This window comes from Schistocerca nitens, chromosome 5 (genome assembly GCF_023898315.1).
Source record: "Schistocerca nitens isolate TAMUIC-IGC-003100 chromosome 5, iqSchNite1.1, whole genome shotgun sequence".
In the NCBI taxonomy this organism is placed as follows: Eukaryota; Metazoa; Arthropoda; class Insecta; order Orthoptera; family Acrididae; genus Schistocerca; species Schistocerca nitens.
The window spans coordinates 586344974-586417062 of NC_064618.1; positions in this window are offsets into that span (position 1 = coordinate 586344974).

Here is a 72089-nt window from a genome sequence, read left to right on the forward strand (position 1 = left end):
ACCTCACGGTATTACAAGTAAGTTACTTATGAAGAAGCATTATTTAACATCTCTCGTAGTTCGTTAACAGGGCCAATAGATGCTGGGTAGGAATTCGCGTCCGTTAAAAATGTTTACCTTATGTAATTTAAAGTTGATATTCGCTAACTGATACCTTCTAAAATCGAGGTATATCACTTTCTGTATGCCTAGTCACGAATGGCTGTTAGTTTCCGTCAGTCACGAAATCTTTGCTTAGTCTGCATGACCTGGGTTTGAATCCAAATGCAGAACGAGACTGTTCGTTGTGTCATTTGAAGTTCATAGATATTCTCAACTAGCTGCTCGTGAATAACTTAAATTTTTAAGTCATTTTGTGTTAAATAATAAGTAAGGTATGTTACTTTAAAGAGGAAATCATGAATACAACGAACTTACTACGTGCATTACCTATCTGACGTAATAATGAGAGTGGTAACATTTCAGGTATGTCATTTATTGTAATAAATGTGAGCTTACAAAGCCTTAAGGGCGGTCTTATCTGTGATAAGGTGTTCGCTGATATTTGTAGTATCGTGGTATTACTTTACATCTTGAGTTATTGCGATACAGATTTGTGTTTTCTAGTGGTGACTTGTTGGAACTATTTTCAATAGTCAAACGACTGTACCGAGGAGCGATCAGAGGACTTGCTAGACAGCTGCTTTATACGGGTTGCATGCGAACCAGGCGAAATGCAATTCAGGTCGTTCGGATACTTTTGAGCACGACTGTACTACCCTAGTAGCAAAACGAAAGTTGTAACGTGGCTCAGAGGCCAAATGGTGCTCTTTTTGTTCAGAGATGGCCCATGGAATATAATGGACTTTTGACCTTTTTACAGGAACGACATTTAAAGATCGTGAACATTCCGAAATACCGACAGTATTTCTCCAACTTCCTATGGAGTGCGTTTCAAGAGGCCCCCGCATAGCTGGAACGTCCAGGGAAGGAAAAGTTAAATTATCGATGCGAAGAAAGAATGAACGCAAGATAAGAATCAGGAGAAAAATTATACTTACGAGAAGACATATTCAGATGACTGAACAGCGTGAGGGGGTCAGGAGGGGAGGAAGGGGATTGGAAATACCATTCTCCATTTTTTATGTAATGCAAGAATAACGTTAAGTTTACTAGCTTTCAAGCAATACAGAAATATTATTTGTGGTATGACAATGCAGTGGTTGTTAGTGAAATTTAACTTCACTTAAATGTTATATGTGAACCAGGATTCGCTTTAATTTGTGAAAGATGTTCATTGAAATTTGAAGCATAATTGGAGAAGTATTTCTTTTTAATTTTAATTTTATTGTGTTTTTATTTATGACGTATGATTACCTTTCCAAAACTTACTACTAATCATAATGTTAATTTTAAGTCAGTCCGGTTTATACACTCCTGGAAATTGAAATAAGAACACCGTGAATTCATTGTCCCAGGAAGGGGAAACTTTATTGACACATTCCTGGGGTCAGATACATCACATGATCACACTGACAGAACCACAGGCACATAGACACAGGCAACAGAGCATGTACAATGTCGGCACTAGTACAGTGTATATCCACCTTTCGCAGCAATGCAGGCTGCTATTCTCCCATGGAGACGATCGTAGAGATGCTGGATGTAGTCCTGTGGAACGGCTTGCCATGCCATTTCCACCTGGCGCCTCAGTTGGACCAGCGTTCGTGCTGGACGTGTAGACCGCGTGAGACGACGCTTCATCCAGTCCCAAACATGCTCAATGGGGGACAGATCCGGAGATCTTGCTGGCCAGGGTAGTTGACTTACACCTTCTAGAGCACGTTGGGTGGCACGGGATACATGCGGACGTGCATTGTCCTGTTGGAACAGCAAGTTCCCTTGCCGGTCTAGGAATGGTAGAACGATGGGTTCGATGACGGTTTGGATGTACCGTGCACTATTCAGTGTCCCCTCGACGATCACCAGTGGTGTACGGCCAGTGTAGGAGATCGCTCCCCACACCATGATGCCGGGTGTTGGCCCTGTGTGCCTCGGTCGTATGCAGTCCTGATTGTGGCGCTCACCTGCACGGCGCCAAACACGCATACGACCATCATTGGCACCAAGCCAGAAGCGACTCTCATCGCTGAAGACGACTCGTCTCCATTCGTCCCTCCATTCACGCCTGTCGCGACACCACTGGAGGCGGGCTGCACGATGTTGGGGCGTGAGCGGAAGACGGCCTAACGGTGTGCGGGACCGTAGCCCAGCTTCATGGAGACGGTTGCGAATGGTCCTCGCCGATACCCCAGGAGCAACAGTGTCCCTAATTTGCTGGGAAATGGCGGTGCGGTGCCCTAAGGCACTGCGTAGGATCCTACGGTCTTGGCGTGCATCCGTGCGTCGCTGCGGTCCGGTCCCAGGTCGACGGGCACGTGCACCTTCCGCCGACCACTGGCGACAACATCGATGTACTGTGGAGACCTCACGCCCCACGTGTTGAGCAATTCGGCGGTACGTCCACCCGGCCTCCCGCATGCCCACTATACGCCCTCGCTCAAAGTCCGTCAACTGCACATACGGTTCACGTCCACGCTGTCGCGGCATGCTACCAGTGTTAAAGACTGCGATGGAGCTCCGTATGCCACGGCAAACTGGCTGACACTGACGGCGGCGGTGCACAAATGCTGCGCAGCTAGCGCCATTCGACGGCCAACACCGCGGTTCCTGGTGTGTCCGCTGTGCTGTGCGTGTGATCATTGCTTGTACAGCCCTCTCGCAGTGTCCGGAGCAAGTATGGTGGGTCTGACACACCGGTGTCAATGTGTTCTTTTTTCCATTTCCAGGAGTGTAGTTATCCTATCAGCTTATATATATAAAGAAATTGTTAATCTCATTTTGTAATACCAACAAAAAGGTAGTGTTTTGTTTTGTATTGTTCTTGTTTATAGGTAATAAAGGTGGTAGAGCAGTTGCCTGCAAACAAACAAAAACAAATTAAACGAAAACAAAAAATCCTGTAAAAAAAAAAGAAAAAAGTCGGTAGAGCACTCGCGTGCGAAATATGAAACTCCCGAGTTCGAGTCTCAGAACGGCTCACACTTTTAACCTGTCAGGAACTTTCGACACAATTCCTGCTCGCTCGTGGGGATGAAATGGTCTGTTCCAATCCCGTTGAACTGTTATCACCAGTTGTTGGTTGGAAGATTGTATGGACCAACATCAGTTTCCTGATTCTCACGATGGAAGCGGCTTTGTCTTGGTACAGAATCATTAACAACTTATTACCTACTAATGATATGGAAATAGGAGAAGTTAAGAGTGTAAAATTCTTGGGATAATAAATTCAGTTGGGAGTGACATACTAACGAACTGCTAAAGCGCCTAAACAAGTCTGTGTCTGCAATCCGAATGATGTCAGACATAGAAGATATAAATATAAAAAAAACTAGCATATTTTGGTTATTTTCACTCCATTATGTCATATGATATCATATTTTTGGGTAACTCGACAAATCAGAGAAAAGATTTTTAGAGTACAGAAGCGTTTAATAAGAGTAAGGTGTAGTGTAAATCCAAGAACTTCATGTCGAAACCTATTCAAAGAACTGGGAATGCTAACCACAGCTTCTTAGTATATTTATTCCTTAATGAAGTTTGTTGTAAATAATACATCTCTTTTCCCAACGAACTGCTTAGTACACAGTATCAATGCTAGGAATAAGAACAATATACATAAAGATTTAAAATCACTTACTCTTGCCCAGAAAGGAGTCCAGTATTCAGCAACGCATATTAAATAAGTTACCAGCAGCCATTAGGAGTTTAGTTCCAGGCAAGGCACAATTTAAACATAATTTAAAAGAATTTTTGGTGGCCAACTCCTTCTAGTCCATCCACAAATTTCTCAAAAAGTGCAGTAGACCATTTTAGTGAAAATTTATTACACATTAATTTTTGACAATACTTGGTTGTAACCTACTGTGTGAATGATGGATTTATGGAAAGCAGATGTAAGTCTTAAATCTGTAAATAGTGGAAGTTTAATTTTAAATCTTGTACGTACATCTACATTTATACTCCGCAAGCCACCCAACGGTGTGTGGCGGAGGGCACTTTACGTGCCACTGTCATTACCTCCCTTTCCTGTTCCAGTCGCGTATGGTTCGCGGGAAGAACGACTGTCTGAAAGCCTCCGTGCGCGCTCTAATCTCTCTAATTTTACATTCGTGATCTCCTCGGGAGGTATAAGTAGGGGGAAGCAATATATTCGATACCTCATCCAGAAACGCACCCTCTCGAAACCTGGCGAGCAAGCTACACCGCGATGCAGAGCGCCTCTCTTGCAGAGTCTGCCACTTGAGTTTATTAAACATCTCCGTAACGCTATCACGGTTACCAAATAACCCTGTGACGAAACGCGCCGCTCTTCTTTGGATCTTCTCTATCTCCTCCGTCAACCCGATCTGGTACGGATCCCACACTGATGAGCAATACTCAAGTATAGGTCGAACGAGTGTTTTGTAAGCCACCTCCTTTGTTGATGGACTACATTTTCTAAGCACTCTCCCAATGAATCTCAACCTGGTACCCGCCTTACCAACAATTAATTTTATATGATCATTCCACTTCAAATCGTTCCGCATGCATACTCCCAGATATTTTACAGAAGTAACTGCTACCAGTGTTTGTTCCGCTATCATATAATCATACAATAAAGGATCCTTCTTTCTATGTATTCGCAATACATTACATTTGTCTATGTTAAGGGACAGTTGCCACTCCCTGCACCAAGTGCCTATCCGCTGCAGATCTTCCTGCATTTCGCTACAATTTTCTAATGCTGCAACTTCTCTGTATACTACAGCATCATCCGCGAAAAGCCGCATGGAACTTCCGACACTATCTACTAGGTCATTTATATATATTGTGAAAAGCAATGGTCCCATAACACTCCCCTGTGGCACTCCAGAGGTTACTTTAACGTCTGTAGACGTCTCTCCATTGATAACAACATGCTGTGTTCTGTTTGCTAAAAACTCTTCAATCCAGCCACACAGCTGGTCTGATATTCCGTAGGCTCTTACTTTGTTTATCAGGCGACAGTGCGGAACAGTATCGAACGCCTTCCGGAAGTCAAGAAAAATAGCATCTACCTGGGAGCCTGTATCTAATATTTTCTGGGTCTCATGAACAAATAAAGCGAGTTGGGTCTCACACGATCGCTGTTTCCGGAATCCATGTTGATTCTTACATAGTAGATTCTGGGTTTCCAAAAACGACATGATACTCGAGCAAAAAACATGTTCTAAAATTCTACAACAGATCGACGTCAGAGATATAGGTCTATAGTTTTGCGCATCTGCTCGACGAGCCTTCTTGAAGACTGGGACTACCTGTGCTCTTTTCCAATCATTTGGAACCCTCCGTTCCTCTAGAGACTTGCGGTACACGGCTGTTAGAAGGGGGGCAAGTTCTTTCACGTACTCTGTTAGAATCGAATTGGTATCCCGTCAGGTCCAGTGGACTTTCCTCTGTTGAGTGATTCCAGTTTCTTTTCTGTTCCTTGGACACTTATTTCGATGTCAGCCATTTTTTCGTTTATGCGAGGATTTAGAGAAGGAACTGCAGTGCGGTCTTCCTCTGTGAAACAGCTTTGGAAAAAGGTGTTTAGTATTTCAGCTTTACGCGTGTCATCCTCTGTTTCAATGCCATCATCATCCCGGAGTGTCTGGATATGCTGTTTCGAGCCACTTACTGATTTAACGTAAGACCAGAACTTCCTAGGATTTTCTGTCAAGTCGGTACATAGAATTTTACTTTCCAATTCACTGAACGCTTCACGCATAGCCCTCCTTACGCTAACTTTGACATCGTTTAGCTTCTGTTTGTCTGAGAGGTTTTGGCTGCGTTTAAACTTGGAGTGAAGCTCTCATTGCTTTCGCAGTAGTTTCCTAACTTTGTTGTTGTACCACGGTGGGTATTCCCCGTCCCTCACAGTTTTTACTCGGCACGTACCTGTCTAAAACGCATTTTACGATTGCCTTGAACTTTTTCCATAAACACTCAGCATTGTCAGTGTCGGAACAGAAATTTTCGTTTTGATCTGTTAGGTAGTCTGAAATCTGCCTTCTATAACTCTTGCTATACAGATAACCCTTCCTCCCTTTTTTTATATTCCTATTAACTTCCATATTCAGGGATGCTGCAACGGCCTTATGATCACTGATTCCCTGTTCTGCACATACAGAGTCGAAAAGTTCGGGTCTGTTTGTTATCAGTAGGTCCAAGATGTTATCTCCACGAGTCGGTTCTCTGTTTAATTGCTCGAGGTAATTTTCGGATAGTGCACTCAGTATAATGTCACTCGATGCTCTGTCCCTACCACCCGTCCTAAACATCTGAGTGTCCCAGTCTATATTTGGTAAACTGTAATCTCCACCTAAGACTATAACATGCTGAGAAAATTTATGTGAAATGTATTCCAAATTTTCTCTCAGTTGTTCTGCCACTAATGCTGCTGAGTCGGGAGGTCGGTAAAAGGAGCCAATTATTAACCTAGCTCGGTTGTTGAGTGTAACCTCCACCTATAATAATTCACAGGAACTATCCACTTCTACTTCACTACAGGATAAACTACTACTAACAGCGACGAACACTCCACCACCGGTTGCATGCAATCTATCCTTTCTAAACACCGTCCGTACCTTTGTAAAAATTTCGGCAGAATTTATCTCTGGTTTCAGCCAGCTTTCTGTACCTATAACGATTTCAGCTTCGGTGCTTTCTATCAGCGCTTGAAGTTCCGGTACTTTACCAACGCAGCTTCGACAGTTGACAATTACAATACCGATTGCTGCTTGGTCCCCGCATGTCCTGACTTTGCCCGCACCCGTTGAGGCTGTTGCCCTTTCTGTACTTGCCCAAGGCCATCTAACCTAAAAAACCGCCCAGCCCACGCCACACAACCCCTGCTACCCGTGTAGCCGCTTGTTGCGTTTAGTGGACTCCTGACCTATCCAGCGGAACCCGAAACCCCACCACCCTATGGCGCAAGTCGAGGAATCTGCAGCCCACATGGTCGCAGAACCGTCTGAGCCTCTGATTCAGACCCTCCACTCGGCTCTGTACCAAAGGTCCGCAGTCAGTCCTGTCGACGATGCTGCAGATGGTGAGCTCTGCTTTCATCCCACTAGCGAGACTGGCAGTCTTCACCAAATCAGATAGCCGCCGGAAGCCAGAGAGGATTTCCTCCGATCCATAGCGACACACATCATTGGTGCCGACATGAGCGACCACCTGCAGATGGGTGCACCCTGTACCCTTCATGGCATCCGGAAGGACCCTTTCCACATCTGGAATGACTCCCCCCGGTATGCACACGGAGTGCACATTGGTTTTCTTCCCCTCTCTTGCTGCCATTTCCCTAAGGGGCCCCATTACGCGCCTGACGTTGGAGCTCCCAACTACCAGTAAGCCCACCCTCTGCGACCGCCGGATCTTGCAGACTGAGGCGCAACCTCTGGAACAGGACAAGCAGCCATGTCAGGCCGAAGATCAGTATCAGCCTGAGACAGAGCCTGAAACCAGTTCGTCAGGCAAACTGGAGAGACCTTCCGTTCAGCCCTCCGGAATGTCTTTCGCCCCCAGCCACACCTTGAGACGACCTCCCACTCTACCACAGGTGAGGGATCAGCCTCAATGCGGGCAGTATCCCGGGCAACCACAGTCGTAGTCCGATCGGGGGATGCGTGGGACGAGCTGGCCGTCCCCGACAAAACCCCATCCGGACCCCCACAGTGATGCCCATTGGTAACAGCCTCAAGCTGTGTGACAGAAGCCAACACTGCCTGAAGCTGGGAGCGAAGGGATGCGAACTCAGCCTGCATCCGAACACAGCAGTTGCAGTCCCTATCCATGCTAAAAACTGTTGTGCAAAGAACGTCTGAACTAACCTACAGAGAGCGCAAACAAATCGACAAAATTTAAACGGTTATTAAAATACAAGATTGCCTAGTAAATGCAGTAATGCTGCTACTTGCGCACTGCTGACACACTGCTCGGCGGCGGAAGGAGACTACGCGATTTTACACTATTCAGGTACTAAAACGCGATGCTACAACTCTCAAATACTATAATACGCCCGAAATTTATGAATTAAACAATTAAAGTACCAAAAACACGCAAAGAAATTAAGAATTAAACTATATAACAAATGAGTGAGCTAGGAGTATACGACTTGCTGCTGCAGCTGCTTATCCAACGGCGGCAGGGAGCACACTGACTGTGACCAACCGACACTGGCCGTTCAAAACAAAAACAGAAGACAAACGACTACGCGAATTTACACTATTCAGGTACTAAAACGCGATGCTACAACTCTCAAATACTATAATACGCCCGAAATTTATGAATTAAACAATGCAAGTACCAAAAACACGCAAAGAAATTAAGAATTAAACTATGTAACAAATGAGTGAGCTAGGAGTATACGACTTGCTGCTGCAGCTGCTTACCCAACGACTGTTCTTAACTGAAGATCATTGAAATGAATAATTTACTTTAATTTTTCACAATACTTGGTTGTAATAGCCAAGTAACTAACTAGTGTGTGAATTATGGATTTAATGCAGGTATTAAACCTGTAAATATTAGAAATTTAATTTTAATTCATATACGTAATTTTACTGTTTATTGACTGAGGATCATCAAAATTAATGAAACTCAAGTTTTTATAATTTCGTTTTTGTAATGTGTTTGACATGTTCCACATCCAGGAGGATCCCCTCTTTTGTGGGTCTATGGAATGAATAATTAATCTAATCTAAATCTAATCTAATCTAATGAATGTCTAAGCCGAAATAGACTTACAGACGTGGCTAAATGTTGTCTTTGTGGTTCCTTGGACACGATTCGGCATAGATTTCCCTGCAGTTGTTACCTGGAGAACTGTCTCTGGCTGTGGAATCAGCTCACTTTCCCCATCAGGACTGCTGTCATTGCTCAGACCACCTACATTATCCTGCGGCTGCATTCCTCCTCCTATCCGAAGTCGAAAACTAATAGCACGACGTGGTTAATTGCTCATTTTATACAGTATTTTGTTGTTTCTGGTGCGTAAGTGTGTGTGAGAGGGAGGATGTCGAGGCGCCCTATCGGGATATATGAACCTTACCACTTCTCGCTCCTGTCTTTGGAAACTCTGTTTCACCGATTGTGTACTGTTATGTATGTAAAAAGAAATTTTATTTCGCATTGGGCCTCTGCAGTCAGTGGAGTCCCACCCTTTCTTTTATTTTCTCGATATTGGTTGTATAGTTTCGTTTATATGGCATCTGAGGGGTAGTGTGGTGAAGCAGCAGGGAAAAAACCGTGGTAGAAAAAAATCAGTAAAACGCATTCCAGGAAACGGACAGGTTGCGGGGTCGATTCTCGGTCGGATCACCGACTTTGGGAAATCGTTAAAAAAAAAAGGAAAAAAAGGTGGGAGGGCGTTTGACTAAAAACCCGAAGGTGGTGGTACTGTGCTAGTCTCTTATTATTATTTTGGTATCAACGTGAGATGGAGTCTCTCTCGTGACTTTTTTTTACTTTCGTTTGTTGATTATATATGGTATGTCTGTGATGTTTTCATATGTTATTTGCTACGTAGCATTGTTCAAGTCTAGAACTTCTGAAATAGGATAACTGCTCATGCCGTTCGTTTCTTCGCTCAGAAATATGCCACGGCCACATATAAGACTCAAAACACGAAGTTTCGCTGGTCCTTGTATTTAATGTGTCATGAGTACGGCAAAATATATTACTAAGATGTGGCAGTGTACAAACTGGGAAATACGATACAAATCTCGGGCGCAGTATGGCCGCTCAGCACTCGGCGAGTACTCTCAGATCGGCTGACAATGCCGGTACGGTTTTTCTTGTCAGAGAGCTACGGCGAGCACCTTTCTAGAGATGGAGTGTGCTTTTCCATAAGAGGTCTAAACTCGCACAGAGCGGCTGTCTGATATCTTGTGCCCCTCACGAACACTATCGGCTAGCAGACTGTCTGCGCCGCTTACATGACATGTATTACTCGCAAAAGCTGTATGAGAGTGAAAAGCTCTCACTTGTATAACTACATTAACTTCGCCACAACGTGCATACCAGAAAGCCTTCCCTCCTCCTATGATCTTTAACATCATGTATCCTGTAAGAGGGAGTTCCTAGGAAATATTTAGTGCAGACTGCGCGGGGTAGCCGCACGTTCTGAGGCGTCTTGTCACGGTCCGCGCGGCTCCCCCTGTCGGAGGTTCGAGTCCTCCCTCGGGCATGGGTGTGTGTGTTGAGTAGTGCGTACGCTTAGGGACCGATGACCTGAGCAGTTTGTTCCCGTAAGACCTTATCACAAATTTCCAAAATTTAGTACAGTGTAAACAGTGCTGTATTTCCGTTGCGCGTTATTCTTTGTAATAGAAAATAGGGCTGAATTCCATTTAATACGTTTGGGACTGACGTCCTGAATACTTGGCACTCAGGGGTACTCTGAGAATAACAGTACTGCATTTGCTCAGTAGAAAGCTCGCGGCTGCGAAGAGTCCCTGTTATAGGGCGAAAGTTATACTCGCCAGTGAATTAACTGCCGGTTTTTACATATGCAATAAACAGTGGGAGCGGCTTTTACAGCAAACGCTCGGGAACCCTGTTACTCTTCGACTGACAGGCTAAATCACCTGATCTCAATCCACAGAAAATGGCTGACTACTTGAAACAGCAGCTGAAACATAGCAGTCAATATTCAGACTCCAGAGTGCTAAGCGCCACGCACTCCGCTGCTCGACTCGCTGCGACTCACTTCCTTACTTTTTTTTTTCCTTTATTGATTTTCAATTCCCCCCGAAGGGGGCGGGCTGGCAGCAGCTTAGTACGCTGCTCTACAGCCTACAGACTTTTATTTTAAAGAACGGAAGAAGAAAAGAAACAAGAAAAACAGGCGATAAAACGGTGACGTCAAGTGTAAAATGGCGGAAAAATGCGGAAAGTTAAAACAGAAAGCAAAAGGGATTGGCAACATTAATAAAAGACACAGGAATCAGACAAGTAACGTAGTACACACACAATTAAAAAACACGGCGACAGTCTGGTTGCTGTTCGCAAGAGATAAAAGGCACACCCAGCGACAGTATGATGGCCGTTCGCAACACTTCCCAAAAAACACAACACGGAACACTCACTGTAAAACACGCACTGTAGAACACTCACTGTAGAACACTGCACGAAAGTGGCGGCACAAAGATGACACTCCCGAGCCAAATGCAGATGGGGGGGGGGGGGACCTGGAGGAGGGGGAAGAACAAGGAGGGAGGAAGGAAAAAAACGAAAAAGGGAGGGGGAACCAAGGAGGGAGAGGACTAATAAAGGGGGAGAAGGGCAGACGCAAGAGGGAATGAGAGGAGGCAGAGGAGGGAAATGTAAAAGGACTCGGGAGAGAGAAGGGGGGCAAAGAGAGGGGAGGTGGGGAAGAAAGAGGATGGAAGGGGGGGAGAGGGAGCCCAGGAAAAGGACAGAGGAAACGAGGGGGAGTGAGGATCAGAGTTGATAGGAGGGATAAATGGAGGGAGAGAGGGCGTCATCTGGGAGGGGGAGTTGATGGAAGCCACCTTGGGAAAGGAAATGTAGGGTGTAGAGATGGAGGGTAGGGGGGACACAACAGTGAAGACATGGCAGGGGGCGGGGATGGGAGAGGAGAGGAGCAACCAGGGGGTGAGGGGGTTCGAGGCGGCAGGAGGTGTAGAGGATGCGGATATGTTCGAGGAATAGGAGCAGATGGGGGAAAGGAATGAGATCACAGAGGATCCGCGTGGGGGACGGGAGGCTTATACGGAAGGCGAGGCGCTTCGTTACCGTCGCTCGCGCACGCCAACGCCACTGGCCCAACGCCATGTCAGGACGCGGAAAGGGAGGCAAACTCGCTGCTGTGGCCAAGCTTCTGCTCAAGCTGGCAGGAGATGGCCGTGGCACAACAAGAAGAAGCGCAGCCGACCGCAGCACAAGAGGCAGTGCTACCGCTGCCAGAAGATCGGACACGTCGCCAGGACGTGCAGGGACACAGTCGCGTGTCTGAAATGTGCCAAGGCGCATGACACACGCGATTGCGACAAACCACCACACGTCGCGCCAACGTGCGTTAACTGCGGCGGCGCGCACGCTGCAAACGCTGGCAGCAGCACATACTTGAAGTAGCGGACATCAACCGCCAAGAAAGCGGTACTTGGGGAAGAGGCAGCGGTCCCACCACTCCCTCCCAAAGGGGGAAACGAAGAGGCCGCAATCTCGCTCAGCGCCACCACCGACGACGCTGTGGCCGCTCTCAAAGCCGCGATGGCGGCAGAGAGGGCGGCAATGCAGAAGGCGATCGTCGGTCTCCACCGGCAGCTGCAACAGTTGCGGGAAGAACTCAGGACGCTGCACAAGAAGACACCCGCCCCCGATGCCACCCCCACAGTGGTACGACAAGCTGGGGTGGATGCGTCGACACAAACTGACGTCCCTCCGGAACCTGTAGCAATACAGTAAACTGGGGAGACGCCCATGGACGTGGTGCAGCCTGTACCGCCGCCACCGTCAGACGTGGAGAAGAGGACGCAGCAGGATAAACAAGATCAAGAGGAAGGAGGGATGCACTCTGAAGTCATACCTTTCCCGGACGTCACGAACCTGCCAGCGATACTCAAGAAGATCGCAACCGTGGTGCGAGATGGGCGGTACGACGTCCACAGAAACCCTTTCCTTTTCACGCAAGCGGAAGAGAAACGGAAGCCACCACTTCCACACCGGCCGTTCGAGCTTCGTGGCGGATATCGGGCAATTATGCTCGAATTCGTCACGAAGAAGGACTTTCACACAATGAACTGGAACCCAGTCTTCACGCCGCGCGACTTGGGCTTCACCTTGGAGGATGTGGTCGCGCGGCTGAGGAAAGAAGTCCGAGATGGAGAGTGGAAGCTCTCACCTGAGCTGGAGTCTGCACTGAATAACATCGCGCGCAAGGGGAAGAAGAACAAATACAAAGTCAACTGCCAACTCCACCGCCAGCATGGCTGCATGCTGGCAACCAGAATTTATTACCTAAACCACGCAAGGACCATCCACAACGAGAGGCACAACTAATCCAACCCGTAAGGATCTTGGAGGAACAGCTATCCACAGCTTAGACTCCATAACCTCGGGCCAAGGACTAGGCCCGTATGTATAGCGTCAGCAGTCAATATTCTCACAATTTTGTAGCATCTAGTCATCAGCGACTTACATAAGCTCGTAACAGTCCAGTTATATACCTTTTTTTACTTCCCGCTAAAATGTTAATTTCAAGAATAAGCTAGGAAACTATTAATTTCAAATTACTGCTGTGAGATGGGATAAGAGTGACAAATGGGAAAAATCCTTTTATTAATGATTTTTGGAAAAAAAATTTCCATGTAATTGGCAAAGAACTTCTGAACAGCCACCCAGTTCCGAATTCCGGGGAATTCAGTACCGGCTGCTGGAGGAGTGGAACAGTGGACCAAAGGCAAGGAGTCCACAAGTCCGGCGTGAGGTCGGATGAGTTGAGCGTGGGCGCAAGCTCGCAGTTCCTCGGTCGCTTGTGTGGTGCGCTTGGTGCACAGCATCTCGCACCAGGGCGTATCGCTTCTTGGCCCGGCGTGCCGGTGACAGGCCTCACATGGGGGAGTGATGCATCAAACATAGCCTCTCCTTTCCAAATGGCTCTTTATGCCTTCCCGTGGTGGCAAACATCAAGCTCGGCGAGGGATCTCGGCGCGAGTCGGCAAGGATGCTTCGCCGCGCCCGTGGGTAACCGGGGCGTGTCCTGCCAAACCCAGGAGCTGGTGACATCACCTGGGCTAAATTAGCTGGGTTCAGACCGCGAACGACTGGATCACAGGCCCACCACCTGAGTAGGAGTGGGTCCTTGGCTGAGAGGTGGAAGCTCGGGCTAGTAGGTGGCAAAGGACGAGGGGTGCATCCAACTCTCCGGCGTGCGGGGTGTACTTGCCAAGAAGCGCTGGGTGAAATCGTCGGTGACTGGGCTGTCGAGGGGCACCAGTATGTTGGCGACGACGTGCTGAACCCGGCAGCTCAGGAGTGCCCTTGGCCTAGGGGAGAGATCAGTGGGGGAGCAGTAGCACTCCTCCCACTCCCGCCCACGCCAGAGGAGCCAGTAGGGGACAACAGACAGGCTCTCAGCCGGCCATTGTGGCCGTGCTGTTCTAGGCGCTTCAATCTGGAACCGTGTGACCGCTACGATCGCAGGTTCGAATCCTGCCTTGGGCATGGATGTGTGTGATGTCCTTAGGTTAGTTAGGTTTAAGTAGTTCTAAGTTCTAGGGGACTGATGACCACAGCTGTCAAGTCCCATAGTGCTCAGAGCCATTTGAACCATTTTTGAACAGGCTCTCACCGTTTTTCACTCTTCAAACTACATGATGGCTGACTTAGAAACGAGTGATACGAGTGCGCCTTTACGGGCATCTATGATATCTGACCCCTTCTCACAGGACGAGCTAGGACAGGTGACAGACGAAAAAGTTACTAATAGGCAAGCCAAAATTAGACTGCTCCTGCAGCAGAATGTTAAAATCGGTAAGATAAGTCAAGCTGTTCTAATGACTATCAAAAATGAGTTGGCAGCATGGGCTATTGCCAATGCCAAACTCGAAGGCCGTGTTGAAGAACCTGAGAAGGAAAACGAGAGACTGCAGATGCAACTGATAAAAGATCCGCAAGCGCCACCCAAGCCACAAACTACAAAAGATACGATTATAAGGGTTACCAAAGCGGCCAGACAAGGCGGTCTTCCTCAGGCCCCTGCCTGGCCAAGACATAAAAAGGTCGAAGAAATTTTTACAACAGTAGTGAACCCATTAAAAGGCAAAATTAAAACTAATAAGGTTAAACAAGGAAAAAAATGTTGTAATCGTAGACATAGCAACGGAGGAAGACAAAGAAAAGCTGTTAAGTAACCAAAAGTGGTAAGATGTGAACCACCTGAAACGCGAAATCCTCTTGTGATATTATATGATGTACCCTCTATAATGAAAGAGGAGGAACTGCATGAAATGATAAAAAGACAGAACTTTGAAGACATGGAGGATGAGGAATTCAGAAAGAGCCTTAAGCTGAGATTCAAAACAGGACCTCAGAAACGTGTTGTAGTCCATTATGTTGCTGAGGTCGCTGGAGCTATGTGGAGGAAAATAACAAAAATGGGAAAGCTGTATATAAGCTTTCATGTGGTCAACGTAACCTTGTGGTACCTCGTTGCCACAACTGTGAGGACCTGGACCACATTCTCAAGCGCTGTACCATGGGGTCGGCTTGCTCCAAGTGTGGTGCAGGAAACCACACAAGAAAAGATTGCAATGCAGTAGGGGTATGCATCCCATGCAAAGAAAGGGGCAAAAGATCATGCGGTGTCATTGGGTGGAACTGTCCTCCTACAGGATGCTTGAACAGAGATTAATTTCAAGAATCTATTATGGCTGAGACCATAAACGGGAACAGGATGCCAAAGAGAAAATCCCCGAGCAAAAGGAGGATGGACGCGACGAGGGCAAGCAAATTCAAAGAATTTATCTGGTCAAGAAAGTATTCGACAGAAGAGTTGAAGAATTTCCTCTAGATGAAAAGTTGCGTACAATCAGTATTGGCAAATGGTCGCATTGTGTTCAATTGGCGAAAGAACTGGCCAGAAAGTCAAATACATACCTACTTTCCATAATGACAACAGTAACTATTGAACAACTAAATACACACAATAGCAGACTCGTGATGAAGGAGCTGCGTAAGGTGGTGGAGGAGAAGAGACTAGATGTACTCCCAAGCTGAGCGAATAGCCCTTGCAGTCGCGACATGGCAGCTCGTCAGTAGCGAAGATGAGCCGAGAGCGGCGATAATAATAACGAACAGAGCACTACGGTTAGCAGTTCTCTCGCAGCTGTCAAACAGTCACTGCAACGTCGTGGAGATACAATCTCCCGCGGGAGTGCTATCTCTCGTCAATGTGTACTTTCCGTATGGAGATGACATTGAGCAGCATCTGAACTATCTCACTCGGGTAATCACGGCGTTGCGAGGCCGAAAAGTGATAGTGACTGCTGACATAAGTGCAAAATCCCCCCTATGGTTCAGTGGCACAAGAGACGCAAACGGAGCTAAGGCGGAAGAAAAAATTATGGCTTTGCAACTTGTGGTGGCCAACAAGCCTGGTAACCCTCCCACCTATACAGTAGGAGGGGGGCAAGGCTCAAACATCGATGTAAAACTCACCACACCCAATGCCGTAAGCATCGTGAGAAATTGGAAAGTAGAAGATAATGTCACCACAAGTGACCACAATCTGATCACATTTACGATAGGCTACATAGAGTGCTACTGGGACATGGGGTGGGAGGTGCAATTGAATTACAACAGAACAGACTGGGAGCACCTAGCAAGGGAGTGCGACATTCCTACATTACCAGAAAGTGACCAATACCAAAATATAAATGTAGATAGGTACGCCGAAGAGCTGGCGAGGGCAATTACCAGAGCAGTGAAAACAGCAATACCAATCAGGAGAAGTGCCATAGCGCCCTCTCCATCACCATAGTCTGCCGAAATGGAGCATATGCGCCATTCTATCAGAAGAGTAAGGAGACACAACCAGCGCACTGTCGTCTGGTGGGAAAGGCAATGGTGGTTGCAACGATATAAAGAAATAAAGGAAACATCCCAGAAGGAGCTTTGGGTGGTTAGAGTTCGAAGTTGGGATTGGTATGTTATAAATCAACTAACTACTGACCCATGGGGTGTGCCACATAAGTTGGTGAGTGAGAAGATCCGCTGTCCGATGGTTTTATCCACATTCAGGCTTGGGGACAGGATGACAGAATCCTGACAGGAAACTGCTGAGGTCCTCCTCCAGTCCCTGTTGCCTGATGACAGCCAGTGCCAAATAAGAACAGCTGATCTTTTGAGATATACAAATGAAAGAGCGGCTAACAAATGAAATCTTTAAAGAGAGGAAAAGCTCCTGGGCCAGACGGTTTTGTTGCAGAGGTAGTGCAGATCCTTGTCACTCAGTTGGTAACATCGCTTACCAAACTATAAAACGAGTGCCTCAGATTGCAGAAATTTCCCAAAATCGTGAAAACAGCAAACGTGGTCATAATAAAGAAAGGATCTGAAAAAGGCATCATGATGGACATCAGTGGCGCTTTTGACCACCTGTGGTGGCCTTCGCTCTTCTCCTGTTTATGAAAGAAGGAGTGTCCAGGGCCACTATATGGTTGTCTGAGGAGTTATTGCAAGCATCAGGAGGTCTGGCTATCATCCCCTACAGGGAGAATTAGAAAATCAATAGCAAAGGGGTGCCCCCAGTCTTCTGTGTTGGGCCCCTTGTTTGGGGACATCCACATGGAACCATTATTGCTGCATGCAACAGAATGAAGATGTGCTAAAGGTGATAGCCTACGCGGATGACCTCCTCCTGTTGGTGGGCGGCCAGAGTTTTTTTAACTGCTGCGTGAAGCTGGGACCATTATTTAGTATGTTTTATTATTTATTACTCTTTGGCGGTTACTGGCACCCACAGCGTAGAAACATAGCAGTCAGATAATGGTAAATTAATTTTTCCAAGGTTTTTTTTTTATTTTACACCGCTTATAGCAATGGTTCGCCCGAGACAGACTATAATAACCCAAACGTACATTTACATCACACTCGGCAAGCCACCTAAGGCTGTGGTCAGAGTGGCTCCGACAAAGGTCGTCAGAGGATATCGCCAGAGGTCACTCGATAACATCTGCCGACAGCCTGGTCACAGTCCGTCCGATCTCATTCGTCAGTTTTTGACGGGATTGTGGATGCTATGTTAGGTTAGGTTAGAATCTATTTTATGTTTGAAGTACAGTGCGGCTTTCGCTATTATAAGATGCATGTAAATGAGCTGTATATGACTCTAAATGAATGTGGCGAGTTCTGTACACACTGTCCTCACTTACTGGAATTAACAGACAAGTTTTACAAATATATGATATGAAGGGAAAACACCATGATACAAAAATTAAAAAATGCTTTAACTTTGTGACGCCGCTTTCCTTCTCTCCCCAGCAATTAGTGTCAGAAGGATCCACCCCCTTAGAAACTAACAGGCCGTAATTAATGTTTCTCATATTTACACGCGTGTATTACGAAAATATGTAGTTTCAGTGATACACTGCACTAATGATCTCCAAAACACATTGTTCAGCGTGTTGTGTACTATGCTACAGTGGCAGGATGTGCGACTTCGGTCTGTAAAGTTTTTGCCAATGAGGTTATGAGCACATAATGGTTAATTCACGTGGTGCAAGTATTAATGCTTTACGGTGGCTCCCAGCAGCCACCGCGCCAATTGTCAACTTAGTCTGCGCGTTTAGTACATATTTCTATTATATGATGCATAAACAAAACTTGTGTGTAAGGAAGCAAGTATTACCTAATTAATGAAAGATAGATCTGTGGTTTCACAGCAGCTCACTTTATTCTAGAAATCGTGAAGATTAATGCAGTACTGGCTGGATATTCAGATAATCAGATTCTAGTACACTTCACTGTTCTCTGAACACTCACCCAGTGGATTTGAGAACGGAAGTGACAACATTCCTGGTGACAGTATTATTTCAGACTTAGTGTTGCATTTAATAAGGAAAATCAATATTACAGTTTCTTTTAGTGCACTTGCACGGCTTAAAAATCCCTCTTAGCAAAAATTAAAAATTTCATAGAACAGGTATTTGAGGTGCAAGACTGTCACTTCTGGTTTTACTTGAACCAGAGCTGCATCTTTACTTTGAAAATTGGATTTTTCAATAGACCTCGAATCACATCTCTAGAAGCAGGGGCTACTTGAAATCTGTTTTGGTGAATTTATTTAACGTTGTGCAGGCATATGTCAAATAATCTTCAATGACTGTCATTCAGTATACGTGTGAAACACAAACAAAGTTTAGTGTAAGATAGTCTGAATAGCCAAAGCACTGAAAAGTGGAAACACATACATAAATCACATTTGCAAACCACTTCACGTAACAGAATCACCACCCTACTGCCGTGAAAACAACGCCAATAAGCAGTAACAATAATGTGCAGACAGCTGATGTCCACCTGCCACAATCCAGAAAGATCCACTACGGTAACTTTAAGCACTTGAACAAGCTAGTTTTCCAGGTTATAACGTCACAGCTAAAAACACTTTCCTGTCTCGTAAGGAACATGGCAAGTACTGAAACCTCTGTCCTCAGTTATCGGAATAACCAGAAAAGTTTTACGAATATATGAGATGACGGGAGAAAGATTCAGTACATACTCGAGATAATTCGTGGTGGCCTTGAAATGCAAGTTATAAATACACTGTTTAGCTGCATGCATTTAAAGTTGTGCTGACGTATGTCAATTAACCTACAGTGACTGTCATTTAGCACACTGGTGAAAGACAAGCATAAAGCGTGGCATAAGGTACTCTGAAAACGTGAAACACTTAAATGTGGAAATACATACCGTACACTATATTTGCAAGCCACTTCATATCAACAATATCACTACCCTACTGGAACAAAACGTCAGTAAGCAGCAATAATAATTTGTAGACAACTAATGACAACCTACCACCAAAAAAAAAAAATCCAGTACAGTGGCTACAAGTGTAGCTACAGTCAGCGACTGCACTCCCGTCAGGAATGACAGAGAAGAGACAGCTGTGAGAAGAGGCCAGCCAATCGCACGCTGAGCGACCTCCATCCAGGACGACAACGAGACAGCAGCGGCCCCTAGGTGAAGGGGACATAAGCGGCGCGCCAGACTGGTGACAGCCCACTTTCGATAGCAGCTTCAACGTTAGCCACATCGTTAGCTGACGCATCGTAGCCTCTATCATTAGCTATCTCTACGTAACATAGACTTGTGTTCGTCTGTTGTGAAGAAGACAGATTATTTTGTATGTCGTCCTTTGCTTGCGACACATCTATCAAAGTTAAGTATTTTTATTTGTCTTGTAATAAGACTCATTAACATGAGTTGTTTGATTGTTTGTCTATCAAACCGAGTATGCATGATTCCTAAACACAATAATAAGCATATAAGATATGCCACCCTCTTCACTTGAACAAATTAATTTTTGAGTTTATAATCTAGACCTAAAATATTTTGCCTATTTGAGGTTTCAAATAAACCTGTGATTTCAGTCTATACATTCCAAACTATATCCCCATTATGATATTTTCATCTTCAGGATGCCACAAACTCAATATTTCTTGGACTAAACTTATCAGTTTCTCTCGGTCTGTACGTCCAGAAGATGGGATCGGCTATAGTGTGACTGGGCATGTAGTGGCGTACTGATTTGAAAAGATCGGTTGTCTGTGGAATCCACTGATATCAGAGCTACTGTGACCGCAGCCAACGGTGTGTGGCCAGGTGTCACTAATTGATCCGCCCTTCGCTGTTCCACTCGCGGGTGGTGCATGGGAAGAATGATTCTCGGTAAGCCTCTATATCAGCTCTAAGTTCTCCAACTTTCTCATCGTGGTTATTTCGAACGATGTATGTGGGAGGCAGTAGCGGATTTAAAATTTTTGCACCCCTAGGCAAACCATATTATATGCGCTCCCCCCCCCCTTTAAAAAACTTGCTTTAAATAATAACTATTACCCGACCTCTTGACAATTGCCGTTTTGTGTGGGAGCACTGCGAACTGTTTCCATACTCTGCTATTTGTTGTTCTGAAGGACGCGCTCAATCAAAATGTAATATGGTTCCTGAACTCTGCTTGGTGTACCGCAGTGGATAAAACAAACTTAAAACTGCATTGTGTTACCACAATCTACTGTCGAAAGACAACAGAACAGAACACAAGGGAAAAACTTTTCTTTTATGGCATAAAAATTCAACAGAGCGTGTAGGAGACGACTGATTTTTGTTATACACTCCTGGAAATGGAAAAAAGAACACATTGACACCGGTGTGTCAGACCCACCATACTTGCTCCGGACACTGCGAGAGGGCTGTACAAGCAATGATCACACGCACAGCACAGCGGACACACCAGGAACCGCGGTGTTGGCCGTCGAATGGCGCTAGCTGCGCAGCATTTGTGCACCGCCGCCGTCAGTGTCAGCCAGTTTGCCGTGGCATACGGAGCTCCATCGCAGTCTTTAACACTGGTAGCATGCCGCGACAGCGTGGACGTGAACCGTATGTGCAGTTGACGGACTTTGAGCGAGGGCGTATAGTGGGCATGCGGGAGGCCGGGTGGACGTACCGCCGAATTGCTCAACACGTGGGGCGTGAGGTCTCCACAGTACATCGATGTTGTCGCCAGTGGTCGGCGGAAGGTGCACGTGCCCGTCGACCTGGGACCGGACCGCAGCGACGCACGGATGCACGCCAAGACCGTAGGATCCTACGCAGTGCCATAGGGGACCGCACCGCCACTTCCCAGCAAATTAGGGACACTGTTGCTCCTGGGGTATCGGCGAGGACCATTCGCAACCGTCTCCATGAAGCTGGGCTACGGTCCCGCACACCGTTAGGCCGTCTTCCGCTCACGCCCCAACATCGTGCAGCCCGCCTCCAGTGGTGTCGCGACAGGCGTGAATGGAGGGACGAATGGAGACGTGTCGTCTTCAGCGATGAAAGTCGCTTCTGCCTTGGTGCCAATGATGGTCGTATGCGTGTTTGGCGTCGTGCAGGTGAGCGCCACAATCAGGACTGCATACGACCGAGGCACACAGGGCCAACACCCGGCATCATGGTGTGGGGAGCGATCTCCTACACTGGCCGTACACCACTGGTGATCGTCGAGGGGACACTGAATAGTGCACGGTACATCCAAACCGTCATCGAACCCATCGTTCTACCATTCCTAGACCGGCAAGGGAACTTGCTGTTCCAACAGGACAATGCACGTCCGCACGTATCCCGTGCCACCCAACGTGCTCTAGAAGGTGTAAGTCAACTACCCTGGCCAGCAAGATCTCCGGATCTGTCCCCCATTGAGCATGTTTGGGACTGAATGAAGCGTCGTCTCACGCGGTCTGCACGTCCAGCACGAACGCTGGTCCAACTGAGGCGCCAGGTGGAAATGGCATGGCAAGCCGTTCCACAGGACTACATCCAGCATCCCTACGATCGTCTCCATGGGAGAATAGCAGCCTGCATTGCTGCGAAAGGTGGATATACACTGTACTAGTGCCGACATTGTGCATGCTCTGTTGCCTGTGTCTATGTGCCTGTGGTTCTGTCAGTGTGATCATGTGATGTATCTGACCCCAGGAATGTGTCAATAAAGTTTCCCCTTCCTGGGACAATGAATTCACGGTTTTCTTATTTCAATTTCCAGGAGTGTACATTCACTTTTAATATGTTCTTTTAGACGAAATCGTCTAAAATGAAACTAAAAAGGTTGTGTTACGATCTAAAAATTAAAGCGAAGGTGTCATACATTAGAAATTAATGCGTACTTTTACAGAGATTGGTTCAAAATTAAAATTAAACTGTCGTTTTACGATCTAATAAGTTGAATGTTTAGCAGATAAAAAGAAAACACGTTCAGTATTAATATGTGACACTACAGGAAAGCGTAAGTAGTTAAAATGAAATGCACGACTAAATACAAACGAACAAACACAGAATTGGATTTGCTGTTACATAATTTTACAGACTAGTATGGAAAAATCAAATTTGTTTTTTAATCTAATCGTTAACATGTAAAGCATTAGGGTCTGTGTAGCTAGTTAATGCATAATAAGTGTACACAATACCTTTAATCCATGTAAGGGCTGAACAATATTGTACTGCAGCTACTGCTCCCACCATAGCTCTTTCTAACGGTATTAGCAAAGCTTTTATGTATTTATCGACAGAACTGAACTACGTTATTTATTAAATGACGGGAAGCCCAAATTCCAATATGATAATGTGTCACACCTAGGTAAACGGCGGGAAAAATGGACTTGTCTTTATTATTTAACCAGTTTCAAGCATGTGTGTTCACCACTGGGTCTGGACTTCAACTGACTTAGTTCATATCGTCGCCACAAGAGAGCGCCACCGTGACGTCAGCTGATGACGCAAGTACTGTCATTCAAGATGGCTCAACCCACTCTGTCCACCATGAGGTCCACCATGAGGTCTATTTCATATTGCTGCCACCAGTGAGCGCCACCCTGATGTCAGATCACGACCAAGTACCGGTATTCAAGATGACAGCACCCACTGTGATCACCGCAAGCTCCAGAGCCCAACTGACTTAGTTCATATAGTGCCTACCAGAGGGCGCTACCATGAAGTTGTGTGATGACATAAGATCGTCTGCTCTCTCGAGCGCACGTGTTATAACAGGACACACGCCGTATCAGCAGCCCCCGACCGACCGCTTACATCACAGCCTCAAGCCTGCACCTTTATACTCATGCTGGACATAGTCTTATGTAAATATGCTAACTAAAGTAACACCCACATAGCACATCTAACCTATCAATTACCTAAGTACTTAATTCCATTTCAATTTTAATCATTTTCAATAAGTCAATTTACAAGCTCAATATTCAATGATCAAATAACATGTTCCACATTTTCCCACTATCAGCGCAGTGTTCATTCATGACCTATCACCCCCCACCCCTAGACTGCTACACTCCTATTAGTCAGGTGATTCGACTGCATATAGACAAGAAAAGGGGTTCACTATACTTTCAACTACCTAGTTTCAACTACTTTTCAAGGTCCAGACCGCCACCTCTTCCTAGGAACCGCCACTGAGTTTAAATTCTGGCAGTAAAGAAAGGTCAATTGCGCTATCGCCACCAACCTAAGAAAATTGTTGCAAACGAAGCTCATCACCACTAACCTAAGCCTCAGGGCGCAACCTATTCCTAGGGGTTGCTGGTAAAAGGACTCAGCCTGCACCAGGCTGATGGAAAGAGGAATGAGTGTACTTTATTTATTTGCGAGCAATTTACTTAGGGATGGAGTATATGTATCACAGAACACACGCTCTGACATGCCCCACAGCATACAGACCTGCACACTACTCCTACATAACTCATCTATAAGGCTCTACACACAAGCATGCTAACTGTAAACCATCAAAAAAAACCTATTGTACAGCCTATAGACATATGAACCACTCATAAATAATGCAATATATTTACGTCCAGATAGCCAAACAACTCCTAAATTGTCAAAATAATAATCCATCTAAAACAATCTCTGCTTGCTAATCTGCTAATCGTCAACTCTCGAAATCATACACTAGTCTTTATTTAAACAATTAGAGGCAGCACCACCATCAAGTGTATTCACTACTAAGTCCATAGCCCAACTGACTTCGTTCATATCGATGCCACTAGAGGACGCTGTAGTGACGTCATGTGATGACACCAGTACCGCAATCTAAGATGGCGCCACCTAGTGCCTTCACGATGAGCTCCAGACCCCAACTGGATTAGTACATTTCGTCGCCGACAGAGGACGCCACTGTGACACCAGCTGATGACGCAAGTACAGTTATCCATGATGGTGGCAAACAGTGTGTTCTCCACGAGGTCTAGTACTCAGTACCAGCAGCGGAGGAAGCAGTCGTCCATTTCCTGACGTAAACCAAGATGGTTAGGGAAAATGGTAGCAAGACGACTCAGCCTGCTCTGGGCTGCTGAGGAGAGTAAGGATTAACTGTACTCTATTTATTTTGAAATAACTTATTTAACAATAGACTATATCTATCACACTGATACAAAAGATCCACTCTGATGTACCTGGGACCATGTTGCACAACCGACAGACACGCAACCAACTCGTAATTTCCGTACACAATAGCAAACTGCTCCTAAATAATTCTTCACACTGATGTGTAGACATGCTCAGTACTCCTGAACTGCCCAAATAGCGCATAGCACAGCCTGCAGAGCCGCTCGCGAACAGTGTGCGATTTGTGCTTTTACCAGTGGGGGGGGGGGGGGGGGGGGGGGATGTCTTAGGGGGTTAGTATAATTACATATGTTACTAGCTTGGACCGTGGCGTTGCCCATGGCTAAACAGTTACTTATAAACAGATGTTAATGCCGAAACTCACTATTCAAGCGTATGCACTGTCAGAAAATCCATCCCTTGTTATATCTTAAAAGTACATTATAGGTAAAGCTTATTTACAAAATCATCTATATACAGGTATACGACGGGAATTCAATAAGTAAAGGCACATTTGTGAAAAGCTGCACTTATTCTGATGATAGAAAACTGTAACATGCGTTATTTTTCTACGTAACCTCCCTGGACTTCAATGCAGTTTTCCCGACGTTTTACGATTTTTTTTTTATTTCATCAGAAAATACGTTTTTCGGTTGCATCTGTAACCAATTTTGCACAGCAGCAATGACGCCTTCATCAATTTCAAATCTTCTTCCCTGTAGTGCTTCCGTTAAGGGTCCGAACATGTGAAAATCACTTGGAGCCAGGTCTGTACTGTATGATGGATCCTCCAGCACCTCGAATCTCAACTCCTTTATTGCGACGGCTGTCCGTTTGGCAGAATGTGGGTGAGCGTTATCTTGCTGCAGGATGACACCTCTTCACAGTTTTCCACGACGTTTGGATCTGATTGCAGGTTTTAGTTTCGTACGCAACACATCACATCCACCATACAATACAGACCTGGCTCTAAAGCCTCGTTTACGCTGGGGTGACGTCTTGCAACATTGTGGCATGCTACGGAAATGTGGCGTGCGTCGTCTTGTAGAATGCTACAACAGGCAACGCCGGCCGCGGTGGTCTCGCGGTTCTAGGCGCGCAGTCCGGAACCGTGCGACTGCTACGGTCGCAGGTTCGAATCCTGCCTCGGGCATGGATGTGTGTGATGTCCTTAGGTTAGTTAGGTTTAAGTAGTTCTAAGTTCTAGGGGACTGATGACCACAGCAGTTGAGTCCCATAGTGCTCAGAGCCATTTGAACCATTTTTTGAACAACAGGCAACATCTTGCGGCGTATGTTGCATGCGGCAGGTTAATTTATACCAAAGCAACAGAATTTGTGCCACACGTGTGTCGGTCTTGCAGTATAAAGGATGATAAAGTATCGCAGCAGCGGCCTACTTGGTACTTGTACACGCAGCTAACAACGGAAATGAAAACCAAAGGAAAAGAAAACGATGGTGGAAGAGAAGAGTATTTAAAGAAGGTCCACGAAATAGTATCCTAGGAACTAGAAGCAGACGACGGTGCGTTATTTAGTAATGTGTGCTTTCGTCCCAGGCGCGTTAGTCCGCGCCATACCATTGCCAAAAGGTGGCCTAACGGTGAATGTTCGCACAGGTACCGGGCCGGTCACCACCCTGTGTCAGGGCCCGGGGTGGGACTTTCAGCCCCCAGCTCACCCAACTCTGCGGTACGACTGCTGCGGTATGACTGCCACACTACTTCCCTTGCAAGCTCGCAAGTAAACGGGTGACGCACCTTAGACGAAAGCAACAATGACAACATGAGAATGATGATTTAGGTCTAAATGTTTTGAAATGCTTAACTACTACATAACACTTTTTCAAAATTAATAAGCAAACATATTAATAGTATTAATAGTAAAACTGTATTAAAAACTTTCAGTGTTCGGCTCCACAAATTTAAATTATTTGTAAAGTTTTACTCCAGTGCGTGGGAAATAAACATCCCAGGTTGGGATGCATAAACTAAAGGCAGAGGAGGGGATGGTCTGATGCAGAGGGGGGGGAAATCCTCCCCCCCATCCCCCCTGCAAATCGCACACTGCTCGCGAATAATGCAATCAAAGCTCGCTAGCACACTCCAGTGCCCCCTCTCCAGTAGAGTATACAGGAGGTAGCAATAAGTGACGCATCAGTCATATGTCAAACCACGCACAGGCCCCTGGTCGGCATCAGCAAGAATGAGGTGGCGGCACCCCCATTCATATGTAACACCTGAGAAATTCCTATCTGCTAGACACCAGTGATGATTTGATCGCACATACGGTCGACACAGCCGTCAGCTGTCAGAGCACTCACAGACCTCCATTTAGGGCCGCACGTGCCACAACCCCGACGAAGTGAGGCAGCTGCAGCTTGGGTCTAACACGCTCCGTCACAGTCCCTGAGCTGGTGTTGTCGATCACCAGTGAAAGTTGCATGCCTCTATACAGTCACCGTTATACTGTCATAGCATTCCAAGGCATGTTCACGCCAGTCTCATATTCAAGGCATCTCCAGGCGCCATTTGTATTTACTAATGAAGGCAGAATAGTTCAGAGTGTGTTGACACACACGTTCAACCACATGTACCCGTCCCAGCGTGACTGTCACATCGCCATCTAAAACATTCTCAGTGTTATTCTTACGTCACGTGGCTTTATGGAAAAGAAAATATCAGCCAAGTCCAGCTCTCCGTAATTTTATAGTGCCCCAGAATTAGTTAACACTCGTTTTCTTGTTGTCTCAGCTAGTATGCGCCAAAATTCCTACCCTAACAGAACCTGTTTACCAAAATATCGCCGAATCCAGTCTTCCTCCCGGACATAACGGATAGCCTTCCTGCTCTCAACATACGCAAATGTTCTCACTGCTCCTATATCACGCCTCAATCAATCGTGCATTCTCATTTGCTCTTATCGAATTTACCAGTCGAATTACTAACACCATTGGTATCAAAGCACCATCCACCTTTTCTTTCTGGGGCTTTCTGTCGTTATTTTGCAATGATCGCTAAATTGCACACACAGTTCCTTAAATCTGTACACCCCCAACCTGTTCTTTCTTTCTACAGACGCTACGCTCAGTGGTAATAAACTATTTTACACTGATTACCATTTTGCACCAACAAGTAAATATCACAAAGTTGTCTACAGGTCATCAAATACATATGATACTCGCGAGAACATTGGAGCGTCAACCAATCTCCAACCAGGGAATATATCACTGAGTACCGTCTCGATCTAGTAAACATGCAATTCATATCCCCCACCATACCTAATCACTCCCTTTAAATCAGCGAACCAAACTCACACTCAGAACTGATGTGCAAAGACAAGCCCGTTTCCCCTCGGCACTAACGCGTTACTGTTTCCACTTTCTTGCTCGCATTTCTACAGACCTCTCCAGACTCGTCAATTACAAGAACACCAGTATTTTTGGCATAATATTATACAATTTTCGCCGTACTTCTCAATATCAAGCACACAGAAGTAGCCTCCTGATCGCTAACGCAACGCAATGCACAAGATATAGACTGCAAATTATTTCTCCAGAAACACCAGACTTTAGCGAGGTGCACCGTGCTGTAAACCATTGACTAACTAGAAAAAAGTAGAGTAAACTGATATTGCACTCTCGAATACCGAGGTCGGTGATGTAACAGATTCCAGATGATCAATATTGCTTACAAACCAACAATGGTCTTTCCCACGTCTAGAGAACAGGCAAACGTGTGTCCAACACACCACAATCGATCTTCCCTCAACTAAATAAATACACCAAATGTGCAGAACCAGTCAACTGAACAATTTACATGGGAGTCAATAACACTCCACTGCAGACGCAACATCTTCTCAAAGTTACAACTGATCATGAAAGCCGCCCAGCACATACTAAGTATTAGTTCGTTATTCGGTCGTCTAGAAGATGGTGAAGTTAACTCTGATACATTCCTACATTCCAAAAGGCCTCTGCATTAGGAAGACTGCTACCATTAACATGGGAACGCGAATCAATACCACCACAGACTTTGCATACATGGACACATTCTAGAAAAACCCCCACATATATCTTCTATCATTATATTTACAATTAAATCTTACAATAGTGGTCTCAACTGAACAGTATTCGGCAATGACCGAAGTATTGGAAATACACTCTGTTTACCGCTGTGGCTCTGTAAATACCTGTACCTTCCTTACAACATACTCTTCCCTTCGCTGTCACAGTACTCCAAGTCAAATCCATATCCTCCCTACAACTGCACATAGACATTTCCCTTACACAAACACATATACGTTATAAGCCTGATGCTCAAATGCGAACATATCACACACCCAGCACTAATACTAAGTATAATATTACCTCATCAATAAATGGATGCATACGACACCAAATAATACTGACCGAAAATCAACGATGGGTGTGCATGTCTCTTACTTTCTTCCTGTGAGTCATACCACCGTGTCATAGATGTAATCGACCAGATGTTAAAGAAAAAACTCCCAATCCCAACAACTACTGCATGTTACTCTCACAAGCGCTCTTCGTTCTACAGGTGCACCCAAGTATCCATGTTAAAACCTATAACCGCTTTACGAATCGAGGTACAACATGACCTCTGAATGAGATCGTGCTTTCTGGACAAATACCATGACGGAGATCGTAGAAATGTGTGTATGCAACCTCGCGATAAACTCAATGAACTTTGAAAGTCATTCGGCTAACGAACATGGTATACAAGCGCTATTTGCGACTCCATCACATCGCACCCAACTACATAATTCATTAGTTTTTGCAACGCATTCTGTCTCAAGACCACATCAGACGTTCCACGATATATCCGCTGAGTTATAGGCGATGACAGACAGTAGTAGTAGATGACGTGCTGATTGAGGTCCTAAGAAGAAAAATATACACTAACTTCTCAGATCTCTATCGTTACGCTATATATCAGAAATTACGTCCATTCGAACACATACTTGCATATGCTCACACCCATAAGTCAATCATATTTCATGCACTCTCATATCTCTAAACGAGTCACCTTCCTCGAACCTGTCTGCTACAGTAAAATTACAACCTCGTTTTAATCACACCTTGCAGTCACACCCATTTCTACCGCTTTCCACGAGTGCTAGTACCAATTTAAGTCGCAGAAAGACATATCCAACACCTTCTGCAACCTGTGTAGAAACAGATCGAGGTGAGTTACTGCAACAGGACCGTGGTTTCAGCATTATGTGGAAATGCGCGCAATGTGGTATGTACCCAAACTAGATACAAGCACTACATATCCCCAACATGCTATTTTCGTTATTCTATACCCACCCCAACATAGAATAATTACGAACAATAAAAGCTCATGCTATTTACAAGTCACCTAAGTGTCGATGCGGGCACAATGACGTATGCCTATGGTAGGCCTCCAGCGCGAAGATAGAGATTTCACAATGCTTCACCAGAATAGCGTTGCGTGTAGCCATCCAGGCATTCCTAACGGTTCACCAACTCCGACACCTCAAACTGCAGCTGCCTATGTGTACACGATCATATTAAATATACAAACACTGCAGAGACCACTTTAAACTTTCATCGCCTATACTCTAAGCGAATTATCGTATGAGACGCTCCCTCTGGTCCTGATTCAAACACTGCTTTCTAACATGCTTTAGTACATTGCCAAACATTTCGCCACGACTTCGAGGTTTGTGTCAGATTCTAAACTGACATTAAGACGCTCTGATCAACGACCTCTCACAGAAAACTAGACATCACACAGTGTAAATCATATTCTTATGGCAGATAGCATAACACTGGATCATTTTTAAATAAAACACACTTACAATATAAGGAAACTAGAAGAGTTTGGTAGCGTTGTGGAGAATTTCCAAACTACCGTCCGAAAGTGACTGAAGACATCTACATTTAAACTCATACGTCACAGTGATGGGATAGATGACGGCTCCGCATTCAATTTCGAGTTATTCCCAATTTTGCACTCATGTACACGGTCGCTGTTTAGCTGCTAGCAGCCCCCAGAAGTTGTCGCCTATCCACAAAACTTCTTCCCCAACTCAAACAAGCGATGTCACTCAATCGTTATGTGGCAACCAATGCACAGATGTGATGGAAAAGACACCGCCGATGTACTGTAATATTAAGCAACAGACTTGATAGCACGAAGAATTTTACACTAAATTCAGCATAGGCCAATGAAGTGACAGCATGTTCCCCCCAACTTCAGTATCATAGCTAAACCATGCCCTCTCCACGTTGTGAGTATCATTGCCAACATCGATAGATGACTAAGCAGTCCATCCATTAACTATTAATTCTTGAACCCATTAATGATCAAAGTATATGTGACAGCGCTCTACATATTTCTATCACCTCGAGCATAGTGTTTAATTTACGATCTATCTCTCAGCGTAGGGGAGTCACAGAGCATTCTCGCTGTCTTAGGGTAAAACACCATTCTCACATTGTCATTGACCAACCAGCCCGACAGCACAGTTAGCGAATGAATCTGCAACCTACCAAAAGAGAGCCGGCCGAAGTGGCCGTGCGGTTAAAGGCGCTGCAGTCTGGAACCGCAAGACCGCTACGGTCGCAGGTTCGAATCCTGCCTCGGGCATGGATGTTTGTGATGTCCTTAGGTTAGTTAGGTTTAACTAGTTCTAAGTTCTAGGGGACTAATGACCTCAGCAGTTGAGTCCCATAGTGCTCAGAGCCATTTGAACCTACCAAAAGAAGACCTCTACACTCCACGTCTCGTGAATGAATTGAGCTTTCTGAGTCCTAACCCGTCCAAGCGCACGAGATTTCTCGAGATGCGACCATGTCGAGGAGCTTAGCACCCCTTATCGATGTATAGTAATAGATTCCAAAGTGCGGTCACATAATACCAGACAGTTAAGGAGAACAACAAACGATTGATTTTTAAACGCGATGGAGCCCCAGATGGATGGAGCTCGACGCATTTTTATGTAAATCAACCAAGCTATCAACTCCAAAGTATTGTTCTAGAGTCTAGGATCCGCACCTGGAAGGTATTCCTAAAAGAGAATATAAACACATGCACTCCTAAGACTACAACGTTCTGCACTTAAAAACTGGCTATAATGTTAGATCGCATACTTTTCCGACCTATCAGACACAAATCTTTGTTCCCGGTTTCTCTACACTGAACTATGATATCGAATTGTATAAAATGATAGTTAGTAGCGGGGAATACATCCTACAAGGAAACAGATAAATGCATAGCAGCAGCGTCCGACATGTGAAAATTACAAATCATTCCCTCACTAACTCTGTAAACAGCACATCAGTTGGGCAAATGTGTACACACGGATTGCAGCGCATCGCAAGCTCTTACCGCTAAGTTAGTTATGACCCTGAAGTCTCGATTTTACACCCAAGCTGCGACAGGGGGATCACATAAAATCAAAATTCTTTTAGAGGAATGCGTCAAGTTTCATCACACATGAGATCGAGGTCCTCCGATGACCGTGAAGTTTACCATTAACGACCGCAAGTAGACACTGCTATAAACCTTATATGGAACATGTAGTTGTATACGAGTAGCGCGCAGGCTATGTCACGTGACTCATGCATCCGGATAGAACACTGGAAAAAAAAATTACCTGCACCAACTTCTCCTTCTCTTGAATGAATTAGTCAACCTTTAAATCGTACCTCATTACAGCTCTTTCTCAATCAATCAACCCCTCCACTCTCTGTTATCCTATAACACAGATGCAAGTAAGTTTAGAGGTGAAACGATCTCTGTACCTCTCAAAAGCAGTAGTCAATTCGCGTGTGTTACTGATACCTCTCTTGGCACATCTGTCCTGAGAGTTAGTTCGGTTCGCTGATGTAAAGGGGGTGATTTGGTATGGTGAGGGATATGAACTGCATGATATATTCCCTGGTTGGAGATCAGTTTGACGCTCCAATATTCTTGTGAGTAACGTATGTATTTTATGACTTGTAGACAACTTTGTGATGTTTAGTTGTCGGTGCAAAATGGTGATCAGTGTAAAATAGTTTATTACCACTGAGTGTAGCGTCTGTAGAAAGAAAGAACAGTTTGGGGGTGTATAGAATGAGGGAACTGTCGGTGCAATTCAGGAATCTTTGCAAAATAACGACAGAAAGCCCCAGAAAGAAAAGGTGGATCGAGCTATGATACCGATGGCGTTAGTAATTCGACTGGTAAATTCGTTAAGAGCAAATGAGAATGCTCGATTGATTGTGGTGGGATATAGGAGTGGTGAGAACATTTGCGTATCACGTTATGTCCGGGAGGAAGACTGGATTCGGCGATATTTTGATAAACAGGTTCTGTTAGGGTAGGAATTTTGGCGCATACAAGATGAGACAACAAGAAAGCGAGCGTTAACTATTTCTGGGGCACTATAAAATTATAGAGAGCTGGACTTGTCTGATTTTTTTTTTTTTCCACAAAGCCATGTGACGTAAGAATAACATTGAGATTGTTTCAGATAGCGATGTGTCAGTCACGCTGGGGGGGGGGGGGGGGGGGTTTGTGCGGATGAACGCGTGTGTCAACACACTCTGTAGAATTCTGCCTTCAATGGTAAAGACCGCCTGGAGATGCCTCGAATATGAGACTGGCGTGAACATGCATTGGAATGCTGTGACAGTATAACCATGACTGCATGGAGGCATGCAACATTCACCAGTGTTCGACGACGCTGGCTCGGGGACTGTGACGAAGGGCGTGGGACCCAAGCTACGGCTGCCTCACTTCGTGGGGGTTGTGGCGCGCCGCCCTAAATGGAGGTCTGTGAGTGCTTTGACAGCTGATGGCCGCGTCGACCGTACATGCGATTGCTTCATCATTGGTGTCTAGCGGATAGAAATTTCTCACGTGTTACATATGAATGGGGGTGCCGCCACCTCATGCTTGCGGGAGCCAAGCAGGGGGCTGTGCGCGGTTTGACATCTGACTGGTGCGTCACTTATCGCTACCTCCTGTGTACTCTACTGGACAGGGTGCATTGGACTGTGCTAGCGAGCTTTGATTGCATTATTCGCGAGCGGCTCTGCAGGCTGTGCTATGCGCTATTTGGGCAGTTCAGGAGTACTGACCGTGTCTACACATCAGTGTGAAGAATTATTTAGGAGCAGTTTGCTATTGTGTACGGAAATTACGAGTTGGTTGCGTGTCTGTGGGTTGTGCAACATGGTCCCAGGCACATCAGGGTGGATCTTTTGTATCAGTGTGATAGATATAGTCTATCGTTAAATAACTTATTTCAAAATAAATGGAGTACAGTTAATCCTTACTCTCCCCAGCAGCCCAGAGCAGACTGAGTCGTCTTGCTACCATTTTCCCCAACCATCTTGGTTTACGTCAGGAAATGGACGACAGATTCCTCCGCTGCTGGTACTGAGTACTAGACCTCGTGGAGAACACACTGTTTGCCACCATCGTGGATAACTGTACTTGCGTCATCAGCTGGTGTCACGGTGGCGTCATCTGTCGGCGACGAAATGTACTAATCCAGTTAGGGTCTGGAGCTCGTGGTGGAGGCACCAGGTGGCGTCATCTTAGCTTACGGTACTTGTGTCATCACCTGATGTCACTACAGCGTCCTCTAGTGGCATCGAAATGAACTAAGTCAGTTGGGCTATGGACTTAGTGGTGAATACACTTGGTGGTGGTGCTGCCTCTAATTGTTTAAATAAAGACTGGTGTATGATTTCGACAGTTGATGACTACCAAGCAGAGTCTTTTAGATGGGTTATTATTTTGACAATTTAGGAGTTGTTTGGCTATCTGGACATAAATGTATTGCATTATTTATCCGTGGATTGTATGTCTGTAGGCTGTGCAATGTGTTATTTTTGATGGTTTACAATTAGCATGCGTGTGTGTAGAGGCTTATAGATCAGTTATGTAAGAGTATTTGTGTTTTTGGATATGGGCCGCCTTTATAAAAACACATTTTTGTTTTTTTTAACCCAAAAATGTTTCACTGCAGTTGCAGTACCTTCAGTGGGCTTTTAATTTCCATCTGTTAAAGATAAAGTGTGTTCTTTGCTGTTTGTATACATGTAGCTATTAGTTTGTAAATCCTAATTACAGATATTAGAAAAACACATAAATTACGAATTCATACCTTTTTACCACATGGTGTGGTTTTTCTGATGTGTTGTATTTCTACAGCGACCGTTTTTTTCACAGTTTGTCATCTGCAACCACTTATACCTTAAAGTATACAAATTGTTTAAGCCAAAATTACGATTTGAAAACTTGTTATTTCTATGTCTGAAATTATTTAATTCTCTGTGTGTGTCTATTTACATAATGTTTCACTTACGTTTTCCTTTTAATCATCTTCATCACTGATGAACACTATATATTGAGCTGTCACTGTCAGTGTAATTGTTTCAGAGCTTTACCAGCTGTTAAAGCAAACATGGCGGGCAGTGGAGCAATCGCAGGTGTAAAAACAAGATGGCTGACAGTGGAGCAGTTGAAAGTGTTCCTGGCGGTTGCTTTCAATCTTTCAGAGGTGTTAGTGATTCTTTTTTTTTTCATTTGTTTGTGTGTGTGTGTGTGGAGGGGGGGGGGGGTTGAGATCTCTATTGGTTGGTCTTGCCTGACAATTCCTTGAGGGCAGAGAACAGAGTGCCATTGCAGAGAGCTGTGTATTCATTTATCACTTGTTTTCCTTCCACTATAGCTTTTTGTATCTGATAATTTTCTTCAATTATTAGTTTTTGTGGGGGGCTGTTGTTGCATTTGAGAATTTTCAAATCTATACTGCTGTTTGTTGGGTTATGTTTCATGTCCATGAGGTGTTCAGCAAATGTGGAATGACAGCTGTTACTTTTTAATGCTCTTCTGTGTTCTGTGTATCTGGTATTAAAGTTTCTGCTTGTCTGTCCTATATAAACTGCTTTGCAGTCCTGGCATATTAGTTGGTAAATACCAGATGTGTTGTGTTTGTCTGTGCTTGTGTTCATTGTCCTTAGTTTTCTCTGTGTTGAGTTGTCTGTCCTGTGGGCTATTTTTACCCCTTGTTTTTGAGTATGTTGCTTATTCTGTGGACTGCTTTGTTGTAGTAGGTGAGAGTGAACTATCTGTTAGTCATTGTGGGTGTTTCCTGTTCATGTGTGCTCCTAAGTGGGCTCTGTGTGTTTGTAAGTTGATAAGGTGGCTTTTGTTTTTGTGTGTTGGGTGTCCTTTTTAATTTTGTTTTAATTTTGTGGTTCAGTTTATCTATAGTGTTTGTGTCATATCCATTGTCTGCAGTTCATTCTTGTAGTTGTTCCCAGTGAGTGGGGTTTTGTTCAGTCTGTGTAGCATATATTGGAAGCCGGCTAGTTTGTGTGTAATCAGATGATTAGAGTCTTTGTGAATGGCTGTGCTGGTGGTGGTCACTTTCCTGAATATAGAGAATTGGTGTTGGTTGTTGTGTCTGTATATTGTGAGGTCAAGGAAGTTTAATCTTTTTTCGTATTCTATTTCTATGGTGGATTTTATTTTTGGGTGTACTTTGTATATATTACTGTGGAGTTGTTGGATGTGACTTGGTGTTTCATCTATAAGGCATATGATGTCATCTACATAATGGTGCCAATATATTACCTGGTACTGTTTGGGTCTTATTATTGTTTCAAATATTTTATTTTCTTGTGAGTAGAAATGATTGTCAAATGAGAAATAGTTTTGCTCTGTGATTAGTTTTAGAATGCTAGCTACTTCTTTTATGTGGGATTTGGGAATTTTGGCTTGTTCTTCTAATTGTTGTTTTATGATGTTGATGGTTTCTGTGGTGGGGATATTGGTGTACATGGATGTGATGTCAAATGATGTGAGTGTGGCTTTTGTGGGTATGTTGATGTCTTTGATATGTTGTATCAGCTCTTCAGTGTTGTGTATGCTTCTATTATTTCTGTATTTCTCTGGCTAAGTGGTATGTGGGTGCACTTCTGAAATTGACTACATGGCATATCAGAATGCCATCCTTGTGGAGCTTTAGCAGGCTGTTCAGTGTGGGTGCTTGGGGGTTCTTTTGTTTCAACCATTTTGCTTTCTGATTTGTGAATACGTGTGAGATATTTTTAGGAGTGTTAGTGTGTTTTTCTGGTATCTTTCTGTTGGATCACTGGTTAGCTTTGTTATGTTGTTGTCTTCCACAAATTTTAAGGTTTTTTCTTTGTATTCATTCTGTTTTATTATTATCATTGTGCTGCCCTTGTCTGATCTCGTAATGAGTGCCTCATTGTTTTTAAGTTTGTCCTTTATTTTTCTGGAGGGTTTTTCCTTCTTCAGTTTCTGTTCCTGTCAATATGTTGTTTTTGTTTTCATTTATAATGCATTTTATTTCTTCTGCGACTAATTCTCTTGTCAGACCTGCATTGAAGTTTGGGCTATTGTTTCTTCTTGTTGTTTTATGATGTACTCACTTTCCATGATAAGATTCTCCACTGTCTTGTGTGTGATGTGTGTGTTCACATTGTATTTTGGGACTTTTTCTAGAAAACTTATTTCTTTGTTGGTTAGTTGTATGTCAGTGAGGTTTACCAGACGTTTGTGGAATGTGTGGTTTTCTTGCTTTTTATTTTTATGGGCAAAAGCTTTGTTCTGTTTTAAAAGAGTGTTTAGTTTTTTTGTTGTTTATCCCATTTTGATTTTATTTGTTTTTCTGTGTTTTGTTTGACTGTATTCATAGTATCATTAAAAATTTCACAGATTTTAAAGTGATTTCCTAGTTCCAGGTGAATTTTGCATAGTTCAACATTAAGTTCCTGCATTTTTGTATGTACAGGTTTCTATTTTCTTGCTTCAGCCACTCAATTTCAGCTCAGTGTTTGGCATGACGAGCTGCAGGTGACATACTGTTTACATTTACATGTATATAGTTAGGTACTGCATTATGTGAAAGACAAATTCTATTGAATTTTATATTTAAAATAGTTTGATGTAACTTTGCAGTAGTGTTCCAGAATTTGTTGTAGAGCTTGCTCGGAAATGCCTGGCAGGGCATCGAAATAATCATCTTGGGGTTGAAGCTCTATTCTTCTGTGTTTGTTTTAACAATATAGGATCCGCTTTTAGCAAAACACATTTTTGTTTTTTAACCCAAACATGTTTCACAGCAACTCAATATATAGTGTTCAACACTGATGAAGATGATTAAAAGGAAAACGTAAGTGAAACATTATGTAAATAGACACACACATAGAATTAAATAATTTCAGACATAGAAATAACAAGTTTTCAAATCGTAATTTTGGCTTAAACGATTTGTCTACTTTAAGGTATAAGTGGTTGCAGATGACAAATTGTGCAAAAAAACAGTCTCTGTAGAAACACAACACATCAGAAAAACCACACCATGTGATAAAAATGTATGAATTCGTAATTTATGTTTTTTTATAATATGTAATTAGGATTTAAAAACTAATAGCTACATGTATACAAACAGCAAAGAACACTCTTTATCTGTAACAGATGGAAAATAAAACCCCACTGAAGATGCTGCAACTGCAGTGAAACATGTTTGGGTTAAAAAACAAAAATGTGTTTTGCTAAAGGCAGACCCTATCCGAAAACATACATATCATTAAAGCAAACGCGGAAGAAAAGAGCTTCAACCCAAAGATGATTATGTAGCAGTAGTTTGCAGGTCTGTATGCTGTGGGGCATGTCAGAGTGTGTGTTCTGTGATGCATATACTCCATCCCTAAATAAATTGCTCCCAAATAAATAAAGTACACTCCTTCATCTTTCCATCAGCCTATTGCAAAAAATGGTTCAAATGGCTCTGAGCACTATGGAACTCAACTGCTGTGGTCATCAGTCCCCTAGAACTTAGAACTACTTAAACCTAACTAACCTAAGGACATCACACACACCCATGCCCGAGGCAGGATTCGAACCTGCGACTGTAGCAGCAGCGCAGCTCCGGACTAGAGCGCCTAGAACCGCATGGCCACCGCGGCCGGCTCAGCCTATTGCAGGCTGAGTCCTTTTACCAGCAACCCCTAGGAAGAGGTTGCTCCAGGCTTAGGTTAGTGGTGGTGATCTTTGTTTGCAACAATTTTCTTAGGTTCCTAGGAAGAGTTAGCGGTCTGGACCTTGAAAAGTAGTTGAAACTAGGTAGTTGAAAGTATAATGAACCCCTTTTCTTGCCTATATGAAGTCAAATCACATGACTGATAGGAGTGCAGTATTCTAGGGGTGGGGGGGGGGGGGTGCTAGGTCATGAATGAACACCATGCTGATAGTGGGAAAATGTGGAACTTGCCATTTGATCATTGAATATTGAACTTGTAAATTGACTTATTGAATATGTGTAAACTGAAATGGAATTAAGTTCTTGGGTAATTGATAGGTTAGATGTGCGATGTGGGTGTTAGTTTAGTTAGCATATTTACAGAAGACTATGTCCGGCATGTGTATAGAGGTGGTGGCCATGTGTATTTGATGTAAGCGATCGGGCGCCCGCGGGCTGGTGGTGCAGTGCAATTGAGAGTGGACGATCTTGTGTCATCACATGACTTCACAGTAGCACCCCCTGGTGGGCACTATATGAACTAAGTCAGTTGGGCTCTGGAGCTTTCGGTGATCACAGTGGGTGCCGTCATCTAGAATACTGGTACTTGCGTCATCACCCAACGTCAGGAGGGTGCCCTCTGGTGGCACGGATACGAACTAAGCCAGTTGGGCTCTGGAGCTTGTGGTGGATACCCCGGGTGCAGCCATCTTGAATGACGGTACTTGTGTCATGATCTGATGTCACGGTGGCGTTCTCTGGTGGCACGGATATGAAACAAGCCAGTTGGATTCCAGACCCCGTGGAGAACACACATGCTTGAAATTGGTTAAATAATAAATACAAGTCCCTTTTTTCCGCCATGTTCCTATATGTGACGATTATCATGTTGGAATTTGAACTTCCTGCCATTTTCTGGAGGAGGAAGGCATGGCACTTTCCAGCCAAAATTCAAACTTCCCACGATAATCCGCCATCTTGGATGATGTCATCGCCGCCATCGTGGATGAAGTCATCGTCGCCATCTTGGATAACAGTACTTTGTTGCTGAATTCGCTTTGTCCCAATACTGTAATATACTACAGTATCAGTATGACTTGACTGTACAGTTCCAAGCGTCCTGAGCCATTCGGGTATTGTTTAGTATTGTCGGGTGCCTTCGATCACGTCTTCACGTAAACAAGGTTTAGTACTGTGTTCTGCCATCAACAATTGTAAAATAAACAGGTAATACGTAGTTTGTAAATCCAATGAGTTATAATAAAATCACATTCTACTCTTAAATTTTTAAAACTAATATGAATAAATAAACAAACTCACCAGTCAGCAAAGTTTTCTTTGACGGCAGAAAACTCGTTGATCATATCGTCATAGTTCAGACAGTTATCAGTTAGAAGATCAGCTTCAATGTGAAGAATGGACAATGTGTTTAATCTCCCCTCAGACAACGTAGAACGTAGATACGATTTCAGTCTGTAAAGAGCCGAAAACAAGCGTTTTGCTGAACAATTTGTAAGTGCTATACATAGAAATATTCTAAGAGCAATGTCAGAAACACGGACTGTATCCTCTTTTCGTAAAAATTTACTCATTTCGACTGGTATATCACTATTCTCAGAAGATTTCGAAAGTTCTGCGAAATGTACACATTCACTAGGGAAAGAAGGCTCTAAATATATGTCATATGACGCTTGGAGTTTTGTTGCACCTCAACAATATCGTCAGGTGAACTGTTCTTAAGGTGACTCAAAACTCTGAAGGAGTCCAGCAGTGTTCTATAGCTTTACTTCCTCCTCACTAATTAGGCATACAAGTTGTAGAGTACTGGGAGAAACGTTTAGACTCTAAATTTTTCCCTTCCAGTCAGAATAACTTCTCCAGAGTCTGCTTTATTGTCATCATGAAGTTTGCATTTTCGTGACCTTTTATAGGTGCATTCATAATCTATATCAGTCACAATCTCCATGGATTTATTTTCATAATAGTTGAACATGCCACGAATAGATGCAATAAATCCTACACTTCATACAATTCATGCACTATTTTAGTATCAATATTTACACTTTGTAATTTCAGATTTACACTATTAAATCTCTGGAGTATGTCCACCCAAACTGTTTCCATGAATACTTTTCTAGTCTGCTGAGTTGATTCAATAAATCTGAAGCCTCATTTCACACAATTGGTTTTTCAAACGTATTATTGGCAATATGTTTGAGGGCATTGATAACGCCCTCCCAGTTTTCATATAGACTTACACACGCTTCCTCTCTTTCTGACCAACGTGTTTTTCATAAGCTTTTTACCGTTTTCCTTCCAGGTTTCATGAAGGAAAGAAGTTTATCCCAGGGCTGTGTAGAAGCAGAGAAGAAATTATAAAGGTTTTGCAGTGCATTCAAAAATAAACATGCTCCTTGAAACAGCTTGTATCACTAGTGCATTCTAAATTCAAAGAATGTACTGCACAAGGCACATAATGCACTTTCGGGTTTCATTCTTTAATGCATGCCTGCAAACCAATGTAGGTTCCTCACATACCGATTGCATTGTCATATGACTGGCCTCTACAGTCAGTAATATCAATGGAATTTGTACACAGGACTTCTAGTATGGCCTCAGCTAAGTTTTCGGACTTGTGTCCCGGGTTTGGTAAAAATGGAAGGAAACATTCAATCTTTCACATATTTTCATATGAAAGATAACTGATCAATATGCGAAATGACCACAGTAGAATCTACTATTATAGAGAAATATTTGGCCTGTTTTATTTCACATATGATAATTCTTTTTATTCGTTCAGAAAGAAACTCTATTATTTCATCACAAATTGTTGAAGAAAGAAAACTTGTATGTCCCTGCCCTGGATTTCCATGTGGTTCAATGTGCTCTGGGAGAAATGGATCAAACTCGGCTATAAGTTCAAGACTCATCACAAATTGACCATTATCTAATGAATGGAATCATTCAACGTGTCCATGTAGGCGAAGTCCACAGCTTGTTAGCTTCTTCACTACTGCAAACACCATTTTCAACACACTGGGTCAGTATATTTTTTCTGTCTCAACATATGACTCGAAATAGTTATCTATTGTTCCAAGTGACTTTTTTTCTTGTTAAGTATGATAACTCAGAATTTTTGTGTTCAAGTGAATTCTCATGATGAGATAAAATATTAGAAATATTTTTCCAGTCTGCAATACAATTAGTAGCAATTGTGGCCTTACCTCTGAACAATTTACATGGTGCATAAAAAACAGCACCAGTGCTACAGGAGTATACTAGACATCATGCAGGCTGCAGCACAATAAATGAGACAATCGAAAGTTGGTTTCTTGTTTTTTTGTCAAGAAAAGTACGTATCTAAGTAAATAAACAAAAAAAATTTTTTTAACAGTTGTGAAGTGTATTTCACTCATTATGAGATATTCTGCTTATGTTCATTTCATATAAACATGTGTTTAAAAATGTAAAACATTCCCAGTATCAACACATTTTTTTAAACGGACGTCATTAAATCAAAGCTCAGATATTGAAGACCACAGAGCTTTCACAGTAATGGAGGGTTGACTCGATACTTCCCCATAAATTCAACAAGAAATTCAAGTAGAGTCAGGTTTTACATACTGGGGCCCACATATGTTACAGTATTTAACAAACTGCTGATTAGTTTATCACAGCTTTTCAGGGGTCTCGGTATTTTCATGGGGAAAATATGGTAGGGTTAAGTAGAAGTCGAGAACATTCTCGAAATAACGTTTCAAACATTGTATTGTAGATTGTCTTTCTTCAGCTTACTTCAAAATATTTTGAACAGTCTTGAAGATAATACTGGACAGAAACCCAATCTTAAATTTCCATTCAATCACCAAGAAAACTATGCATATTTCCGATCTTGTATTGTAGAATTTTGTTCTTAAGGCTTATTTCAACTAGCAAGTTGTTTAACAATATTAAAAAAATTTGTCATTTATAAGTGCAGTTATTTAATCTTCATCTTCTCTTCGGATATTAGGCAGGAATTGCTTGTAATGGTACCCATCTCCGTCGCGGTCTTCCTGTCTCTTCTCCTGTGGCACTTATAATATCTTGCCTTTAAGGGAAGTCTCTCACTCTCCATTCTTTGTAGCTGTTCATTCCATTTTCTTCTGTAATCTCGAATTTTATCATTGAGGCTAAAGATTTGCAGTTCTTCTCTAGTGTCTTGATTTCTTAACCTGTCTTCTCTTGTGCAACCTTTAACACCTGTAAGGCATTTCCTTTCTTGTGCTTGAATCTGGCTTTCTTGCTTCTTGGTAATCACCCATATACCACTTCCATAGAGCAGTGTGGGAACTGCAACAGTTTTGTAAAATTTAATGTGAATGTCTTTCCTGGTTTTGTTTTTTAGGTTCCTGTTGATTGTTCCACATACCTGACTGAATTTTCTACGCTTAATTTCAATATCTCTGCTGTAGCCATATGTCATTTCACATTCGAGGTAGCTGAAATGGTTCACTTGCTCTAAAATCTCCTGATCTATCACTATTTTGGTCTTGATTGGTTCTTTCCCCATGAAGGCCTTGTCTTAGCTTTTTCTTTTGAAATTTCCATGTTAAATTTTGCACTTACTTGTTCTAACTAGTAGATTCCTTTCTGAAGGTCACCTTCCTTCTCTACTAGGATCACTGCATCATCAGCATATAGTAAATTATTTAAAAGATGTTCCTATCTCGGTAGATGCCTTTCTGAAATTCTGATTTCCGTATATGTAATATTTCATTAATGTAGATGTTGAACAAAGTTGGAGAGATGCAGCGGCCTTGTCATACCCCTTTGTTAGTTGGTATCTGATTAGTTGTTTTACCATTGAGATCTAGAGTGATATTTTTCTCTTGATAAAAACTTTTTATCGCATTTACTAGATGCTTTGGATATTTCCCAAAGTTTCTGTCTATTGACATTGTCAAAAGCTTTTTTAAAGTCAATAAAAGCAATGTGTGTTTCTTTATTATACTGTCTCTGTTTTTCTATTATTTGCTGTAGAATAAAAACTGGATCTATTGTGGAGTGTCCTTTCCAAAACCCATTTGATCCTCATGCAGTACTGCTTCTGCTATGTTTTTAAGTCTTGTATTTACAATCTTAGCATACACCTTGTATGGTGAGTCCAGTAAACTTACTCCTCTCTAATTACTGCATAGGCTTTTATCTCCTTTTTTAAAAAATTGATATTACTCTAGCTGTTTTCCAGTCTTTGGGAATACTCTTCTTCTTCTTCCAACATTCATTGAAGAGATGTAGCAGTCATTGGTGAAGCATCATCTTCCATATTTTAATAATTCAGCATTAATGCCATCTTTTCCTGTTGCTTTTCTGTTCTTAAGTGATGTTAGTGCAGATGTAAATTCGTCAGATTGTATATCATCTAATCCTTTCTCATCTACTTGTTCAATTTCAGTTTCTTGTGCTGTATGATCATACCACAATTTGCTATAATGATTTATCCACTGTTCTTCTTCAATACTATTTATTTGTATCTTCTCTCTTTCTGTTGTGTTTAAGGTTTTTAAAACCTTATATGCCATTTGTTGTCTTCTGTGAATATCATGTTCGATATTAGAAATAAACCTATCCCAGTGTTCTTGATGTGCTTTCCTACTACACATTTAGTGTTATTTCTTTTCTCCTTATAGTATTGTTTATTCTCAATAGTGGGTAGCTTAAGTGGGCATCCTGTTTTTCTTTGACAGCTTTCATTATATCTTCATTCCAAATTTTTAGGCCTCTTCTTTACCATATTCTTTTCTTTTTACCAAGATATTCTCCTGCTACTCTACATTCAGTATTCTTCAGAGTTTGCCATTCTTCTACTATATTGACTTTATTTTGTAAGTTTGCTAGTTCATTTAATCACCTTTGGTACAGGTGTCTGATACAGTCCTCTTCAAGCAAGTATAACTTATAAATGCTTTGATCTTGCTGGTTTGTTACTTGTTTAGTCACTTTCATACATTCTGTAAAAAGATCTGTTCTGGAGATTAGTAAGAAATGGTCTGATCCTATACCTTGTCCTCTATAAACTCTTGTATCCCTTACTTGGCCTGCTAACTTATCATTTACTAAGATGTAGTCAATTATTGATCTAAGATGTCTGCTGGCCAAGTATATTTGTGTATATCCTTTTTCTTAAAAAAGAGAATTTGTGATTCTTAAATTGTTGTAAGTGGCAAAATCTCTTGGTAATTTTCGATTTTCATTACATATTGGTTCTCCAAACGGATATTTCCTATTCTGGCATAATCACCCATCATAATAATCTTATCAGTAGCACTGTATTTACTCAGTCTTCTGTTGTAGTTCTTCATTGAAGCTTTCAGACTTATCTTTTTTTTCCTTTCTTCAGGTGCATATACACTCATAAAGGTGGCGTCACCCCTTATCAGTTTCAGCCTGACTGTAAGTATTCTTTCACTTACTTATGTACAATCTTGAAGGTCTTTTCCCATTTTTTATGCAGGAGTAGTGCTACACCTTTACTTGTTCTTTTATGTTATTCAACACCACTATAGAATATAATGTAATCCCCTACATATTTATTTCCTCTTAATTTCTTTTTAGTTTCTGTGAGTGCTACAGCATTGATATTCATGTCTTTAGATTAGATTAGATTTACTTTCATTCCAATTGATCAGTAGTGAGGAAGTCCTCCAGGATGTAGAATATATCAGAAAAACAACAATGCATGACAAATATTTACAACTAAAACAAATAATCTAATGTACCATTCCACAGGTCCCAAGTGGAATAATCATCATTTTTAATGAACACTATATGAAAGAGTCATTTTACAAATACAAATATACTTAGTATATTTACTAATTCTACCTCCTTTTGGGAAATCCCTCTCACATTACAGATTGCTACTTTGATGTGTCCATTCATCCATTTTCATTTGTCCTTTTTCATAGCCTTGTCATTTACCTTTGAGACCATCCTGTTTCCGAGGCTCGTTTGGGTACTGGGAGTAGTCTGTGTTTTCTGAGAGTTGGTTTCCAGCCATCTGCTCAACCCCCTTCTAGGAGGACCATGATTTTCTTTCATGGTTATTTTAAAACATGAAAGGTTAAAATGAGTACAGAGCAAACAATGCTGCCCCCTTAAGGTGCCGCCCCTAGGCCTGTGTCTAGTGGGCCTATATGTAAATCCACGACAGGGGGGAAGAAGTAATACGTTTTCAGACTCTTCCCAGAAAGTGCTCTCGTGAAATTTCAATATTACACATCTTCATGATGCCCAGTGCCTCTCATGTAGTGTCTGTCACTGGCAATGGCATCCATACAACAATTTGTAGTGAAGGAGGGCAAGACGTGGGGTACGGTGTATTTTTAACATTTTGGAAGATGAAAGGCGATTTGTATGTACCCATTAAAAGTTCCAGTTCCAACTCTGCTTATAACCTGCATGATACTGACTTTTAGGTCATTATCTTGGAAGAAAAACACCTGACTACACCAAGGCACAGTAGTAGAATATAAAGGGTTAAGCTGAGAAATGTTTATTTAAAGTAACAGAAAATGTTCAAAGAAAGAGTCGGAATATTCAGTTAAGAAATGATCTTGAAGAAACCAGGAAAAGAATAGTAACTACCTGTCATGAAAACTTTATGGAAGAAGCACATGTAGACTTGGCAGTAGAACATAAGAAAAAGTGTTGTTTAGGTATTGAAACTAAAACCTCTGTACGAACTTCCAGCATGCTGGAGTAACTTGGGTCAGCAACTTCTGTTAGTCAATAGAACGAAAAACCAGTCCAATTTGCAAATATTTTATTTTTCATTTGATGACTAGTTTTGGGCAGAGACCCATTTTTAAATCAGCATAACAAAGTCACAAATGGCATTTCCAAAGATGTCAACAAAATGTGTAATGCCCATTCACAGTGCGTACAGATTCGATGACTAGTTTCAGGCAGAAACCCATTTTCAAATCAGCATAACAAAGTCAAAACTGGCATTTCCAATTATGTCAACAAAATGTGTAATGCCTATTCACAGTGTGTACAGATTACACATTTTGTTGGCATATTCGGAAATGCCATTTTCGACTTTGTTATGTTGGTTCGAAAATGGGTCTCAGCCTGAAACTAGTCATCGAATTAAAAATAAATTATTTGCAACTTGGGCTTACTTTTCTTTCTATTAAAACCTCTGTGGCTGAAATAAAAAGGGAACAAACAGATTTTGTTTTTGTTCAGTTAGGGAAGAAATCTGTTACATTCTGTCATTTGAGAACATATCTAGTAATTTAAGGCAAGGAAAATCTCGGGTGAAAGGACAAACTTAGACAGTGGGAAAAAATAGTAGAATATGAGCTACTGAAATAAAATCTTGTTCTAAGACTTACCTTACATAAGGCTGGAGGATTACCATCGGTACTAAATGGGAGAGTAAACATAGTAGAAAGTAATGCAACAGCTTTGGATAATGTTATGTCCCAAACCAAGCAGTGGATAACTAAATATCTGAGAGAAAAAAAGGAACAAGGACTGAAAGAGAAAAAAAGGAACAAGGACTGAATGTAACAGTTGTGATTAAAGGATTATGATGAGAGTTGATGAATTGAAATTTCATAATTTTGCTCCATACAGTCCAGCTGGTGATTTACATTGAATTATATCTTTATAAAGCCAGTTAATGGTGTACTTAATAAAAGATGGTCAGCCAAATGGGAAATCAGATTTTCTGTACGTTATCTAAGAGTGGGGATTCATATTCCAAAATAATTATAAGACATTTGGTGAGTTTATATTAGCTTTTAAAAGCTGATTCTGGTCAAGTGGAGTTTTGGGCAGATTACATTTAGAAATTCTGAGTCCAGTTGGGTATACTAATAAAAATGGTTGACAGGAAGGCATTAGAGATGAAGCAGAACTGGAATTGGCAAAAGATGAGGTGGAGTTAAGCCTTGTACTCTTCAAAGGAGCCATTCTGGTATCTGCCTCAAACAATTTAGGAAACCCTAAATATAGGTCCCTGGAGGGGTACTTGAACCAAAATCCTCCTGAATGGGAGTCAAGTGAAATGTGATACTGGCAGTGATTAATTCTGGATTGAACTGATAGCACAAGACTCCCCTTTCTCTCTTTATCACTGGCATCTAAGTATATGTGACATCCATTATTTCATCTATTCCAAAAGGAATCTCCACAGACAGTTTACAGATGCATTACAAATGTTGTTGTCATTCTAATTATAGAAAATGTAGTATCAGCAGATATCATCAAATATTCTACATTTATGGTGAAAAGACCTTATGAACTGACAGTTCAGATGTGGGCACCATTGTTCAGTTCAGAACTTGGGAACGAGCATGGTGATTAGCAAGTCAGTAAAGAGTCAGAAGAGAAAGGATTTTGTGGATATGGTGACCAGCGAGTTTAGAGAAAATAAAAGTATTAAAATATCAAACACCACTATGCACTCTCTCAGCAGGAAGTATATGATCTACGAGTGAAATTTCTGTGTGAACTAAATAAGCTTTTGAAGGCTTAACAGTAGGACCAGCATCACATAGCCCCTCAAGCACCTGGGCAATATGCAACAAATGATCTTCAAAGTTACTACCACAAATAACATCACTAAGATAGTTGTACACACTTACATCTGGGTCTCCCAATGCCAAATACAATAAACATGACTACACAGCCGCTCCCATGGCAAGCCCAAAGGGGACCCAGTTGTATTTGAACAAATTTCAGTCTTTGGTAAACACAGTTAGAGGTTAAGATTCATCTGACAAAGGTATTTTATGATGTGCTTGGTTTAAATCAATGACATAAAAATACTTCACCCCAGAAAACCAAGCAAAACAACTGAGCAGATCAGAAAGCAGAATAGATTGGAGAACAACTTTTTGGCTGAGGGCCCTGTAATCTACTACTCACCAGTAACCATGACCTTGGTATTTTACCACCAAAAACATTGGTGAGGCATAGGGAGATAAAGGTGGTCTAATTGCATCTTCTGAGAGCATTTTATCTTTAAGCTTTAGGTGTAGATAAACGATAGGGAGACTGGAACTGGCATGTTATCTGTCAATTGGACTATGTATTTGATTCTATTAGTGACCACCAAATGGTCCATCGGTACTTCTGGAAATTTCTCTAACCCCTTTAACAAAGCCTCCCTTTGTTCTGGATTCAGATGCAACATGTTAAACTTGGCATTCCTGGTTTGAATGGTACATGCCATAGGTCAACAATGACGTCAAGACCAAAGACATTTAACATCAGGTCAAAATCTGGTTTAAATGGTGGTGTCAGGATAATCTAAATCACAACTGATTTTTCTGAGAAAATCACATCCAAGGATTCCATACACAACCAACCTCCTTACGATGGTAAATTGAACAGACTAACTTAACCCCTGTATTTTAACACAAGAACAACCCCTCCTACCTCTGGAATAACTTCACCATTAACACTTCAACAATGTAAATCTGATTTCTTAACCTGAGAACCTTCAGAAAGATTCACAATATGTTGGTACCACTGTTCATCAGTGAGTGAAAGTTTACTACCAGATTCTTGTATAGGACAAGGAATCTCCCCATTAATAGTGCCAGAAATAAAGAATAGTATGGTGCACACGGTTCCCTTCACCTTATGTGTCTTGCTGATTACAGTATTGATATTATTACACCACCTCACCTTCCCCTGATGTCAACTCTTTTTCCCTTACTCAAATTTTTGCAGTAATTATGCATAAAATGCCCTTCTTCATGACATCAAAAACACACATAACCCTTTTCATAATGAAATGATCTTTTATTCTGATTATTGCCACAATCACACAAACCTTCCCCTTTTTATTACTTTGAAATCACACCAGACTGTTTTTAGAATCAAATTTGAAGAGAGGATGCCTATTAACATAGCCTACTTGTTTGTTATTAACAAATGCTTCAGCATTCTTGTGCTTCTTATTACTAAATCGAAACTGTTCAACATAAGAGACTAACTGATCTAATTCGGTGAATGTCTGCAGTTTAGTGAAAAATTGCGCCCTTGACCTATCTTCCACCCAAATGCCCTCAGCTATATTCTTCACAGCATCAGCCTTTGAAATATCTAAACACAGGGCTGATATTGCTGTATGTACCTCTTCAGTACACTGAGCAAGATTTTCTGAAGTGCACTGCATGTGATAGACATGATAAGTTACAAGTTCATACCAACATTGCTTCAAGAGCTGACTGCACAAGATTCTTTTCCTAAAATTACTCAAAGGTAAATCCTCATTAATGGCTTCCGTAATCACTGTTTTAAGTTTCCCTACAGGAAGACGGTAGATAATTTGTAGTACTACAGTGCCCAACATCCGCAAAACCTCACTCAAATTTCATAAACACACTGTCAGCTAGAGTAATTGAATTATTCATTCATTAGCTTTTATTGGGAGACTACAAATGCCTTCTAAGAGAGCAGAAAAATGATTTAGTTACTTACAATACCTCTCCAATCCTCTACACTATTACCAAAACTACTAGGCTTATTCAACATGTTTCTCGTCTGACCAGAAGCATGAGCACCTTCCCTGCTTTTGTTGACTGCCAATTCAGTAAACTACTTTCCAGTTGTAATTTCATTTCTCTCTTAGTTCATGATAACTGTTGCTGTTCAGAGTCAGCAGCTAATATTTCAAGATCCTGAATACAGTAACTAAATGATTTATTCATGCCTGAATTCAAGATACTAGCACACAGCTAGAAATACTCTCCTGCATCAACAGTATACTGGCCTGCATGCTGTACAGAAGGCTACAATACCAAGAACAGGCTTGACTCATCTGGCCAACAGTCTCACTGTTGAAAACAAGGTTGCAACTCAGCACTCTGCTCAGACACTGCTCCAGTTCTGCCACATTACCATCAAATTTTTCTCTGCTAATGGCTAGTTCACATTCCAGTTGTGACTTGTTCAAACAATATATAGTCAGCACATTAATAGCTTTGATATTTCACTTGGAAAAAACCTGAAATGTGACAAACAGATACAGTAGATCATTCACTAATAAAATACCATTTAACTTAGTTCTATCACAACATGTAATCAGAACACCACCACGTCCTCATAACACTCTGCTACCATTGTAGTGGTAGGGGCAGGAAGGAAGTGTTAAGGTTCTGGGGCTGGAATTGTCACACACTTTGGCTAAAATAATTTATTACACAGAAATTCAAACTTTAATATTAAAACCCAAAACCCTTGTTTTAACTTTTGCAGGATGAATAACACATGTCATGTACTTCATATTACAATTTACTACGACATCATGCTACAAGAAACAGTTTAACAGTGTGGTTGTGATTCACATGAAACCAAGCTGAAACGACAAATTTTACACACCAACAATAGATCAGGAAAAGAAGGTTTCAAAAGTGATACAAATTTCATAGAGCTTAGGTAACAACTACACTCCTGGAAATGGAAAAAAGAACACATTGACACCGGTGTGTCAGACCCACCATACTTGCTCCGGACACTGCGAGAGGGCTGTACAAGCAATGATCACACGCACGGCACAGCGGACACACCAGGAACCGCGGTGTTGGCCGTCGAATGGCGCTAGCTGCGCAGCATTTGTGCACCGCCGCCGTCAGTGTCAGCCAGTTTGCCGTGGCATACGGAGCTCCATCGCAGTCTTTAACACTGGTAGCATGCCGCGACAGCGTGGACGTGAACCGTATGTGCAGTTGACGGACTTTGAGCGAGGGCGTATAGTGGGCATGCGGGAGGCCGGGTGGACGTACCGCCGAATTGCTCAACACATGGGACGTGAGGTCTCCACAGTACATCGATGTTGTCGCCAGTGGTCGGCGGAAGGTGCACGTGCCCATCGACCTGGGACCGGACCGCAGCGACGCACGGATGCACGCCAAGACCGTAGGATCCTATGCAGTGCCGTAGGGGACCGCACCGCCACTTCCCAGCAAATTAGGGACACTGTTGCTCCTGGGGTATCGGCGAGAACCATTCGCAACCGTCTCCATGAAGCTGGGCTACGGTCCCGCACACCGTTAGGCCGTCTTCTGCTCACGCCCCAACATCGTGCAGCCCGCCTCCAGTGGTGTCGCGACAGGCGTGAATGGAGGGACGAATGGAGACGTGTCGTCTTCAGCAATGAGAGTCGCTTCTGCCTTGGTGCCAATGATGGTCGTATGGGTGTTTGGCGCCGTGCAGGTGAGCGCCACAATCAGGACTGCATACGACCGAGGCACACAGGGCCAACACCCGGCATCATGGTGTGGGGAGCGATCTCCTACACTGGCCGTACACCACTGGTGATCATCGAGGGGACACTGAATAGTGCACGGTACATCCAAACCATCATCAAACCCATCGTTCTACCATTCCTAGACCGGCAAGGGAACTTGCTGTTCCAACAGGACAATGCACGTCCGCATGTATCCCGTGCCACCCAACGTGCTCTAGAAGGTGTAAGTCAACTACCCTGGCCAGCAAGATCTCCGGATCTATCCCCCATTGAGCACGTTTGGGACTGGATGAAGCGTCGTCTCATGCGGTCTGCACGTCCAGCACGAACGCTGGTCCAACTGAGGCGCCAGGTGGAAATGGCATGGCAAGCCGTTCCACAGGACTACATCCAGCATCTCTACGATCGTCTCCATGGGAGAATAGCAGCCTGCATTGCTGCGAAAGGTGCATATACACTGTACTAGTGCCGACATTGTGCATGCTCTGTTGCCTGCCTGTGTCTATGTGCCTGTGGTTCTGTCAGTGTGATCATGTGATGTATCTGACCCCAGGAATGTGTCAATAAAGTTTCCCCTTCCTGGGACAATGAATTCACGGTGTTCTTATTTCAATTTCCAGGAGTGTACACAAGTTAAAGCCTGAGTTAGAAAATGCTTTACAGCAAAGTTCACTACAGTGAACAGATTTTAAAATGAGCAACAATAATTTCATAACTACAGCTAGTGTACACTATAAAATTTAAAGATTAGCTAGGCAAGTACCAAAAAGTAAATTTCAGGCACACAGACTTTTCGAACAGTATCTTCTTATACGAGCTAATGAATCACATTAGAAATAGTACTAGTTCCAAGAAAAACACTGAATAGCTAACAACATGACAAATTAAAACTATTATTACTTAAGAGCTTAGCTCCAAATAACACACAGATACAAAGTCCACTTGAAAGTGGCTGCTTCCTGTGTTTTTTTAAAAAAACATCAGTCATTAGGATGGCCTTTACAATGTATAAACAAGAAGAATGTTTGGATACAAATACCTGAAACATAGATTTGTTAGCATAAGCAACCGACATAACTGAAGCATAAGGGATGGCATTTACACACTGCTACATGCAATAACTATTGATTAGAATGTTAACAAAAGACATCCAACTTGGGGTCACAACAACATTGGCAAGAGAATTGCATAACTCGGCTTTCAGATTAACCAGAGCATGGAAGAGTATACGTAGTACCAAAAGACTCACCACTTTGTCGAGGACTCAGTAGAAGGAAGCCACCAATATATATAGCTTAGCTCTCTAGACCAGTCAGAATTAACATGGTGGTGACAAGATATCAGAGTAAGAATAACTGACAAGATTCCCACAGTGTCTGTCACAATGTCACCAATTCACTGTAGACTCCATAAGAGCCTACTCCACAGAGTTCTGGAAAAACACACAGTCTTTTTATCTGCTTTTCATGGAGCTAACAGACCCTTTGAGTCTCTGGGGTGCCTCAGCCAATGGCAAGCCAGACAACATACAAACATACAAATAACAGCCACTTAAGACACACTTCTGCCAACTGCTGTCTGCATCGCTCATGACACATTGCAGACAGCCACTATATAATTCACAATGCTATTCTCAAAGAGAACACTACAGCAACTCGCATGAGCCAAAATACCCTAAAACTAACTGCAGAAGTAACCTTCTTACAGAAAAATTTTGAGAGAACAGTCAAAATATATAAGAAGTTATACAATTGTTATCCATTCCACACCAAGACATCCCTTCCATAAGAGTGTAGCAATCTGTGGTCAGCACATAATAGTGATGAGCAAAACCATCACAAAAGAAAATGGAAAAAGGTAGCTGGACAGCTCAGCGTGCATGTCAAAATTTGACAATGTAAGCAAACAAATTACATTATTCAAAAAAGATATTATCACATTATCTACAAGACATCATAGTGCTGAAAATTACAAAACATCTATGTACACAGTTTATTCTACAAGAATAACTGATTAGTGACAACAACATGGAATAGACAGATTACATAGAAGGGTGTCGACTTTCAGACAGGCACACTGAAAAGAGTACTAGAAATGTTGTTATGGGACTAAATCCGTCATCATACAGAAGAAACTCAGACACATTCCCACAAGCACAACTAGCAAACTGTTCCTGCAAACATGGAATTGCTGCTCTTGGGAACTAACAATTTCAGTTCATTATCTGCAACCAAACCACCTACCTAAAAGACACCAATCATTTCTTCTACTGGCTTTCTACAGTTGCTGTTCCTTTATGACCAGTCCCCCTGCTTACCACTATCAGTGACACTTTCCTCTGCACTAATATCCCTAATGCCCATGGTGTTTCCACTGTTGAACAGTGCCTTTCCCAATGCCTGTCTGATATGATACCATCAACTTACTTCCTGGTCACCACAACCAGCTATGTTCTCATTCACAATTACTTCTCCTTTGAAGCATCAGCTTCAGACAAATCCATGCTACAGTAACGGGCATCCACATGACACCCTGAATCCAAAACCTTTTGACTGTTTCAGATTCACTAAAGACAACTTCATGACCTGGATCAAGGATGAGGACACCCTATCCACATTCCTACAGAACTTCAACCCCTTCTTCCTCATTTATTTCACTTGATTCTCCTCAGCCCAGTAAGCCACTACACTTGAAGTTGCCTTCCACCTCAAGGATGGCTACAGTAGCACTTCCATCTATATGAAATTTAGTCACTACTAATAATACCTCCACTTCTACAGTTGTTACCCATTCCACACCAAGACATCCCTTCCGTAAGAACCTAGCGATCCATGGTCAGCACATCAAGGTGATGAGCAGTTCTCTAAACATGCCAAGCTTCTCACCAAAGCCTTCACAGACCAAAATTACCCCTCCAACCTAGTCCAGAAACACATATCCCTTACATACCCACTGTCCAGTCACAGAGCAGCACTCCTCTTCCTCTCATGAGTCAGTACAACCCCACTCACTGTGGTACTCTGCTGCCCAACCATTCTACATAGTATCCACGTCTGTCCCTAGTCCACCACTGCTCTCATATCCTTGCCTCTTGGCTAACAACCCTTCAATAGACCTAGCGGCAAGATGTGTCCCATACATCCTTCCACTCACAGGTGCTGACTTCACAAAATTTCTATGGATGCATATTATTGGCAGAATGGTTTATGTTTTCAGTGCAATCTCAATATTTTTAAAAACAATTACCTTTTACTTAACATCTCTTATAAACCTGCCATCATAAAGGGGTGTGCTGTGATAAAGTAAAATACACTCATGCTATAAGAATAGTCTGGGATGCCCTAGCGCAGTCAGTAACATGGCCAGCTTAAATGAAAGAGAAATGAGTTCAAAGCCAGGTCCAAGTGTACATGGTTGGATCCACTGGCTATACATTTCTGAAGTTGACTCAGTCTGAAATAGGTACCAGGGACAACCCTGATACCAAGGTGATGTGTTGAGCCACTGTCTGCCCACACAAGGGTCTCTGTGACAGGCTCTGGCCCACAAGTGCTGTCACACGAGTAGGTTTAGGTAATAAGCATAAGTTACTGTAATGAATATTCTCAACATATATAATCATAACATTAATTTATTCTTTCTGTATTAAATTAATAGTCTGCTTTTAAACTTTTAATCCATTAATAAAAATGTTAATTATCAAGTACTGTAGACTTTAAACATCTTACACTTAGAATGATAGCAAGAGGCAATATGATATTATCAACATGCTATTACAAGAAAATTCCATATCCCTATGAATTAAAATGACAAAAAAAGCTTCATAAATGCAAATAATTTTAATTGTATTGCAGAAAGAACTATGCAAGGATTTTGTTGTGAACAGAATCTACAAAATGACTAACATTATGTGTCAAATAATAATAATAATAATAAAGATATATTAATTTTCAATATAAGAATTAATTATAAGTTCCAGTTTCAAAACAATGTCAAATAAGAACTGCAGATCAGAATGACATCAGATTATAATGTAATATTATCAAAGAAGGGGGAATGATATTGGGAAACAAGCCACCACTAGTTGGGGCTGCAAGAAGCAGAATATGCAAAATAAAATATATGGGGTGCACTGTGGTTCCTCCCTTTGTGTGTGTGATGCTCAACATGGTTGTCTCAATGCAAGATCACATGTTGCTGGCAAAGATATTTTGCCAAGGACAGTGACTGTGTGCCAGTAGCTCCGCAGAGGTTTTGGACACTCAAGGACATGAAAAAAGTGTTGGTCTGATGTCTGCTGATGGTATGAAGAAAACGTTTATGAAATTTGCTAAGATAGGCTCTTTTGATGTGCAGTATGGCAGCAGGAAGAAAATAAATTGATCCAATGTCAGTAAAAAATGTGGCCACAGCATTGCAGGAGGCATCAAGTGCTGGTATGCAAACATGATGTGCACAATGAAATGAATCTGTACCATTGTGATATCAGTTCATTAGTAGATGATGATACAGCTATGTCAAATGTAGTAGTGATGGAGAATCTGGCACATTGCAAGGGACACTTCATGTGTCACTTGTTTTTCCCACAGGCTCCGCTTATGAGGCGCTTCCTAGTGCACCCGATGTGGTGGATCCACCCTCACAGCAGGGTGAGCGTCGGTTGGTTTGCATCACTCGAAGCGGAGGGCCAATGTGGACACTGGCTGCCTGACCTCACCTATTCACCCTGTGAGTCGACAGGTAGCCGCTCCTTCAGCAGGGTCCGAGCAGGCACACAGGTGGAGAGTTTACCGGTTATTGGGAACCCCAATATTAAATGCACTGTGGATCCCTGTAGGCAGATAGCATACAAGGCTGGAAAGAAAGCCTATATGCATATGGTACGTCTGCCGAGGGGCCTCATCTGAGATGTGGAGGTGGCCTTGCCTGTGGCTATTGAGCATGCAGGGTGCAGTCATCTGCAAGTTGTGGCACACATCAACACCAACAATGCCTGTCGCATGAGTTCTGAGGTGATCCTCAGTTGGTACAGGCAGCTGGCAGAGATGGTGAAGACTGCTGGTCTCACATGCGGGGTGCAAGCAGACCTTGCAATTTGCAGTGTCGTTGCCAGAGTTGATCGCGGACCTTTAGTTTGGAGCCGAGTGGAGGGTCTCAACCAAAGGCTTTGTTGACTCTCTGATGGTCTTGGCTGCAGGATTGCAGACCTGTGTTATCATGTGGGGATTTGTAGGACTCCCCTTAATAGGTCAGGGTTGCACTACACAAAGCACAGCCACTCAGGTAGCAGAGTACTTGTGGAGTGCACATGAGGGTTGTTTAGGCTAGGCGGTAGTTTGAGGTGTTCTGATGAACATTTGGCACTCAGTTCACAGCAAGGAAAGTCATATGGCATTCAGAATAAAGACACTTTGACTGTCACAATTTTATCAGTAAACTGTCAAAGTATTCATAGTAAAGCTCCTGAATTTAATACCCTTCAGGAAAGTTCTCACGCTCAAATTATTCTTGAGACAGAGAGCTGGCTGCAACTGAAAGTGGAAAGCTCTGAAATGTTTAGCGAGTTATGGAACATACATCAGAAAGGCAGATTAGAGTCCGTAGGAGGGGGAAGTGTTTATTGAAATGGAAAAATTATTGTCTCTATTGAGGTCGAAGTTAAGTGTGACAGTGAAGTCATATGGTCACATATAACAGTTGTAGGACAAACTAAGTTAATTGTTGGATGTTTTTGCCATGTTTCTGCTGTGGCAGTTCTAGAGTCTTTCAAAGAAAGTCTACAGTCAATAGTGCATAAATACCCAGATCTTGCGATACTAAGTTAGGTTTCTATAACCTGCAAGTATAGACTGGAATGTCTATGGATTCATTGCAGGGGGTACAGACACAGTCGTGTGAAATAATTTTGAACATGTTTTCTGAAAACTGTATGGAGCAGCTAGCTTGGCAGCCCACACTCAGTGGAAATACCTTACACTTTGTAGCTACAAATAGTCTGGACCTTATCAACAGTGTCAGTATAGAAAAGGGGATTATTGATCATGATGTCATTACAGTAACTATGAATAAGAAACTTAATAAATCAGTCTAGGAGGCTAAGGGAGAGTTTCTGCTAGATAGGGCAGATAAACAGTTATTAACATCTCAATTACACAGTGAATTGGGGTCACTTAATTCCAGTAAGATGGATGTAGAGGGATTATGGGCAAAGTTTAAGCACTGTAAATCGTGGTCTGGAGAGTTAAGTGCCTGGTAAGTGGATAGGATGGAAAAGACTCACCATGGTTTAATAATGAAATTCTTTGATGCTGAGTAAGCAGAGGCTGTTGCACTCTAGTTTCAAAAGGGGACACACAAATGACAACAAGCAAAGGATAGCAGAGATTCATCCATCTGTGAAAAGATCTATGTGTGAAGCATACAACTACCATCGCCACACCTTAGCAAAAGATCTAGCAGAGAACTAGAGAAAATTCTGGTTGTATGTAGAATTGCTAAACAGGTCTAAGGCTTCCATTCAGTTCCTTCTTGGCCAGTCTGGTGTGGCAGTTGAAAAAAGCAAAACGAAAGACAAAGTTTTAAATTTCACATTCAAGAAATCATTCACTCAGGAGAACTGTACAAACATACCATTATTTGACCATATGAACAACATAGAAATAAACATACCTGGCATAGAGGAACAACTGAAAGATTTGAAAACAAATAAATCACCAGGTCCGGATGGAATCCCAGTTCGATTTTACAAAGAGTAGTCTACAGCATTGGCCCCTTACATATCTTGCATTTATCATGAATCTGTCACCCAGCACAAAGTTCCAAGCTATTGGGAAAAAAATGCAGGTTACTCCAGTGTATAAGAAAGGTAAAAGAACAAACCCACAAAATTACACACCAATATCCCTAACTTTTGTTTGCTGCAGAATCCTTGAACATATTCTCAGTTTGAATATAATAAACTTTCTTGGGACTAAGAAGCTTATATCCACAAATCAGCATGGTTTTAGAAAGCATTGCTCTTGCAAAACTCAGGTTGCCATTTTCTCACATGATATACTGAGAACCATGGATCAAGGGCAACATGCAGATTCCATATTTCTAGATTTCCGGAAAGCATTTGACAAAGTGCCCCACTGCAGGATGTTAATGGAGGTACGAGAGTATGGAATAAGTTCACAGATATGTGAGTGGCTTGAACAATTATTAAATAATAGAACCCAGTACATTGTCCTTGATGGTGAGTGTTCATCAGAGACAAGGGTATCATCAGGGATGCACCAGGAAAGTGTGATATGACTGCTGTTGTTCTCTATATACATAAATGATTTGGCAGTCAGTGTGGGCAGAAATTTGTGGTTGTTCACTGATAATGCCATGGTGTACAGTACAGTGTTGATGTTGATGTTGAGTGACTGTAGGAAGATACAAGACACTTAGACATAATTTCCAGTTGGTGTTATGAATGACAGCTAGCCCAAAATGTGGAAAAACTTAAGTTAATTCAGACGAATAGGAAAAAGAAACCTTTAATGTTTGGATATGGTATTACTAGTGTCCTTCTTGACACAGTCAAGTCATTTAATTATCTGGGCATAATGTTGCAAAGCGATATGAGATGGAACGAGCACATGAAAACTGTGGTAGGGAAGGAAAATGATCAACTTCGACTTATTGGGAGAATTTTAGGAAAGAATCGGTCATCTGCAAAGGCGACCACACATAGGATGCTGGTGCAACCTATTCTTGAGTACTGCTCAAGTGTTTGCAATCCGTACCAGGTCAGATTGAAGCAAGACATCAAAGAAATTCAGAGGTGGGCTTCTAGATTTGTTACCGGCATTTTTGAACAACATGTAAGTGTTAGGGAGATGCTTCGGGAACTCAGATGGGAATTCCTGGAGGGAATGCGATGTTCTTTCCGAGAAACACTATTGGGAAAATTTAGAGAACCTGGCATTTGAAGATGACTGCTGTACAATTCTACTGCCGCCAACATACATTGGGCATAAGGTTCACAAAGAAAAGATACAAGAAATTAGGGCTTATGCAGAGGTGTGCAGACAGTCATTTTACCCTCGCTTTTTTTTAGCAAGTGGAACAGAAGGGGAAATGACAAGTAGTCGGACAGTGTGCCCTCCGCCATGCGCCATATGGTGACTTGTGGAGTATCTGTGTAGATGTAGATTCTTATCCAGACCATGTTTCTTTGTAATTGCAAAATTTATTTTCGTTATGGGAGTTTCCAGGACCAATATGATGTTTGGGAATTACTATTTGAAATTTCATTTATCATATTGTGTTTTTACAATTATATTTTGAAAATCCCTTTCTTTATGGTTTTGATTTACCTCTCAAAATGTTAAGTATCCAGTGAGGTCAATTTTGTTTCCTTTCCCAATTATCATCAGATAAACTTACTTTTGCTAATACACAAGCTATAGAAATTGTATTTAAGATTACCTAATCATTAATCTCTACAAAACATGTTTATATTATGAATAATACCTCCTATATAAAGGAAAATGTTAAATATCCAATGAAATCAGTGTTGTTTCTTTTGCCAGTTATTGGCAGATAAACTTACTTTTGCCAAAACACAAATTATTAAAAATCTGTTATAGAAATTGTATTTAAGATCACTATATCATTCATTCTCTAAAAATTATGTTTATATTGTGAATAATATATCCTGAATAAAGCCTATCACAGTCTTACTGCAGCATCGTCTAACAAACTCTTTGTTTGTAATTTTTGGAGACAGTCTGTGTGAAGTCATGGAGGGCATTGGATGTCAGGAGACAAGTCGGGGCATGTCTCCACTGTAACTGTGTAAAATGTACTTACTGAAATTCTGTGATGTGTAAAAATGTTTGTATTAAAGAATTCTTCTGTATGTGTTCATAGTGAAATATACAAAAACTGTATCTTGAATAATGTTTATTTCCAAAGTTTAAAGGTTACCCGGTAAAATTTTACATAACTGAACAAACTCTAATCATTGATAGAATAAACTTCATAAATACATTTTGGCTAACAATTGTTATCAGGAGAATGTTTTGTTTTCAAACATGTCAAGACTTAGACCTCCACAGAGACTCAGAACAACGAGCTGACCTAACTTTAACAACAATGAGAATTCAAGAGGAGTATACTTTTTAACTTCTTTTTGTAGCAACAAGCAATATATGTGCTGCATAACTATAACTCTGGTTGCCAAATTGTAATACCATACATTTCTCCATCTGTTGGTGCTGGCAGAAATGTCCAGTAACTAATTTAGTGCTCAATTATTTATCTTCATCTTGGCTGGATCATGGGGACAGGGTTGATAGAATTGTGGGGAACATCTTCCGTGGACAAAGTATTAATCCTGTAGCAATTGAGAGATAGATTAGAGAGACAGAGAGGTAGATTAGGAAATTTAAAAAGGGAAATGGATAGGTTAAAGTTAGATGTAGTGGGAATTAGTGAAGTTCGGTGGCAGGAGGAACAAGACTTTTGGTCAGGTGAATACATGGTTATAAATACAAAATCAAATAGGGGTAATGCAGGAGTAGGTTTAATAATGAATAAAAAAATAGGAGTGCGGGTAAGCTACTACAAACAGCATAGTGAATGGATTATTGTGGCTAAGATAGACACGAAGCCCACGCCTACTACAGTAGTACAAGTTTATATGCCAACTAGCTCTGCAGATGATGAAGAAATTGATGAAATGTATGATGAGATAAAAGAAATTATTCAGGTAGTGAAGGGAGACTAAAATTTAATAGTCATGGGTGACTGGAATTCATCAGTAGAAAAAGGGAGAGAAGGAAACATAGTAGGTGAATATGGATTGGGGCTAAGAAATGAAAGAGGAAGCCGCCTGGTAGAATTTTGCGCAGAGCATAACTTAATCATAGCCAACACTTGGTTCAAGAATCATGAAAGAAGGTTGTATACACGGAAGAACCCTGGAGATACTAAAAGGTATCAGATAGATTATATAATGGTAAGACAGAGATTTAGGAACCAGGTTTTAAATTGTAAGACATTTCCAGGGGCAGATGTGGACTCTGACCACAATCTATTGGTTATGAACTGTAGATTAAAACTGAAGAAACTGCAAGAAGGTGGGAATTTGAGGAGATGGGACCTGGATAAACTGAAAGAACCAGAGGTTGTACAGGGTTTCAGGGAGAGCATAAGGGAACAATTGACAGGAATGGGGAAAGAAATACAGTAGAAGAAGAATGGGTAGCTTTGAGGGATGAAATAGTAAAGGCAGCAGAGGATCAAGCAGGTAAAAAGACGAGGGCTGATAGAAATCCTTGGGTAACAGAAGAAATATTGAATTTAATTGATGAAAGGAGAAAATATAAAAATGCAGTAAATGAAGCAGGCAAAAAGGAATACAAACATCTCAAAAATGAGATCGACAGGAAGTGCAAAACTGCTAAGCAGGGATGGCTAGAGGACAAATGTAAGGATGTAGAGGCTTATCTCACTAGGGTATGATAGATACTGCCTACAGGAAAATTAAAGAGACCTTTGGAGAAAAGAGAACCACTTGTATGAATATCAAGAGCTCAGATGGAAACCCAGTTCTAAGCGAAGAAGGGAAAGCAGAAAGGTGGAAGGAGCATATAGAGGGTCTATACAAGGGCGATGTACTTGAGGACAATATTATGGAAATGGAAGAGGATGTAGATGAAGACGAAATGGGAGATAAGATACTGCGTGAAGAGTTTGACAGAGCACTGAAAGACCTGAGTCGAAACAAGGCCCCAGGAGTAGACAACATTCCATTAGAACTACTGATGGCCTTGGGAGAGCCAGTCATGACAAAACTCTACCATCTGGTGAGCAAGATGTTTGAGACAGGCGAAATACCCTCAGACTTCAAGAAGAATATAATAATTCCAATCCCAAAGAAAGCAGGTGTTGACAGGTGTGAAAGTTACTGAACTATCAGTTTAATAAGTCACAGCTGCAAAATACTAATGCGAATTCGTTACAGACAAATGGAAAAACTGGTATAAGCCGACCTCAGGGAAGATCAGTTTGGATTCTGTAGAAATGTTGGAACACGTGAGGCAATGCTAAACTTACTCCTTATCTTAGAAGAAAGATTGTTGTTGTTGTTGTAGTCTTCAGTCCTGAGACTGGTTTGATGCAGCTCTCCATGCTACTCTATCCTGTGCAAGCTTCTTCATATCCCAGTACCTACTGCAACCTACATCCTTCTCAATCTGTTTAGTGTATTGATCTCTTGGTCTCCCTCTACGATTTTTACCCTCCACGCTGCCCTCCAATGCTAAATTTGTGATCCCTTGATGCCTCAAAACATGTCCTACCAACCGATCCCTTCTTCTAGTCAAGTTGTGCCACCAACTTCTCTTCTCCCCAATCCTATTCAATACCTCCTCATTAGTTACGTGATCTACACACCTTATCTTCAGCATTCTTCTGTAGCACCACATTTCCAAAGCTTCTATTCTCTTCTTGTCCAAACTGGTTATCGTCCATGTTTCACTTCCATACATGGCTACACTCCATACAAATACTTTCAGAAACGACTTCCTGACACTTAAATCTATACTCGATGTTAACAAATTTCTCTTCTTCAGAAACGATTTCCTTGCCATTGCCAGTCTACATTTTATATCCTCTCTACTTCGACCATCATCAGTTATTTTACTCCCTAAATAGCAAAACTCCTTTACTACTTTAAGTGTCTCACTTCCTAATCTAATCCCCTCAGCGTCACCCGATTTAATTAGACTACATTCCATTATCCTCGTTTTGCTTTTGTTGATGTTCATCTTATACCCTCTTTTCAAGACACTGTCCATTCCGTTCAACTGCTCTTCCAAGTCCTTTGCTGTCTCTGACAGAATTACAATGTCATCGGCGAACCTCAAAGTTTTTACTTCTTCTCCATGAATTTTAATACCTACTCCGAATTTTTGTTTTGTTTCCTTTACTGCTTGCTCAATATACAGATTGAATAACATCGGGGAGAGGCTACAACCCTGTCTTACTCCTTTCCCAACCACTGCTTCCCTTTCATGTCCCTCGACTCTTATAACTGCCATCTGGTTTCTGTACAAATTGTAAATAGCCTTTCGCTCCCTGTATTTTACCCCTGCCACCTTCAGAATTTGAAAGAGAGTATTCCAGTTAACGTTGTCAAAAGCTTTCTCTAAGTCTACAAATGCTAGAAACGTAGGTTTGCCTTTTCTTAATCTTTCTTCTAGGATAAGTCGTAAGGTTAGTATTGCCTCACGTGTTCCAACATTTCTACGGAATCCAAACTGATCTTCCCCGAGGTCCGCTTCTACCAGTTTTTCCATTCGTCTGTAAAGAATTCGCGTTAGTATTTTGCAGCTGTGACTTATTAAACTGATAGTTCGGTAGTTTTCACATCTGTCAACACCTGCTTTCTTTGGTATTGGAATTATTATATTCTTCTTGAAGTCTGTGGGTATTTCGCCTGTCTCATACATCTTGCTCACCAGATTGTAGAGTTTTGTCATGACTGGCTCTCCCAAGGCCATCAGTAGTTCTAATGGAATGTTGTCTACTCCCGGGGCCTTGTTTCGACTCAGGTCTTTCAGTGCTCTGTCAAACTCTTCACGCAGTATCTTATCTCCCATTTCATCTTCATCTACATCCTCTTCCATTTCCATAATATTGTCCTCAAGTACTTCGCCCTTGTATAAACCCTCTATATACTCCTTCCACCTTTCTGCCTTCCCTTCTTTGCTTAGAACTGGGTTGCCATCTGAGCTCTTGATATTCATACAAGTGGTTCTCTTCTCTCCTAAGGTCTCTTTAATTTTCCTGTAGGCAGTATCTATCTTACCCCTAGTGAGACAAGCCTCTACATCCTTACATTTGTCCTCTAGCCATCCCTGCTTAGCCATTTTGCACTTTCTGTTAATCTCATTTTTGAGACGTTTGTATTCCCTTTTGCCTGCTTCATTTACTGCATTTTTATATTTTCTCCTTTCATCAATTAAATTCAATATTTCTTCTGTTACCCAAGGATTTCTATCAGCCCTCGTCTTTTTACCTACTTGATCCTCTGCTGCCTTCACTACTTCATCCCTCAGAGCTACCCATTCTTCTTCTACTGTATTTCTTTCCCCCATTCCTGTCAATTGTTCCCTTATGCTCTCCCTGAAACTCTGTACAACCTCTGGTTCTTTCAGTTTATCCAGGTCCCATCTCCTTAAATTCCCACCTTTTTGCAGTTTCTTCAGTTTCAATCTGCAGTTCATAACCAATAGATTGTGATCAGAATCCACATCTGCCCCTGGAAATGTCTTACAATTTAAAACCTGGTTCCTAAATCTCTGTCTTACCATTATATAATCTATCTGATACCTATTAGTATCTCCAGGATTCTTCCAGGTATACAACCTTCTTTTATGATTCTTGAACCAAGTGTTAGCTATGATTAAGTTATGCTCTGTGCAAAATTCTACAAGGCGGCTTCCTCTTTCATTTCTTCCCCCCAATCCATATTCACCTACTATGTTTCCTTCTCTCCCTTTTCCTACTGACGAATTCCAGTCACCCATGACTATTAAATTTTCATCTCCCTTCACTACCTGAATAATTTCTTTTATCTCGTCATACATTTCATCAATTTCTTCATCATCTGCAGAGCTAGTTGGCATATAAACTTGTACTACTGTCGTAGGCATGGGCTTTGTGTCTATCGTGGCCACAATAATGCGTTCACTATGCTGTTTGTAGTAGCTAACCCGCACTCCTATTTTTTTATTCATTATTAAACCTACTCCTGCATTACCCCTATTTGATTTTGTATTTATAACCCTGTAATCACCTAACCAAAAGTCTTGTTCCTCCTGCCACCGAACTTCACTAATTCCCACTATATCTAACTTTAACCTATCCATTTCCCTTTTTAAATTTTCTAACCTACCTGCCCGATTAAGGGATCTGACATTCCACGCTCCGATCCGTAGAAAGACTAAGGAAAGGCAAACCTACTTTTCTAGCATTTGTATACTTAGAGAAAGCTTTTAGCAATGTTGACTGCAATACTCTCTTTCAAATTCGAAAGGTGGCAGGGGTAAAATACAGGGAGCAAAAGACAATTTACAATTTGTACAGAAACCAGATGGCAGTTATAAGAGTCGAGGGACATGAAAGGGGAGCAGTGGTTGGGAAGGGAGTGAGACAGGGTTGTAGCCTATCCCTGATGTTATTCAATCTGTATATTGACCAAGCAGTGAAGGAAACAAAAGAAAAATGTGGATTAGGTATTAAAATCCATGGAGAAGAAATAAAAACTTTGAGGTTCGTCGATGACATTGTAATTCTGTCAGAGACAGCAAAGGACTTGGAAGAACAGTTGAACGGGATGGACAGTGTCTTGAAAGGAGAATATAAGATGAACATCAACAAAAGCAAAACGAGGATCATGGAATGTAGTCAAATTAAGTCGGGTGATGCTGAGGGAATTAGATTAGGAAATGAGACACTTAAAGTAGTAGATGAGTTTTGCTATTTGGGGAGCAAAATAACTGATGGTGGTCGAAGTAGAGAGGATATAAAATGTACACTGGCAATGGCAAGGAAAGCGTTTCTGAAGAAGAGAAATTTGTTAATATCGAGTATAGATTTAAGTGTCAGGAAGTCGTTTCTGAAAGTATTTGTATGGAGTGTAGCCATGTATGGAAGTGAAAAATGGATGATAAATAGTTTGGACAAGAAGAGAATAGAAGCTTTTGAAATGTGGTGCTACAGAAGAATACTGAAGATTAGATGGGTAGATCACATAACTAATGAGGAGGTATTGAACAGAATTGGGGAGAAGAGGAGTTTGTGGCACAACTTGACAAGAAGAAGGGACTGGTTGGTAGGACATGTTTTGAGGCATCAAGGGATCACAAATTTAGCATTGGAGGGCAGTATGGAGGGTAAAAATCGTAGAGGGAGACCAAGAGATGAATACACTAAACAGATTCAGAAGGATGTAGGTTGCAGTAAGCACTGGGAGATGAAGAACCTTGCACAGGATAGAGTAGCATGGAGAGCTGCATCAGACCAGTCTCAGGACTGAAGACCACAAAAACAACATTTATTATGTATTGAAATAAACTATGCTGTGAAAATTTGTCATAACACTGGATCTGTACTGTTGAGTGGTACTTAAGTAAATAAATTAGTGAAATCAAAGTGAACTAGAAATTAGGATATAAATGAAAAACTTGGTTTAGTTTAGAGAGTTACATACTCGCAAGCAGCGGGCCGAACAGCAGAACAGAAGAAACAATGACCGTGAAGTCAGCGACTTCCACATAAGCGGGCGCTGTCGATTCAGCCGTCAGGGCATCGCCCGACCGGCTCACGTTTTTCTCAGTTGTCGTATGTGAGCAAAGGCCCTCGCCTACATCCCAAGAGCCAATGACCGACGTTAAGAAGATTCTTCGAGAAGCTTTTCAACGTGACAGAAGAGGCAATAACCGGCTCACGTGATTCTCAGTCGGCACATGTGATCAAAGGCCCTCACCTACATTCCAAGAGCCAACGACCGACGTTAAGAAGATTCTTCGAGAAGCTTTTCAACGTGACAGACGAGGCAATGACCGTGAAGTCGTTCACCTCCAGTAAACTGAAGTGAATAAATACGCGAGACGCAGTGGGCCAGACAGATGAAGTCGAAGACGAAGACGGAGACGGAGACAGAGACGGAGACGGAGACGGAGACGGAGACGAAGACGAAGACGAGAGACGAAGGAAGAAAAGAAGAGTAGCAGTAGTTTTCAGTCAGTTTCGGTGCTGAAGACCGTCATGCAAGAAGAGTCTGCATCATGCACAGACGAACCAAGTCCGCCGCTGTAATGGAATAGCAAGCAGCCGCCGTAGCGCCAGAAGACAGAAGTTAAAAGGTATTTGAAGTCTGGTTTTTACATACCCGGGTGACTCGTGAGGACGGGAAGGAGACGGCCTCACATCAGTAGTCACCTGTGAGCTGGGATGAAGACCTGACAGCCGAAGACTGGCAAGCGGGAGTCCGTGGTTCGAGTCCGGGACACTGGCCTTCCCCCGCCGCGCCGCTCCGCTGGTCGACGCACAACACACGCGGCCGCATAGAGAAGAGAAACACTGGGACGCCACACCCAAGGTATCATCCGATGCACGATTTCGCTCGCAATAATTGAACGGGCCACCTCGCGCTGCGCGTCTCCCGTCAACTGGGCGAGACAGCGACACGAGATACACACCGCTACGCGTAATCAGACGCCGCCGCCGCCGCCGCCGCCGCCGCTGCCGCAGCAGAAGACTTCACAAACGACACAGCTGCCGCTCTCCGAATCAGAATATCCCGTAAGATACAGTTGTACAAATCTTCAATAAAAGTTATCTTATGTAAAAATGATGTTTCATTCGACCTCATACCCGAGCCAAGGAAGAACCCACCCTGCCCACATGTTGTTAAGAGAGAAAAGTTAATTTATTTAATAGTTTCACCCTGACAGAATGCTTTAGAATGCTCATCCTGACAATTGACAGCATCAAAAGAGAAAACCCAGTTACATTTAGTAGCAGAAGTGCTACATTTAGTAACACAACTGTTACATTTGGTATCAGAAGCCGTTATAGTTGTTACATTTGGTGTCAGAGAAAAAACCCTTGGCTCAATATGAGGTGTGAATGACAGTCACTAAAGGTCCACAGTTAGTATTGTTTAATGTGTGAAAGGATAGAGGTGCACATAGCAGTCGTAATATTTTCTTTATTTAGAAGTGTATTTTCTCTCATGATTTTATGAGTTTGTCGAAAATATTTAAACATCTTTTGAATTCAGTGTGGTAATATTGTGTAACTAATAGTTTGTAAAATGACGACACGAAATCGTACAAAGTCGGAGTCAGCACCACAAGCGGTTTCTACTGAGGAAGCTATTCAGATCTTAGTTAATCAGATAGAACAGCTTAAAAGTGATAATAATACATTATTTAAACAGTTGAGTGAGGTTAGGCAAGCCAGTTCAATCCCTCCCACCCTAGATTCCTCAGCAGCAGCCTTAGTAACTCCTTTTTCAGGTAAACCTGGCGAAGACATAACAGCCTTTTTTGATGATTTAGTAGCAGCTGCAAAGTTAGGATCATGGTCAGATGAACAGCTCTTACAAATGACAAAGTTAAGATTGATAGGAGAGGCTAAAGCACACGTCTTATACCATGAAGAATTACGGAATGCTCCAACATTTGAGGAATTGAAGAAAGGATTGCTTACACGTTTTCAAAAACAGAACAGCTGTAGATTTTATAGGGAACAGTTAAACACTATCACTCAGAGGCAAAACGAGTCGTTAGAAAGCTTTGTAGATAGGATTAGAAAAGTTAATATTAACACCTATCAGTTGACAACTAGTGATGAAGCAAATAAAGTTATTTTACAAGAGGCAGAAGATAGAGCTCTGGAAACATTTTTACGTGGGTTACCTCCTGAAATGTCCCGTCGTGTCAGGGCAGAGTTTCCTAAAAATTTAGCGGAAGCTGTATCTGTGGCGACAGCTTTCGAAGAAATAGACATTGCAACCAGATACAAGGAGAAGCGAAATGTATTTTCAGCAGGAGTACGATGTTTTAGGTGCGAGCGACAGGGACATATAGCAAAAAACTGCAGACAACCTCAATGCACTAATTGTCAAAGAATAGGTCACACATTCAAGGAATGCAGGTCTAAGAAAGTTTTTGGAAATAGAAATCAGTTAAACTCAAACGGGAATGCCGGAGCCGCCGCCAGGCGTTCCCAATAAAATTTCATGCCATTAAGGCGAATGTGAAGGCGGAATGCTGGTTATCTGCTACCATACAGGATAAAGAGGCAAGGATACTAGTGGATACAGGCGCAAACGTATCAATAGTAAGTAATGAATGTATTGGAGAAAAGAAATATGACCCTCCAAGGTATAGATTGAGTGGAGTAGGAGGAGGTACAGTGAAGTCATTAGGATGTACATCACTGATTTTCTATATTCACGGTGTACAATTTCAAGAAGATGTAGAAGTGGTAACAAAGGTAACTGACGGGTACGACGCGATCCTAGGACTGGATTTCCTGAATAAACATCACGCTAAAATCGACCTCAGACAGCAAACTGTAGAACTTAGCGGAATAGTGTTTCAGCTAGGTGACACCGCTGCAAAGGGCCCGCTGCCGCAAGATTTCCCCAACCGGAAGGCGAAATCAACTATACTGCGTGCAACGTCCTTGAAGGTTGATTCGCGGGATCAGATACCATCTGGCTCAGGAAAACTTGTCTGGATGACCGTTGACCCCGAAGTACCTACAGATACAGTGTGTCTAATAGAGCCATTAGAGGAAAATGAGGAATTAGATGTATCACATTGTTTTGTACGTAGAAGTGTTGTACGGGTTCAAGACGTTGAGGGAGAAAGAAAAGTACCGGTACATATTGACAATTTCGGAGTGGAGGACAAAGAGTTGCATAAGGGAATATTAGTAGCTACAGTCAGTACTTTTGAAGAAGAAGATTTCATTTGGTCAGATATTAACGATGGTCAGAAACCAGACGCCTATAAAACCGCATTACGCCAGAAGATTGAGCATTTGAAAGGAAATGATAGAGACACGATAGAAGCAGTTTTAGTTGAGTTTCAAGATTTATTTAATGCAGAAGGTACCCTGCCAGCAACAGATATCACACAGCATAGGATCCCAACAGGAAATAGCCCCCCAGTTTATAGGAAGCCTTATAGAGTTGCGCATCACTTACAGCCAGTACTGGATGAATTTTTAGAACAGCATCTAAAAGATGGAATTATAGAATATTCTGATTCTCCTTATAATTCAAATATTGTAATTATTCCAAAGAAGTCTCCCGACGGTACGAAACGATATAGATTTTGTTGTGACTACAGACACCTTAACAAACAAACTATCTCAGATGTTTATCCTCTTCCAAACATTACAGATATCATTGACAGTTTGGGTAACAGTAAATACTTTTCAACAATCGATCTACGTAGCGGATATCATCAATTGGAAGTTGCACCTGAAGATAGGCATAAAACAGCATTTTCTACCCCTGGAGGCCACTGGCAATTTAAAAGAATGCCTTTCGGTTTGAAAAATGCACCAGCAACTTTTCAAAGACTACTCGATGGAGTATTGCGAGGACTCAAAACTCAGCAATGTTGTGTATATCTAGACGATATTATTGTATTTTCCAAAGACATTAATGAACATGCTGTGCGTCTTCGTAATGTTTTTCAGAGACTTAGAAAAGCTAAATTAACATTAAATATGGAAAGATGTAGTTTTGCATTGACAGAGGTTACATACCTAGGGCATGTTATTAGTGAAAAAGGAATTAAAACAGATCCTCGATTAATTTCGGCAGTTAAGGACTTCCCAACACCACAACGCGTTAAGGAAGTACAAAGTTTCATTGGTCTCGCATCGTACTACCGGAAATATGTTCAAAATTTTGCTGAAATTGCCCGACCCTTAACCCAATTATTGAAAAAGGGTGCAAAATTTCATTGGTCTGAAGATTGTGAATCAGCATTTCAAACCCTTAAAGATAAGTTAACACACAGTCCAGTATTAGCTTACCCAGATTATAATAAAGAATTTATTTTATCCTGTGACGCAAGTGGTCATTCAGTAGGAGTTGTTTTGAGTCAGAATACTAATGGCGCGGAACACCCCATAGCCTACGCTTCGAGACAACTAACAACGGCAGAAAGAAATTATTCCACAACGGAGAAAGAATTGTTAAGTGTTATTTATGGTATCAAATACTTTAAATGCTACTTGTACGGTAGGAAATTCAAGGTCATTACAGACCACGTTGCTTGGATTAAAGGATCCATCTAGTCGTCTCACGCGTTGGGCCCTATGTCTTTCCGAAATGGATTTCGAAGTTATCCATAAACCAGGCAAAAAACACACAAATGCAGATTGTCTAAGTCGGAAAATAGCACTTTTGGAAGCAACAGGCCGAGATACTGAGGACTGGAGAAAGGCACAAGATGAGGATACAGAATGCAAAAAATACGCAACTCAAA